Source organism: Oncorhynchus tshawytscha, unplaced genomic scaffold, assembly GCF_018296145.1.
Source record: "Oncorhynchus tshawytscha isolate Ot180627B unplaced genomic scaffold, Otsh_v2.0 Un_contig_633_pilon_pilon, whole genome shotgun sequence".
Taxonomy (NCBI): domain Eukaryota; kingdom Metazoa; phylum Chordata; class Actinopteri; order Salmoniformes; family Salmonidae; genus Oncorhynchus; species Oncorhynchus tshawytscha.
In genome coordinates this window covers 1-72,089 of record NW_024609193.1, presented here as the reverse complement: position 1 = coordinate 72,089, position 72,089 = coordinate 1, and the positions used below count along the sequence as shown (strand labels likewise).

At 42.6% G+C, this 72,089-nt stretch overlaps 2 protein-coding genes across 2 annotated transcripts; both read right to left on the bottom strand.

Annotated features, from left to right (window-relative positions):
- Positions 1 to 46,837: 46,837 nt before the first annotated feature.
- On the bottom strand, positions 46,838 to 55,227 carry LOC112241460 (glucoside xylosyltransferase 1). The gene is made up of 7 exons (XM_024409570.2): positions 54,539 to 55,227; positions 53,154 to 53,340; positions 51,745 to 51,876; positions 51,261 to 51,512; positions 50,820 to 50,943; positions 49,991 to 50,163; positions 46,838 to 48,452 (listed from the first exon to the last, which is right to left on the bottom strand). The coding sequence occupies exons 1-7, from the start codon at positions 54,754 to 54,756 to the stop codon at positions 48,285 to 48,287; spliced, it is 1,254 nt and encodes a 417-aa protein (XP_024265338.1). The 5' UTR covers positions 54,757 to 55,227; the 3' UTR covers positions 46,838 to 48,284.
- A 1,077-nt stretch (positions 55,228 to 56,304) lies between these two features.
- LOC112236007 (YY1-associated factor 2) lies at positions 56,305 to 71,142 on the bottom strand (the record flags this gene model as incomplete). Its single annotated transcript, XM_042314444.1, is given in 2 exon segments — positions 56,305 to 58,592; positions 70,987 to 71,142. Coding segments are annotated over 2 exon segments (436 nt in total), but the record flags the coding sequence as incomplete, so codon positions are not given.
- Between the last annotated feature and the right edge of the window lie 947 nt (positions 71,143 to 72,089).

Sequence of the window (72,089 nt, the reverse complement as noted above, 5' to 3'; positions counted from 1 at the left end):
AATAATGGAGCAATGTAAATGTGTATGATGCACAATGTTTTTGTATGGTGTAATGTTTTATTTCAGTTTGGACCCCAGGAAGAGTAGCTGCTGCCTTGGCAACAGCTAATGGGGACCCTAATATAATATGAACGATGGTAGTTTCGTGACCTGGACAGCGCAGAGTTCAGCTCGGCTTGACTCAGTAGTGTGAAAAGGGCATGAAAGAACTGATGAGGACACAGACGAAGCCCACACCAAGAAGATTGTTACTATTCTCCCTCTCTCTAATTGCTAGATGGCTCAACAGTTATTTTTCAGTCTTCTATCCAGGGAACCTCAGACTGTCATAGAGAGTGACAGCCCGGTTGTCTTTCTGTGTCCAGGGGTCAGGATCCATGGGCTCCATAATGAGAACACAACACTCTGAAGACTTGAATGTGGCTGAGCCAATTAGGATGGACTTGTTCTCATGGTGTGAGCTGAACTCTGACCTAACGGGGTGGAGACCATCCGAAATGACCACAGATAAGGGCACAGAGTTAGTGTTGCTGGGTCACTTTCTATAAGCAATGGGAGACAGAGATGAATCACATTGAGTACACATTACATCTATAAATTCAATTGATTTGTTTTGTTTCAAGCCGATGTTATCCGTTATAATTGGGTCCTTCCACAAAATGGGTGCCTTTCATGTCCCTTTGATATTTTCAGTAGAAGTTGTGCACCAATATTGCATTTTAAAAGCCTGTAATATAAAATGAAGTGCCCTTTAATATAGACCACGTGGAGAATTCAATAAATCTGGGCTTGCTAAAGTGCCAAAATTCATAATTTTGACATGTCCCTTCATCAACCCTGTCACTTCTGAAGATTATGACTTATTTCATGTAGTGATTCATTTACATGTGTCCCTCATTTTAAGGAGATCCTGTCACGTGAACTAAACTCTCATTTTAATATGCTGAAGGTATTTATTGTTAAATGTTTTTTTTCAAAGGAAACATTGAACATCTAATAGTCAAATCATAGTGTAAAATCAGCTGAGCTGGTTCTAGCCATTTTCTGGAGTTTTGTGGTGGGAAACTGAGTGGGTCGAGCCTGACTCGTCAACCATGTTACCCATAGATAGACAGGCTAGAAATTGCATTAAATTGCCACACCCTCGCTGTTGCTCACAACAAGCTTCAATTCCCCCTGTCACAAGGGGATTTATGGCTGATTTAAGAAGAAATTGTCAACCCTGTTACGGTCAACCCTGTTACGGTCAACCCTGTTACGGTCAACCCTGTTACGGTCAACCCTGTTACGGTCAACCCTGTTACGGTCAACCCTGTTACGGTCAACCCTGTTACGGTCAACCCTGTTACGGTCAACCCTGTTACGGTCAACCCTGTTACGGTCAACCCTGTTACAGTCAACCCTGTTACGGTCAACCCTGTTACGGTCAACCCTGTTACGGTTAACCCTGTTACGGTTAACCCTGTTACGGTCAAACCTGTTACGGTCAAACCTGTTACGGTCAAACCTGTTACGGTCAACCCTGTTACGATCAACCCTGTTACGATCAACCCTGTTACGGTCAACCCTGTTACGGTCAACCCTGTTACGGTCAACCCTGTTCACAGTCAACCCTGTTACAGTCAACCCTGTTACGGTCAACCCTGTTACTTTATTTGCACCTAATAGGCAGTTACTGTGGTATTTTTTTGCAATGTAACCTCTTGAGATGGGAGAACGTTATTTTTGTTGTTGTCTCTAATACTGAGTTAATGACAGATTAGGGCCAGCTAATGACTATGACAATATTCAATTAATTATGCCTTCATCGTCACAGCCCATAATTATCATCCAATTAATGGATCGTTAAAAGGTTTTTTTTTTATGTAGAAAGGGAACATTTATCATTGTTGTTTGTACAGCTGAAGGACAACTAGCACTGCAACGTTAATACACATGTATTATACAAGGTTGGTTGATGAGCTAACGATGAACTAAAGTACTGTCACCTGTAAGAGAAGAACATATGAGGAGAAGGACAGAAGAGAGGAGGATTCACAGACGAGACAATAATCTGTTGGATATGCCCTCTGTCATTCCCTCTGTCATTCAGGCCAGCCTTGTTCAGTTGTAAAGGTTTGGTACCTGCTGATTATAGCCTCTTCTATCATTGTGATGAAAGAAAAACAACACAAAACACAGTTATGACTGCTGCATCGTGTTGATGTATGAGCCATGTTGTTCAGACAACCACCGTGTTTAAACCAGCTTTACACTACCACATCTTGTTCATAATACAACAATCCCTCACTGGCTAGAAATCATCCTCTTAGTGGTTGAATATTGATAGTTTTTGTCCCTAAGCATTTTATTCTGTTAGTGTATCGTGTTCTTTCATTCGATCACAGCGTCTGTGTTTTTGTTCCTAAGTTCCCAGAGCCCTTGAAGGCGGTTGAGATGGAATCCAACGTTCACTCCGAAAGGCACACTGCTGTGAAATGACTCAGTCTGTGTCCCAAATGGCAACCTTTCCCTATATAGTGCACTAGTTTTAACCCTTGGGGACAAAGCCTGTCACACCACAGTCTATTGAATACAGAGAAAAAGATCACTCTCTGCCAGCTTGATTCACAGACCATAGAAGACAATCCAATAAAGAGTTGCTATTTTAGCATGAAAACGGGAGTCAGTGGGAGTTCAAGCAGAGCTTAAGCAGCCGAGAAACCATAGAAGAAGAAGAAGCAAGCAGCTCACCATGTTTAATGAGGTATATCAAATATTAATATTCCCCAGCATGGCGGTAGGAGTTAACACTTAGGATAATTGGAACAGAATACCTATAGAAGTGCTGGGGTTGGGGAGAACAACAAAAATGTAACTACTGCACAGGGAGGCTTGAGCAACACGAGAGAGAGGAGAGGGGGGTAGAGGAGGAGGGAGTGGGATAGAGAAGGAGGGAGGGGGAGAGAGACAGAAGACAGAGAGAGAGAGAGGAAAGAGAGAGAGAGAGAGAGAGAGAGAGAGAGAGAGGAGAGGGGTATAGAGAAGGAGGGGGGAGAGACAGAAGAGAAAGAGAGGAAAGAGAGAGAGAGAGAGAACCAAAATAATGGTGTTCCAAAAAAGGTCCAGTCACCAGGACCACAAATACAAATTCCATCTAGACACTTGCCCTAGAGCACACAAAAAACTATACATACCTTGGCCTAAACATCAGTGCCACAGGTAACTTCCACAAAGCTGTGAATGATCTGAGAGACAAGGCAAGAAGGGCATTCTATGTCATCAAAAGGAACATAAATTTCAACATACCAATTAGGATTTGGCTAAAAATACTTGAATCAGTCATAGAGCCCATTGCCCTTTATGGTTGTGAGGTCTGGGGTCCGCTCACCAACCAAGACTTCACAAAATGGGACAAACACCAAATTGAGACTCTGCACGCAGAATTCTGCAAAAATATCCTCCGTGTACAACGTAGAACACCAAATAATGCATGCAGAGCAGAATTAGGCCGATACCCACTAATTATCAAAATCCAGAAAAGAGCCGTTAAATTCTATAACCACCTAAAAGGAAGCGATTCCCAAGCTCTGTTCACAAACACAAACACACCCTACAGAGCCCCAGGACAGCAGCACAATTAGACCCAACCAAATCATGAGAAAACAAAAAGATAATTACTTGACACATTGGAAAGAATTAACAAAAAAACAGAGCAAACTAGAATGCTATTTGGCCCTACACAGAGAGTACACAGCGGCAGAATACCTGACCACTGTGACTAACCCAAAATTAAGGAACGCTTTGACTATGTACAGACTCAGTGAGCATAGCCTTGCTATTGAGAAAGGCCGCCGTAGGCAGAAATGGCTCCCAAGAGAAGACAGGCTATGTGCTCACTGCCCACAAAATGAGGTGGAAACTGAGCTGCACTTCCTAACCTCCTGCCCAATGTATGACCATATTAGAGAGACATATTTCCCTCAGATTACACAGATCCACAAAGAATTCGAAAACAAATCCAATTTTGATAAACTCCCATATCTACTGGGTGAAATTCCATAGTGTGCCATCACAGCAGCAAGATTTGTGACCTGTTGCCACGAGAAAAGGGCAACCAGTGAAGAACAAACACCATTGTAAATACAACCCATATTAATGCTTATTTATTTTATATTGTGTCCTTTAACCATTTGTACATTGTTAAAACACTGTATATATATAATATGACATTTGTAATGTCTTTATTGTTTTGAAACTTCTGTATATCTAATGTTTACTGTTAATTTTTATTGTTTATTTCACTTTATATATTCACTTTATATATTATCTACCTCACTTGCTTTGGCAATGTTAACACATGTTTCTAATGCCAATAAAGCCCTTGAATTGAATTGAATTGAGAGAGAGAGAGAGAGAGAGAGGGAGAGAGAGAGAGAGAGAGAGAGGGAGAGAGAGAGGGTGAGGACAAAAGTGAGTGTATGTTGTATCTGTATACAGAGGTTAGAGTATTCAGGTTGACAGGTATAGACTCTTAGATGTATAGTGTTATGGTCAGGTATAGACTCTTAGATGTATAGTTTTATGGTCAGGTATAGACTCTTAGATGTATAGTGTTATGGTCAGGTATAGACTCTTAGCTGTATAGTGTTATGGTCAGGTATAGACTCTTAGCTGTATAGTGTTATGGTCAGGTATAGACTCTTAGCTGTATAGTGTTATGGTCAGGTATAGACTCTTAGATGTATAGTTTTATGGTCAGGTATAGACTCTTAGTCTTATAGTGTTATGGTCAGGTATAGACTCTTAGTCTTATAGTGTTATGGTCAGGTGTAGACTCTTAGATGTATAGTGTTATAGTCAGGTATAGACTCTTAGATGTATAGTGTTATGGTCAGGTATAGACTCTTAGATGTATAGTGTTATGGTCAGGTGTAGACTCTTAGATGTATAGTGTTATGGTCAGGTATAGACTCTTAACTGTATAGTATTATAGTCAAGTATAGACTCTTAACTGTATAGTGTTATGGTCAGGTATAGACTCTTAGCTGTATAGTGTTATGGTCAGGTATAGACTCTTAGCTGTATATGCTACATGTACTGGATACATCCTAACACACTTGTCACTTCAATGTAACCATTCATGTGCATAACAAATAAAATCCCCCTTTTTTGTGAAAAATATGCTTTTTAAATTGATATCAGAACATGTAAAAGCACCCACATCTGTGTTTTCCCATGTCAGAGACATCTGCTGTTACTTCACCCTGTGATGGGATGGGAGATTAGGGGCTGGCAGCGATTAGTCTTGCTTGTCTAAAACATGAGCCCTGGGAGTAGCAGCATGTTGATTAGTTCTGTCTCATCATGAAAGGGGCTTTCAGGCTCACATCCATATTAACAGTGACTTTGAATTTTGGGGGGGTAGTGGTGCAGTCGTCAACATTACTCCTTTTGTCCTCTTTAAAAGGCTTGTGGCTAAGCTTCTAACCTTATTTTTTAAACAATGTTGTCCTCTAGCCGATGAAAAATAACTAGATTACTGAAAGATGGGTTTTCAAAGGTGTGCTGAAGATATATGTTGTAATTTTTGTCAGACAACACAGCCATTATTCCGACCGGAATCATAAAAGGGTCAAATTAGGTTATAAGGTTACCAAATGGTATGTCCCACCCCTCTGATGTTCTGTAAATCAGATGTATTGTCCCACCCCTCTGATGTTCTGTAAATCAGATGTATTGTCCCACCACTCTGATGTTCTGTAAATCAGATGTATTGTCCCACCCCTCTGAACTGTTCTGTAAATCAGATGTATTGTCCCACCCTCTGAACTGTTCTGTAAATCAGATGTATTGTATGTTCTGTAAATCAGATGTATTGTTAAACCACCCCTGATGTTCTGTAAATCAGATGTATTGTCCCACCACTCTGATGTTCTGTAAATCAGATGTATTGTTCCCACCACTCTGAACTGTTCTGTAAATCAGATGTCTTTATATGTCCACCACACTATAATATTAAACCACCACACTACAGACTATAATATTAAACCACCACACTATAATATTAAACCACCACACTACCTCACTATAATATTAAACCACCACACTATAGCCTATATATAAACCACCACACTATGATATTAAACCACCACACTACAGACTATGATATTAAACCACCACACTATGATATTAAACCACCACACTATGATATTAAACCACCACACTATGATATATTAAACCACACTACAGACTATAATATTAAACCACCACACTATGACTATATTAAACCACCACACTATATGATATTAAACCACCACACTATGATATTAAACCACCACACTATGATATTAAACCACCACACTACAGACTATAATATTAAACCACCACACTATAATATTAGACTATAATATTAAACCACCACACTATGATATTAAACCACCACACTACAGACTATGATATTAAACCACCACACTATAATATTAAACCACCACACTATAATATTAAACCACCACACTATGATATTAAACCACCACACTACAGACTATGATATTAAACCACCACACTACAGACTATAATATTAAACCTCCACACTATGATATTAAACCACCACACTATAATATTAAACCACCACACTATAATATTAAACCACCACACTATGATATTAAACCACCACACTATTATTAAACCACCACACTATGATATTAAACCACCACACTATAATATTAAACCACCACACTATAATATTAAACCACCACACTACAGACTATAATATTAAACCACCACACTATGATATTAAACCACCACACTATGATATTAAACCACCACACTATAATATTAAACCACCACACTACAGACTATAATATTAAACCACCACACTATGATATTAAACCACCACACTACAGACTATAATATTAAACCACCACACTATAATATTAAACCACCACACTATGATATTAAACCACCACACTACAGACTATAATATTAAACCACCACACTATGATATTAAACCACCACACTATGATATTAAACCACCACACTATGATATTAAACCACCACACTATATATTAAACCACCACACTATGATATTAAACCACCACACTATTAAAAACCACCACACTACACTATGATATTAAACCACCACACTAGACTATTAAAACCACCACACTATGATATTAAACCACCACACTATATAATATTATACTATATTAAACCACCACACTATAGATATTTAAACCACCACACTATATATTAAACCACCACACTATGATATTAAACCACCACACTACAGACTATAATATTAAACCACCACACTATAATATTAAACCACACACTATGATATTAAACCACCACACTATAATATTAAACCACCACACTACAGACTATAATATTAAACCACCACACTATGATATTAAACCACCACACTATAATATTAAACCACCACACTACAGACTATAATATTAAACCACCACACTAAACCACCACACTATTAAAACCACCACACTATGATATTAAACCACCACTACTACACCACCACACTATAATATTAAACCACCACACTATAATATTAAACCACCACACTATGATATTAAACCACCACACTATGATATTAAACCACCACACTACAGACTATAATATTAAACCACCACACTATATAATATTAAACCACCACACTATGATATTAAACCACCACACTATGATATTAAACCACCACACTATGATATTAAACCACCACACTATAATATTAAACCACCACACTACAGACTATAATATTAAACCACCACACTACAGACTATAATATTAAACCACCACACTATGATATTAAACCACCACACTATAATATTAAACCACCACACTACAGACTATAATATTAAACCTCTACACTATGATATTAAACCACCACACTACAGACTATGATATTAAACCACCACACTATAATATTAAACCACCACACTACAGACTATAATATTAAACCACCACACTATAATATTAAACCACCACACTATGATATTAAACCACCACACTATAATATTAAACCACCACACTACCACCACACTATATAAAACCATTAAACCACCACACTATGATATTAAACCACCACACTATAATATTAAACCACCACACTACAGACTATAATATAAACCACCACACTATGATATTAAACCACCACACTACAGACTATAATATTAAACCACCACACTATGACTATAAATTAAACCTACCACACTATAATATTAAACCACCACACTATAATATTAAACCACCACACTATAATATTAAACCACCACACTATGATATTAAACCACCACACTATAATATTAAACCACCACACTACAGACTATAATATTAAACCACCACACTATGATATTAAACCACCACACTATGATATTAAACCACCACACTACAGACTATAATATTAAACCACCACACTATGATATTAAACCACCACACTATAATATTAAACCACCACACTACAGACTATAATATTAAACCACCACACTATGATATTAAACCACCACACTATAATATTAAACCACCACACTATAATATTAAACCACCACACTATGATATTAAACCACCACACTATAATATTAAACCACCACACTATGACACTATAATATTAAACCACCACACTACAGACTATAATATTAAACCACCACACTATGATATTAAACCACCACACTATATATATTAAACCACCACACTATGAATATTAAACCACCACACTATGATATATTAAACCACCACACTATGATATTAAACCACCACACTATAATATTAAACCACCACACTACAGACTATAATATTAAACCACCACACTATAATATTAAACCACCACACTATGATATTAAACCACCACACTATAATATTAAACCACCACACTACAGACTATAATATTAAACCACCACACTATAATATTAAACCACCACACTACAGACTATTAAACCACCACACTATAATATTAAACCACCACACTATATATATTAAACCACCACACTATAATATTAAACCACCACACTATTAAAAAACCACCACACTATGATATTAAACCACCACACTATAATATTAAACCACCACACTACAGACTATAATATTAAACCACCACACTATGATATTATAATAAAACCACCACCACAGACTATAATATTAAACCACCACACTATAATATTAAACCACCACACTATGATATTAAACCACCACACTATGATATTAAACCACCACACTATAATATTAAACCACCACACTACAGACTATAATATTAAACCTCCACACTATGATATTAAACCACCACACTATGATATTAAACCACCACACTACAGACTATAATATTAAACCACCACACTACAGACTATAATATTAAACCACCACACTATGATATTAAACCACCACACTATGATATTAAACCACCACACTATAATATTAAACCACCACACTACAGACTATAATATTAAACCTCCACACTATGATATTAAACCACCACACTATAATATTAAACCACCACACTACAGACTATTATATTAAACCTCTACACTATGATATTAAACCACCACACTACAGACTATAATATTAAACCTCCACACTATGATATTAAACCACCACACTACAGACTATGATATTAAACCACCACACTATAATATTAAACCACCACACTATGATATTAAACCACCACACTATAATATTAAACCACCACACTATGATATTAAACCACCACACTACAGACTATGATATTAAACCACCACACTATGATATTAAACCACCACACTATGATATTAAACCACCACACTATGATATTACTATATGATATTAAACCACCACACTATGACTATAATATTAAACCACCACACTATGATATTAAACCACCACACTATGATATTAAACCACCACACTACAGACTATAATATTAAACCACCACACTATGATATTAAACCACCACACTATAATATTAAACCACCACACTATAATATTAAACCACCACACTTAAACCACCACACTATAATATTAAACCACCACACTATAATATTAAACCACCACACTATAATATTAAACCACCACACTATAATATTAAACCACCTCCTTAAACCTCCTGACTGATATATCACAGCAGGTTACAGTTGTTATCTCCTGGTTCCTCTGGTGTAATGTCCTGTTGTGTCTCTCTGGCTGCTTGTACCTTTTGAAGTTGACATTGATCTGGCAGAGACTGAGTTTCACATCTGTTGTCTTTTCTTTCTTATTGACCCTGGTTCTAATTTCTGCCCTGGTTATTCAAACTCTGTGTCTTAGAGCTAGAGGTGAGTCTCGACACGTTTCAATGATAACAAGCAATTAAATAATCTATATATGTGGTTTGGAAATGTTGACCATTTATTAACACACTAGGAAAAGAACTAATGAAATGGGTCCTGTCCTCAACACGTTTTCTTACTGGCCATATTGAGCGGAGAATATTACCGTCTTTTATCCATCGTACTCTAGCCAATATTTCAGCATATTAAAATGGCTTATTGCAGAACACTTCACCGAACAAAGAGTCATTCACTCTGATGAAAGCAAATGGACTTCATTGGCAAGAGGATTGTCGTCGAACAATGGGCTACTCTCCATCCATGAGATCATCTCCAACCACCACTATGGAAGAGAACAGAGTGGCACAGATGGGCCATTCCTTCAGCAATCCCCTTGACACGCTGAACAATGATGAAGTCAAATGAAAACAAAAGTCAAGTCCCACTCAGAGTGATTGATCTGGGCCTGTTCCTGTTCTCTCTGGCTTTGTGAGAAGCTCTAACGCAAGGCGGAGCGATGGTGATGCTGTCGTTTGATCGATGCGTTCACCCGGGACACTTAAGACATATCAAGCTGCTTTCAAGTGCCAGACAAACTGACTTCTGGTTGTGGATGATGCATACAACTGCACCTAAACCTAAAACAAATAAATCATTGAACATGCAATGATGCAACAGAGAGACACAATCATATCTGAAGAAACCCGTAAAAGATGTATCTGAGGAGTGACTCCCTGTGAGCCGTCAACAACCAAAACAGAAAACACTAAAGAATATCAATATCACTGTGGTAGGCTAAAGTAGACTATCTGACAGGATGACAAAGAGCTGTACGCACAGCTATCGGTGAAACTAATTAACGTAATACAAAAGGCCGCTCTCTAAATTGTCACGTTCTGACCTTTATTTCCTTTGTTTTGTCATTATTTAGTATGGGTCAGGGTGTGAGTTGGGGTGGGCAGTCTATGTTTGTTTTTCTATGATTTGGGGATTTCTATGTTTCGGCCTAGTATGGTTCTCAATCAGAGGCAGGTATCATTAGTTGTCTCTGATTGAGAATCATACTTAGGTAGCCTGGGTTTCACTGTGTGTTTGTGGGTGTTTGTTTCCGTGTCTGTGTTTTTAACCACACGGTACTGTTTTGGGTTTCGTTCATTTCACGTTTATTGTTTTTGTATTCAGTTGTTCATGTGTAGTATTTCGTATTAAAAGAACCATGGACACTTACCACGCCGCATATTGGTCCTCCGATCCTTTTCGCCTCTCCTCTTCAGAAGAAGAGGAGGAAATCCCTTACATAAATATCAGCTGAAAAGACTGTCAATAAAGTCTAACTCAATACATGTCAGTTGTTACATTTGTCTTCCATCACCTTGCTGTAAAAAACAACATATCTTATCATATATGAATCATATCATGTACTGTATGTCTTAATATATGGCCACGTTGGATAAAACGGTTTCTTATTTTTAGGGTAAAACAATCCTTTTATGAAGAAGTTGTGAACCTAAATACAAATCCTATAACCACCTCATCTGCAAAGCCTAACCAATATTAACATGTTGTTCACACCAGCACACGGCTGTGGACTAACACTGGACACCAGTACACGGCTGTGGACTAACACTGGACACCAGCACACGGCTGTGGACTAACACTGGACACCAGCACACGGCTGTGGACTAACACTGGACACCAGTACACGGCTGTGGACTAACACTGGACACCAGTACACGGCTGTGGACTAACACTGGACACCAGCACACGGCTGTGGACTAACACTGGACACCAGTACACGGCTGTGGACTAACACTGGACACCAGTACACGGCTGTGGACTAACACTGGACACCAGTACACGGCTGTGGACTAACACTGGACACCAGCACACGGCTGTGGACTAACACTGGACACCAGCACACGGCTGTGGACTAACACTGGACACCAGCACACGGCTGTGGACTAACACTGGACACCAGTACACGGCTGTGGACTAACACTGGACACCAGTACACGGCTGTGGACTAACACTGGACACCAGCACACGGCTGTGGACTAACACTGGACACCAGTACAACACTGGCACCAGTGTGTGGACTAACACTGGACACCAGCTCACGGCTGTGGACTAACACTGGACACCAGTACACGGCTGTGGACTAACACTGGACACCAGCACACGGCTGTGGACTAACACTGGACACCAGTACACGGCTGTGGACTAACACTGGACACCAGCTCACGGCTGTGGACTAACACTGGACACCAGCACACAGCTGTGGACTAACACTGGACACCAGTACACGGCTGTGGACTAACACTGGACACCAGTACACGGCTGTGGATTAACACTGGACACCAGCACACGGCTGTGGACTAACACTGGACACCAGTACACGGCTGTGGACTAACACTGGACACCAGTACACGGCTGTGGACTTAACACTGGACACCAGTACACGGCTGTGGACTAACACTGGACACCAGTACATGGCTGTGGACTAACACTGGACACCAGTACACGGCTGTGGACTAACACTGGACACCAGCACACGGCTGTGGACTAACACTGGACACCAGTACACGGCTGTGGACTAACACTGGACACCAGTACACAGCTGTGGACTAACACTGGACACCAGTACACGGCTGTGGACTAACACTGGACACCAGCACACGGCTGTGGACTAACACTGGACACCAGCTCACGGCTGTGGACTAACACTGGACACCAGTACACGGCTGTGGACTAACACTGGACACCAGTACACGGCTGTGGACTAACACTGGACACCAGCACACGGCTGTGGACTAACACTGGACACCAGTACACGGCTGTGGACTAACACTGGACACCAGTACACGGCTGTGGACTAACACTGGACACCAGCACACGGCTGTGGACTAACACTGGACACCAGCACACGGCTGTGGACTTCACTGGACACCAGTCAGGCTGTTAACACTGGACACCAGTACACGGCTGTGGACTAACACTGGAACCAGTACAGGCTGTGGACTAACACTGGACACCAGCACACGGCTGTGGACTAACACTGGAACCAGCACACGGCTGTGGACTAACACTGGACACCAGTACACGGCTGTGGACTAACACTGGACACCAGTACACGGCTGTGGACTAACACTGGACACCAGCTCACGGCTGTGGACTAACACTGGACACCAGCACACAGCTGTGGACTAACACTGGACACCAGTACACTTGTGGCTAACACTGGACACCAGCTCACGGCTGTGGACTAACACTGGACACCAGTCACGGCTGTGGACTAACACTGGACACCAGCACACGGCTGTGGACCACTGGACACCAGTCCATACTGTCCCACTGGACACCAGTACACGGCTGTGGACTAACACTAACAGTACAAATGGACAACACTGGACACCAGTACACGGCTGTGGACTAACACTGGACACCAGTACACGGCTGTGGATTAACACTGGACACCAGCACACGGCTGTGGACTAACACTGGACACCAGTACACGGCTGTGGACTAACACTGGACACCAGTACACGGCTGTGGATTAACACTGGACACCAGTACACGGCTGTGGACTAACACTGGACACCAGTACATGGCTGTGGACTAACACTGGACACCAGTACACGGCTGTGGACTAACACTGGACACCAGTACACGGCTGTGGACTAACACTGGACACCAGTACACGGCTGTGGACTAACACTGGACACCAGTACACAGCTGTGGACTAACACTGGACACCAGTACACGGCTGTGGACTAACACTGGACACCAGCACATGGCTGTGGACTAACGGTGAGTCTTTTCTTCTTCCTGTCCTATTCATCAGGAGTTCCTAGAGTTTATTGGGTCACCGAACCCTATCAGGAGATAAAGCCGTTCCTCTAGGCCACTTCGTAATCATATAATCCTTCCGTTCAATATTTCCTTCCTTCCTAAATCCTTGTATGTTTACCTCAGTTCTGTCCTCAGGGGGATCATACACATACACACACACACAGACCTTGGGGCTCATCATAAGCAAGGTGCCTAGCTGGTGGTCCATCCCTGTCCATATGTCCCAACCCACTATCTGGTGGTCCATCCCCATCCATATGTCCCAACCCACTATCTGGTGGTCCATCCCCATCCATATGTCCCAACCCACTATCTGGTGGTCTAGAGGGAAAATAACCAAAGTAGAAATCACCATTACCAGCAGACCACTACAGCATTGACCCAATCCCCTATAGGACCTCCTCTCTACAGCATTGAACCTATAGGACCTCCTCTCTACAGCATTGACCCAATCCCCTATAGGACCTCCTCTCTACAGCATTGACCCAATCCCCTATAGGACCTCCTCTCTACAGCATTGAACCAATCCCCAATAGGACCTCCTCTCTACTAAATGCAAATACTTCATCATCCTCTACCTTCACCCTCTTTCTACCCCTGGCCAACACATCTCCCAATAGAGATATCAGGGTTATTAGGTTATAGGGACACCATTACCACGCTGGGGCTATACAATTAAGACCTCCATCTCCCTGCCCTCGGATATCGCTAAGCCATGTTGTGATGTGGGTGTTTGAGCTCCATGAGGAGCTTGTTTGAGCTCCATGGTTGTAGATGAGAGGCTCCATGTCCAGGATATCTATAGTAGTGGTTGTAGATGAGGCTCTGTGTCCAGGATATCTATAGTAGTGGTTGTAGATGAGGCTCTGTGTCCAGGATATCTGTAGTAGTGGTTGTAGATGAGGCTCCGTGTCCAGGATATCTGTAGTAGTGGTTGTAGATGAGGCTCCGTGTCCAGGATATCTGTAGTAGTGGTTGTAGATGAGGCTCCATGTCCAGGATATCTATAGTAGTGGTTGTAGATGAGGCTCCGTGTCCAGGATATCTATAGTAGTGGTTGTAGATGAGGCTCCATGTCCAGGATATCTATAGTAGTGGTTGTAGATGAGGCTCTGTGTCCAGGATATCTATAGTAGTGGTTGTAGATGAGGCTCCATGTCCAGGATATCTATAGTAGTGGTTGTAGATGAGGCTCCATGTCCAGGATATCTATAGTAGTGGTTGTAGATGAGGCTCCATGTCCAGGATATCTATAGTAGTGGTTGTAGATGAGGCTCTGTGTCCAGGATATCTATAGTAGTGGTTGTAGATGAGGCTCTGTGTCCAGGATATCTATAGTAGTGGTTGTAGATGAGGCTCTGTGTCCAGGATATCTATAGTAGTGGTTGTAGATGAGGCTCTGTGTCCAGGATATCTATAGTAGTGGTTGTAGATGAGGCTCTGTGTCCAGGATATCTATAGTAGTGGTTGTAGATGAGGCTCTGTGTCCAGGATATCTATAGTAGCTGATATAGTAGTGGTTGTAGATGAGAGGCTCCATGTCCAGGATACCTGGTGTACAGTATATTATATAGCATAGTTTTGGTGTGTTTGTGTGCTTCTATATTAGTATTTATAAATATGCCACTACAGTACTTTTGTAATCTATATAATCCTATATCTTGTAGTAAACTATACTGTTTATTGATTACATGCACACAGTATATTTAAATGCATTTCTATACATTACTGGATTCATGTAGCCTTTCTACTGCTCAAAGCAATAATCTAACAAATGAGTGTTCATTCATTTACTGCTCATTATTCTGTCAACATGTTGGTAAAGAGTTAATTACACCACTTTAAGGTCGATGTAGACATTTGACCTTTAGTGATGCCAAGCTGTTTTTAGCGGTCCATTCTGCCACTATAGGGAATACAGCACCTATAGCTCATATCCAGAACCAGGGCAATTATTCACACATCTGTGGTGAATAGGTCTCCTCTGATACCAAGACAGTGGAGGGGAAAGGGCAAGTCCTAAACTCAGATAATTATCAGGGCGACGACCTGCTGTAGAAGACTCAGTGTTTCATATCATATCAAATCCATTTGAAATGTAAGGCGAGAGAGAAACTGCTGCTTGAAGATAGAATGTGTACCTTCAAATACCCACAGCTTGATGCTTATGTAAATGTATGTTGTTTGACTGGACAGCAGCATGCATTCTACACCCATATATATATTTGATATCGTCTATATTCTTTCCAAAAATAGCTTGACAATGATGGATTATACAATGTGGTTCCCTCTTGAACTACATGTTCTTGTCTGTTCTTGTGATTAATAACTTTACTATCTCGTTCTCCTTCAACAGAATCCCCTTTGAGAGTGGACGATCTAGGAAGATCATTAGCAGCTAGTGTTGTGTCTCAGCACTGGACAAGTTCCACTTTGAAAGATTCTCTTCTATCTACTTTCAACCAGTTATACTGGTATACTGGAACCATGACTGTCTTTGGGCTTTACATTGTTAATGGTTTCGTAAGGAGTTGAAAGAGAGAGAGAGAGAGAGAGAGAGACAGAGAGAGACAGATAGAGAGACAGAGAGAGAGACAGAGAGAGAGACAGATAGAGAGACAGAGAGAGAGAGACAGAGAGAGAGACAGAGAGAGAGAGAGAGGAGAGAGAGAGAGAGAGAGAGAGAGAGAGAGAGAGAGAGAGAGGAGAGAGATAAAGGGAGAGACATTAAAAGATAAAGTGGAAAAGAGAGAGAGAGAGATGGAGAGAATGACGCAGTGGTTTAAGGCATTGCTTCTCAGTGCAAGAGATGTCACTACAGACCCTGGCTCGATTCCAGGCTGTCACAACCGGCTGTGATTGGGAGTCCCATAGGGTGGCGCACAATTGGCCCAGGGTCGTCTGTGTTTGGCCAGGGTAGGCTGTTGAAAATGTTTCTTAACTGACTTGCCCAGTTAAATAAAGGTAAAAAAATATCTACAAATAAAATTGAGAGAGAGATGTTCTGCTTCAGAGCAGTCCCCCTTTAAGGCTTGAACTAACTACAACCTCCAGAGACTTCTGGTTAGCAGCCGTTTTCTCTCAGAATAATTTGACTCACGTCCTGATTTCATTACTTCTGTTACGCTCCTCAGTACAAACTTGAAGGTGAGACTTTGGGAGGTTTGTGTAAAAAAAACAAAAAAAACATCAGTTGTGTATTTCAATGCTGGAGGGCTCAGGCTATTGATATGGTGACAGTCAACTCACTGGTGCCCAAGCTGGGAGGAGGGAGGAGGAGAAGTTCTGAAAGACAGCCTCACTGCATTGCACACTGCTGTTAAGATGTGTTTTATTGTATTGATTCCCTGTAGATATGTGATAATAGAACTGTTTTGCAGTGAGGCTGAGAGACAGACAATGTGGGTCTAATATAGTGGAAGGACACTGTGAAAACACACTTCTGGAATGTGTGGAATGTTACAGTAATCCATTGTTTCAACAACAGAATCATACTAAAGCATCATGAAGATTCCTTCGTTTTGTGGTACCACATCTTCTAGATAGGGCTCAACCCCTTTCCTGTGTCTCGTACACATTCCACCCCGAGCATCTGTCAGTATGTATATTCCCCCACACACACATTCAAGGACATATCAATTAGTAGCAGTGGAAGCAGGCAGATGGTTTTGAAGGACTGTTTCTCTGCCTCGGGTGAAAGGCTACAGATGACAGGGAATAACTGTCAAGTAGAATGGTCTAGATGATTCCTCTCTCTCTCTCTCTCTCTCTTTTTCAATGTGAAGGTTTTATCTGTTGGGTAAAAACTGAGTTTGTGTTTTTAACTCCTCTCTCTCTTAATGTTTTCTCTCTCTCTCTCTGATTCAGAGGGGTTGGGTTAAATGAGGAAGACACATTTCAGTTGAAGGCATTCAGTTGTACAACTGACTAGGTCTCCCTCTTTTCCCTTTCCTTTCCTTTCTCTCTATCCTTCTCTCTCCCTCGCCTTCTCTCTCCCTCGCCTTCTCTCTCCCTCGCCTTCTCTCTCCCTCGCCTTCTCTCTCCCTCGCCTTCTCTTTCCCTCACCTTCTCTCTCCCTCGCCTTCTCTCTCCCTTGCCTTCTCTTTCCCTTGCCTTCTCTCTCCCTCGCCTTCTCTTTCCCTCGCCTTCTCTCTCCCTCGCCTCTCTCTCCCTCGCCTTCTCTCTCCCCTCGCCTTCTCTTTCCCTCGCCTTCTCTCCCCTCGCCTTCTCTCTCCCTCGCCTTCTCTCTCCCTCGCCTTCTCTTTCCCTCGCCTTCTCTCTCCCTCGCCTTCTCTTTCCCTCGCCTTCTCTTTCTCATCTCTTACTAAGAGGAAGAAGCAAACAGCTCCATTGTAGACTAATGAACACTGGGTGAATATTTTATGAACAGTACAGTTATCAAATTGAAGCCTCCGATTAGCATTCATGCTAACTACCTGAGGTAATGCTAGAAAGGTTAGCCGTTTCCTTTTCAAAAAAATAAATAAAAAAATTGTCACATGAGCCGAATACAACAGGTAGACCTTACAGTGAAATGCTTATTTACAAGCCCTTAACCAACAGTGCAGTTTTAAGAAAAAACATAAGTGTTAAGTAAAAAATAGATAAGTAACAGTAACAAATCATTAAAGAATAGCAGTAAAAAAACAATAGCGAGGCTATATACAGGGGGTACCGGTACAGAGTCAATGTTCAGGGGCACCGGTTAGTCGAGGTAATTGAAGTAATATGTACATGTAGGTAGAGTTAAAGTGGACGCGAGACAAAGTGGACGTGAGAGAACGTAAAGCCTGTAGAAATCTAAAGGATATTTTCTGAATCCCAATTTTCCAATTATAAATGATCATTGTGGGCGCAATCTGTTTGCCAATCTCACACATGCAAGGGGACAATACATCAAAATCACTAATTAGGAAATTTCCCCATTCTCTTTCAATTTCCCTCTGGCACTGATAAGATAACAGAAGTTAACAGAATTAAACCGCTTATCTAACCGGAACCAGGACAATTGTTATTTTGGTAAATAAATGCGGTAGAAAGGGTGAAGGCGTAAGAAGGAGGCCATTGTGACAAGCTGTGCTGTGAGGCTGATAAAGTGAGAGGGGGAGGACCACAAAGAGGAACTGCTATCAATTACCTTGCTATTGTTTCCCATTCATCCATAATTAAACGTGGACAAAGACATCCGTCCTCACTACCGGCAGAGGAAAACAAAAGGCTGGAAGACAGTGGTTTGTGTGTGTGTGTGTTTGGCATCGCTGCCTAGGAGAACGGAAGTCATGAATATTATAGACGAACAGCATTGAACATCACAACAGATAAACAAAAGGCCTGTTGTCATCTGTGGGCTTGTAAAGAGGTGGGAGTAAAACGGGAGAGACACAGAGCCACAGATGAAGATATATCTACACATGTCTCTGAGGCAATGGCCGTTTCATTACATGCTTGATTTATACTATGTGTTGCATTGTGGGCCATAAGAGTGGCATAAATAATAATGTCGTCACACTGACAAATAGGAGTCACTCACAGAGTTAGAGGTTTAGACATACATTCTACTATCCTAGAAGTATAGAACAGAATATAATATACTATCTGAAATACATCGCTGTCGGCTCACCTGACAGGTACTCGCCACCTTGTGTCTTGTGAGTTGGATGACACTGCAATCATTACTCCTCCTTCAAGGCACTCAGAATCACATTTATACAACAAATACATTTGCAAGGACTGTAGAGGAATTTGACTCAGTGAAATGATGCCGGAACAAAAAAACAGAACACACAGACGATAAACAAATGGAATATACAGACAAGATATATAAACACAGAACATACAGACAAGATATAAACACAGAACATACAGACAAGATATATAAACACAGAACATACAGACAAGATATATAAACACAGAACATACAGACAAGGTATATAAACACAGAACATACAGACAAGATATATAAACACAGAACATACAGACAAGGTATATAAACACAGAACATACAGACAAGATATATAAACACAGAACATACAGACAAGATATATAAACACAGAATATACAGACAATATATATAAACACAGAATATACAGACAAGGTATATAAACACAGAACATACAGACAAGATATATAAACAAATGGAATATACAGACAAGATATATAAACACAGAACATACAGACAAGGTATATAAACACAGAACATACAGACAACATATATAAACACAGAATATACAGACAACATATATAAACACAGAATATACAGACAAGATATATAAACACAGAACATACAGACAAGATATATAAACACAGAACATACAGACAAGATATATAAACACAGAACATACAGACAAGATATATAAACACAGAACATACAGACAAGATATATAAACACAGAACATACAGACAAGATATATAAACACAGAACATACAGACAAGATATATAAACACAGAACATACAGACAAGATATATAAACACAGAACATACAGACAAGATATATAAACACAGAACATACAGACAAGGTATATAAACACAGAACATACAGACAGACGATAAACAAATAGAAAATACAGACAAAATGATGAATTATGAAGTTAAATGTTGAATTATAAATAAAGTCAAATGTTAAATAAAGTTACATTTTGAATCATAAATTAAGTTTAATGTTGAATGGTAAAGTTAAATGTTGAATTATAAAGAATGAAAGTTAAATGTGTAATGACAAATAAAGTTAAAAGTTGAATGATAAATGTAAATGTTTAATGATGAATAAAGTTAAATATGTAATGATAAATAAAGTTAAAAGTTGAATGTTAAATGTAAATGTTTAATGATGAATAAAGTTAAATGTGTAATGATAAATAAAGTTAAATGTTGAATGTTAAATGTAAATGTTTAATGATGAATAAAGTTAAATGTGTAATGACAAATAAAGTTAAATGTTGAATGACAAATAAAGTTAAATGTGTAATGATAAATAAAGTTAAATGTTGAATGTTAAATGTAAATGTTTAATGATGAATAAAGTTAAATGTGTAATGATAAATAAAGTTAAAAGTTGAATGTTAAATGTAAATGTTTAATGATGAATAAAGTTAAATGTTGAATGACAAATAAAGTTAAAAGTGTAATGATAAATAAAGTTAAATGTGTAATGATAAATAAAGTTAAATGTGTAATGATAAATAAAGTTAAATGTGTAATGATAAATAAAGTTAAATGTGTAATGATAAATAAAGTTAAATGTGTAATGATAAAACAAGTTAAATGTTGAATGTTAAAAGTAAATGTTTAATGATGAATAAAGTTAAATGTGTAATGATAAAAAGTTAAATGTGTAATGATAAATAAAGTTAAATGTGTAATGATAAATAAAGTTAAAAGTTGAATGATAAATAAAGTTAAATGTGTAATGATAAATAAAGTTAAATGTGTAATGATAAATAAAGTTAAAAGTTGAATGATAAATAAATGTTGAATGCCGACTGCAACAGAACACATCACTAATTAATGGAGAAATTTAAACTGGATATTAAGTCCAATCAGAAGTTAATGAATGGATAAACACAAAACGATGAACATGAAATGATGAGGCCTCCCTTGTAGAGATCTTAGAAACATGATTTACACCCACTACATTAGGCTCTTATAGTGTGCTTCCCCAAATGGCACCCTATTCCCCAGAGTGCACTACTTTTAACCAGGTCCCTGGTCTAAAGTAGTGCACTACATGGGGAATAGGGTGCCATTTGGGACGCACTGCACAGTACTTATTTTTTTGAATCCAGCTATAATCTGTCATAGTTTGTTTGTGATGCCATGTTGAGTCCCATGAGGTTTAGGTTAGCATAATTACCATGACTTCTTGGACAACAATTAAACAATATAATTATTCTCCACCCTGCACTGTACATCTAGACCATCCATATCTGTCATCTGGAAATCACCGTGGCATTCCTCTAGTGTCAGAGGTAACAATGATTAACTGCATAAATACTGTTGAACACCACATGCTGCATCCATTTATAATCACCACTTTACAGTGTGTGTGTGTCTATGAACAGTCATCATGTGGTGGGGTTTGATTTGTTAACCACCATCAGATTTATTGCACCCTGGTGATGTTAAATCACTGAGAGTTATGTCCCTGGTGATGTTAAATCACTGAGAGTTATGTCCCTGGTGATGTTAGGTCACTGAGAGTTATGTCCCTGGTGATGTTAGGTCACTGAGAGTTATGTCCCTGGTGATGTTAGGTCACTGAGAGTTATGTCCCTGGTGATGTTAAATCACTGAGAGTTATGTCCCTGGTGATGTTAAATCACTGAGAGTTATGGAGAGTTTCTCCCATTCTTCTCTGCAGATCCTCTCAAGCTCTGTCAGATTGGATGGGGAGCATCGCTGCACAGCTATTTTCACATCAAATGGCCACTGGACTATTTACATTGACACCCCCCTCCGGCCATTTGTTTTGTACACTGCTGACTCCTCGCTGTTTATTATCTATGCATAGTCACTTCAACCCTACCTACATGTACAAATTACCTCAATTAACCTGTACCCCCGCACTCTGACTCGGTACCAGTACCCCCTGTATATAGCCTCGTTATTGTTATTTTATTGTTTTGTGTATTGTGTTACTTTTCATAATTTTTTAAAACTTTAGTTTATTTGGTAAATATTTGCTTAATTCTTCTTCAACTGCACCGTTGGTTAAGGGCTTGTAAGTAACTATTTCACGGTAAGGTCTACACTTGTTGTGTTCGGCGCATGTGACAAATAAAGTTTGATTTGATTTGCTGCCACCACCATGCTTCACCGAAGGGATGGTGCCAGGTTTCCTCCAGAAGTGACGCTTGGCATTCAGGCCAAAGAGTTTATTCTTGGTTTCATCAGACCAAAGGATCTTGTTTCTCATGGTCTGAGAGTCCTTTAGGTGCCTTTTGGCAAACTCCAAGCGGGCTGTCATGTGCCTTTTACTGAGGAGTGGCTTCTGTCTGGCCACTCTACCATAAAAGCCTGATTGGTGGAGTGCTGCAGAGATGGTTGTCTCCCATCTCCACAGAGGAACTGTGAGGGTTCTTGGTCACCTCCCTGACAAAGGCCATTCTCCCCCAATTGCTCAATTTCGCCGGGCGGCCAGCTTTAGAATAATGGAGGCCACTATGTTCTTGGGAACCTTCAATGCTACAGATATTTTTTGTACCCTTTCGCAGATCAGTGCCTCGACACAATCCTGTCTCGGAGCTCTACAGACAATTCACTCTACCTCATGGCTTGGTTTTTGCTCTGACAATCACTGTCAGCTATGGGACCTTATATAGACAGGTGTGTGCCTTTTCAAATCATGTCCAATCAATAAAATTTACCACAGGTGGACTCCAAGTTATAGAAACATCTCAAGGATGATTAATGGAAACAGGATGCATCTGAGCTCAATTTCAAGTCTCATAGCAAAGGATCTGATTACTTATGTAAATAAGGTATCAGTTTTTTATTTGTAATAAATGTGCACAAATTTCTAAAAACCTGTTTTCGCTTTGTCATTATGGGGTATTGTGATGTCATTATGGGGTATTGTGATGTTATGGGGTATTGTGATGTCATTATGGGGTATTGTGATGTCATTATGGGGTATTGTGATGTCATTATGGGGTATTGTGATGTCATTATGGGGTATTGTGTGTAGATCGATGAGGAAAAAATGATTCAATACTTTCTAGAATAAGACTAACGTAACAAAATGTGGGAAAAGTCAAGGGGTCTGAATACTTTCCGAATGCACTGTATGTCCACGGGATCTTAAAAGAATTGAGAGTTATGGGATCTTAAAATACTCTGGATATCGTTATTTCTCCAGCTGAGAGTTACAGTAGTAGATAACTCCCTTCCAATCAATACAATAACATGGAAGCCCTGACCTGACAAACTACAAGTCTTAGTTTTACTGCCTTTAATTCCCATCTCCTCATATCAAACATCATAACTATATCTTGCTAGCTGTGGTATTTAAGATATGAGAGGAGCTTTCTGGCCTCCTAAATGTTAATTAAATTATATAATTTGGATCGAGCCATGAAAAAAAGCCAACTGCAATTTCTATGATTAGGTTTAGCGGAAATGGAGTGTGATGCCGTGCTGGATTTTATTCATCTTGGCTTTGAAGAAGAACACTAAGTAGGTGGTGTGCATTGTCTGTCCCAAATGGCAACCTATTCCCTATGTAGTGCACTACTTTTGGCCAGAGCCCATATTTTGTCTCCCAAATGGCACCCTATTCCATAGGGATAGAACACCTTCCCTGGACCATACAGTATAGTGATCTCTCTCTCTCTGTCTGCATCTCTCTCTTTTTCTCTAAGCCACTTCTTTCCTCTCCTCCTCTTTCCTTCTCTCCTCCCTTTCTCTCACTCTCCCCCCTTTCTCTCTCTCTCCCTCCTTTCTCTCTGTCTCTCTCGCTCACTTTCTTCCCGAGTCCTGAGGGGTCCATCAGCATCAGAGCTGTGATACAGGAAGATGGCAACCGTCTGATTATGACCTTGGAACATCACAGATCTATCTGAGTTACATTTGACATCCTTCAGGTTTGTCTGTGTTCCTTTTCCATTTTTAACTGAGATTTTGGGTTAGGTACAGGCAGCCCTTTCAGTGTGCCACTCAGTGTCTGTCTCCTCTCTCCGTCTCTTCCATCTTTTACTTTATGTCAGTCTGACTGTCTCTACCTCTCTTCTTCAAAAAGTTATTCTTCCTCTTGTCAAGACGCTGTGTTCTGAGGAGCTGGGAGTATGTTTGTGTGTGTGTGTGTGTGTGTGTGTGTGTGTGTGTGTGTGTGTGTGTGTGTGTGCTGCTATCTTATATAATGTGTCAGGGTGACGGGATATTCAAAGGCCTCCCAGATCAAAGAGCACAGATCGCCCTGAAGTACTGAGGAGACCTCAAACATTTTAACTGAAGTACTGAGGAGACCTCAAACATTTTAACTGAAGTACTGAGGAGACCTCAAACATTTTAACTGAAGTACTGAGGAGACCTCAAACACTAACTGAAGTACTGAGGGGACCTCAAACACTAACTGAAGTACTGAGGAGACCTCAAACACTAACTGAAGTACTGAGGAGACCTCAAACACTAACTGAAGTACTGAGGAGACCTCAAACACTAACTGAAGTACTGAGGGGACCTCAAACACTAACTGAAGTACTGAGGGGACCTCAAACACTAACTGAAGTACTGAGGAGACCTCAAACACTTTAACTGAAGTACTGAGGAGACCTCAAACACTAACTGAAGTACTGAGGAGACCTCAAACATTTTAACTGAAGTACTGAGGAGACCTCAAACATTTTAACTGAAGTACTGAGGAGACCTCAAACACTAACTGAAGTACTGAGGGGACCTCAAACACTAACTGAGGTACTGAGGAGACCTCAAACACTAACTGAAGTACTGAGGGGACCTCAAACACTAACTGAAGTACTGAGGGGACCTCAAACACTAACTGAAGTACTGAGGGGACCTCAAACACTAACTGAAGTACTGAGGAGACCTCAAACACTAACTGAAGTACTGAGGGGACCTCAAACACTAACTGAAGTACTGAGGGGACCTCAAACACTAACTGAAGTACTGAGGAGACCTCAAACATTTTAACTGAAGTACTGAGGGGACCTCAAACATTTTAACTGAAGTACTGAGGAGACCTCAAACATTTTAACTGAAGTACTGAGGAGACCTCAAACATTTTAACTGAAGTACTGAGGAGACCTCAAACATTTTAACTGAAGTACTGAGGAGACCTCAAACACTAACTGAAGTACTGAGGGGACCTCAAACACTAACTGAGGTACTGAGGGAACCTCAAACACTAACTGAGGAGACCTCAAATATTTTAACTGAAGTACTGAGGAGACCTCAAACACTAACTGAGGTACTGAGGGGACCTCAAACACTTTTACTGAAGTACTGAGGGAACCTCAAACACTAACTCAGGTACTGAGGGGACCTCAAACACTAACTGAAGTACTGAGGAGACCTCAAACATTTTAACTGAAGTACTGAGGAGACCTCAAACATTAACTGAAGTACTGAGGGGACCTCAAACACTAACTGAAGTACTGAGGGAACCTCAAATACTAACTGAGGTACTGAGGGGATCTCAAACACTAACTGAAGTACTGAGGGAACCTCAAACACTAACTGAAGTACTAAGGAGACCTCAAACACTAACTGAAGTACTAAGGAGACCTCAAACACTAACTGAGGTACTGAGGGGACCTCAAACACTAACTGAGGTACTGAGGGGACCTCAAACACTTTAGTTGAAGTACTGATGTGTCCTCACTAACTTTACCTACAGTAGGTGGATATAGGATCCAGTCTCCTAGAGACCATCTCATTAGTGTACCAACACTTGAATTCTGTCTGTCTGTCTGTCTGTCTGTCTGTCTGTGTCTGTCTGTGTCTGTCTGTGTCTGTCTGTTTCTGTCTGTTTCTGTCTGTGTCTGTCTGTGTCTGTCTGTGTCTGTCTGTCTGTGAAGTCAAAATGAGCTGTAGATTGCTAACCTAAGTCCCCTAAAAACAGAACCTCTATGTGGACGATAATTGGGTCTATCCTAATTATGCCCGTTCCATTTCCATTCAAATTCCCAGTATCCCCTCGTTAAGAACCTCGTTTAGTCCTCAATGTCATACGACGCTGCTGATAACGATGAATCTGACCGATATCACATCCTGAACATTACAATGTGGAAACATGATAACATCACTGATATCGCTGGTGAGTGCATTGGATTACACACAGGGGCTTGGCACAGCGCCAAACATCTAGAATCCATTTAACCATTGACATCATTTAGCTCATTTGCATGATCAGGGATGCGTGGTTATGATGTACAAGCACCTCCTCTTAAAGCCATACTGTCGAGCCTGTTTGACAAACATCACCATTCACCTTGAACCTGAAAGACTCAGTAGTCAACAGTGATGTTATAGAAGGGAAAGGGGAGACCTAGTCACCTGCACAACTGAAATGTGTCTTCCTCATTTAACCCCTCGGAATCAGAGAGGTGTGGGGGGGCTGCCTTAATGGACGTCCACGTCATCGACGCCCGGGGATCAGATGTTGTTGGGAGTTAACTGCCTTGCTCAAGGGGAGAACGGCAGATTGTTCCACCTTGCTGGCACAGGGATTCGAACCAGTTACTTTTTGGTTACTGGCCCAACGCTCTTAACCGCCAGGGGATGTGGTGTAATATGAGACAAGCCCATGGATGGAGAGTAAAACCTAATGGTGATGTGTCAGATTGAACCTGTCCATCACTGTCTGCAACCAGGAAGTCGAAGCGGTTTAATTGATGGAGGTAGATCCTTATCGCCATGGGAACAGTCGTGGCAGGCGTATTGACACGTGTTGCCACCCTCGAGGCTCGACGCTCATTTATGTGGGAATTCTCACTCACACAAGCACACAGAAGCACACAGAAGCACACACACACACACACACACACACACACACACACACACACACACACACAGAGATCTACCTCCAATCTCTCCCTAACAGGCAGAAATCTGCATTGACTTTACAGAGCTTTAGAACGTTACAGGTGTGTCCAAGGAAAATCAATAGCTAGCGCACAATAAAGTCAACCCAGGTGTAAATTAGCCTACTAAGGAGTCAGAGAGCCGTTTACTCTCAGTCAGAGGGGATCATTTACTATTATTTAGTCTAACACACTGAATAATGTGTGTTTTAGGATATAGACTATCCTTTGTTTAAGTTGAAGGAGATGTGAAGTGAATGACCCACAGAAATAGCTGAGGATCACAGTCAATGAATGAAACATGGTTAAATGGATTGTTTGTCCTGCATGTTACAGCTACGTTGTAGTCATCATCACTCTACCATGTCTATATAGATGAACGTCTTCTAGACAGATAATACAGAGATTAGAAACAGGCAGCATGAAAACATGTCAACAAGCAAACAAACGGATGAAAATAACCCTGTTGTCATGTCTCTGTGTTACCATACTCTTCTACAACCCAGAATCCCCATTTCCTCCCCTGCCTCTGTCCCTTCATTCATCCCTCCATCTATCTATCAGTCCCTTCCTCCCCTGCCTCTGTCCCTTCATTCATCCCTCCATCTATCTATCAGTCCCTTCCTCCCCTGCCTCCATCCCTTCATTCATCCCTCCATCTATCTATCAGTCCCTTCCTCCCCTGCCTCCATCCCTTCATTCATCCCTCCATCTATCTATCAGTCCCTTCCTCCCCTGCCTCTCTCCCTTCATTCATCCCTCCATCTATCTATCAGTCCCTTCCTCCCCTCCTCATCCCTTCATTCATCCCTCCATCTATCTATCAGTCCCTTCCTCCCCTGCCTCTGTCCCTTCATTCATCCCTCCATCTATCTATCAGTCCCTTCCTCCCCTGCCTCCATCCCTTCATTCATCCCTCCATCTATCTATCAGCCCCTTCCTCCCCTGCCTCCGTCCCTTCATTCATCCCTCCATCTATCTATCAGTCCCTTCCTCCCCTGCCTCTGTCCCTTCATTCATCCCTCCATCTATCTATCAGCCCCTTCCTCCCCTGCCTCCGTCCCTTCATTCATCCCTCCATCTATCTATCAGCCCCTTCCTCCCCTGCCTCCGTCCCTTCATTCATCCCTCCATCTATCTATCAGCCCCTTCCTCCCCTGCCTCCGTCCCTTCATTCATCCCTCCATCTATCTATCAGCCCCTTCCTCCCCTGCCTCCGTCCCTTCATTCATCCCTCCATCTATCTATCAGTCCCTTCCTCCCCTGCCTCTCTCCCTTCATTCATCCCTCCATCTATCTATCAGTCCCTTCCTCCCCTGCCTCCGTCCCTTCATTCATCCCTCCATCTATCTATCTAGTCCCTTCCTCCCCTGCCTCAGTCCCTTCATTCATCCCTCCATCTATCTATCTATCCGTCCCTTCATTCATCCCTCCATCTATCTATCTATCCGTCCCTTCCTCCCCAGGCTATTGATGGAAGACCAGGCCTGCTGAATACGCCTCTCCCTGGATGCCTCCTTCCCTCGCTCTCTCTCTCTCCTCTTCCTGTCTCCCTTCCCTCCTCTCCTCTCCCTCCCCTCTTGCTCTCCCTCCCTCCATCTCCCTCCTCTCCTCTTCCAGTCTCCCCTCCCTCCTCTCCCTTCCCGCTCCCGCTCTCTCCCTCTCCTCTTCCTGTCTCCCCTACCTCCTCTCCTCTGTCTCCCCTCTTGCTCTCCCTCCCTCCATCTCCCTCCTCTCCCTTCCCGCTCTCTCCCTCCCTCCATCTCCCTCCTCTCCTCTTCCAGTCTCCCTTCCCACTCTCTCTCCCTCTCCTCTTCCCCCCTCTCCCTTCACTCTCTCTCCCTCCCTCTCTCTCTCTCTCCTCTTCCCCCCTCTCCCCTCCCGCTCTCTCTCTCCTCTTCCCCCCTCTCCCTTCCCGCTCTCTCTCTCCCTCCCTCTCTTCTCTCTCTAGTATGGCAGGTAATTGCAGTCTGGGGAGGGACAGGTGCTCTCACAATAGAACCCCAGTGTCCAGGCTGTCTCCTTTCAAGAGCCATGTAATTACCTAATTGAAAAGCTCACAGGAGAGACAGAGGGAGACACACGGGAGACTGTGGGAGAGAGAGGGAGCGTGGAGGAGAGAGAGAGCGATAAGGTCGCTGGCTGGAGAAGAGCAAAGGTTGTTTCTATGTTGATCCAGAACCACCACGCCTCCTCCTCTTAACTCAGATCACGACAGAGGCAAACATTGTTGAGCAGGGATGGAGGGATGGAGCGTGGGATGAATGGAGATGGGGGATTGTAATGAGAAATGTATTGTTAAATGATGAGGATGGTCACGGAAGAGTGAAACACAAAAGAGGCGTGGGGTCACTCCATTTCTGATGTCACTGCTCTTTTTCACCACAACACTTCTGTTGTGTTCACTTGACGAGGGCCCTATTGAGTCGGATGGAGAGGGATATGGAGAGATGCTGTCACAGTCTTCTTTAAAAGACCTCCTCATTTTTCTGTCCCTCACACACTGTTTCCACAAACGGAACGTTGAGTTGCCTTGAGGGGAGGGAGAATGGCACGGCAACGAGTGGCACGGCAACGTTCTGTGGTGGTGTTCTGTAAAGGCCTTGTTATATTTGATTCTACGTCTGTCCTACACAAACTGTCCTGCTTTGAGTGGCACCTGAGGAGAACTGATGGCTTCTATAACATAGATGTAGAGGGGTATAGATCAGAACATTGCTTCTGTTGACTCTCGTAGGTTTGTGTTTTCACTGTACAAAGAGATCCACAAACTGCCTTGAAGACTAAAAACATTGAAAAGCCCCATTTGGCTGAAAGTTTGAAGCTTTTGAAGAAAGTTGAAAGCTTTGAAACAAGGACGTGAGAACTTACTCTCCCTTTGTCCTTGGGAGAAATTCTAGCGCTCATAGTCAGGTGCCATTTTTACTTCTGTTTGTCTTTGTATCAGACGTCTGTGGTTCTTGGTTGAAACGAGAGGAAAGATATTTCCCAAGGCTAGCATATTTAACTACCGCGGACTCAAGCTGCTTCCAATTAATGTTTGAGGCAAAACATTTTGTAATAATTGTCCTCTCTGGAAAGACAGATGTCTCTCTCGATTTTTTGATTGGCAACAGGAGCCGGAATCTTTAAATATTGTGAAAATACTTGCCGACTTCATTGACAAAGTCACCGGAGGGAAGAGACAGTAACACTGAGATGTGAGTCACCGGGAGGGAAGAGACAGTAACACTGTGAGATGTGAGTCACCGGAGGGAAGAGACAGTAACACTGTGAGATGTGAGTCACCGGGAGGGAAGAGACAGTAACACTGTGAGATGTGAGTCACCGGGAGGGAAGAGACAGTAACACTGTGAGATGTGAGTCACCGGAGGGAAGAGACAGTAACACTGTGAGATGTGAGTCACCGGGAGGGAAGAGACAGTAACACTGTGAGATGTGAGTCACCGGAGGGAAGAGACAGTAACACTGTGAGATGTGAGTCACCGGAGGGAAGAGACAGTAACACTGTGAGATGTGAGTCACCGGGAGGGAAGAGACAGTAACACTGTGAGATGTGAGTCACCGGGAGGGAAGAGACAGTAACACTGTGAGATGTGAGTCACCGGGAGGGAAGAGACAGTAACACTGTGAGATGTGAGTCACCGGAGGGAAGAGACAGTAACACTGTGAGATGTGAGTCACCGGGAGGGAAGAGACAGTAACACTGTGAGATGTGAGTCACCGGAGGGAAGAGACAGTAACACTGTGAGATGTGAGTCACCGGGAGGGAAGAGACAGTAACACTGTGAGATGTGAGTCACCGGAGGGAAGAGACAGTAACACTGTGAGATGTGAGTCACCGGAGGGAAGAGACAGTAACACTGTGAGATGTGAGTCACCGGGAGGGAAGAGACAGGAACACTGTGAGATGTGAGTCACCGGGAGGGAAGAGACAGTAACACTGTGAGATGTGAGTCACCGGAGGGAAGAGACAGTAACACTGTGAGATGTGAGTCACCGGAGGGAAGAGACAGTAACACTGTGAGATGTGAGTCACGGGAGCCAGACGCTGAATGATGGGGGGAAGAGCCAGTAACACTGTGAGATGTGAGTCACGGGAGCCAGACGCTGAATGATGGGGGAAGAGACAGTAACACTGTGAGATGTGAGTCACGGGAGCCAGACGCTGAATGATGGGGGAAGAGACAGTAACACTGTGAGATGTGAGTCACGGGAGCCAGACGCTGAATGATGGGGGAAGAGACAGTAACACTGTGAGATGTGAGTCACCGGAGGGAAGAGACAGTAACACTGTGAGATGTGAGTCACCGGAGGGAAGAGACAGTAACACTGTGAGATGTGAGTCACTGGAGGGAAGAGACAGTAACACTGTGAGATGTGAGTCACCGGAGGGAAGAGACAGTAACACTGTGAGATGTGAGTCACCGGAGGGAAGAGACAGTAACACTGAGATGTGAGTCACCGGAGGGAAGAGACAGTAACACTGTGAGATGTGAGTCACCGGAGGGAAGAGACAGTAACACTGTGAGATGTGAGTCACCGGGAGGGAAGAGACAGTAACGCTGTGAGATGTGAGTCACCGGAGGGAAGAGACAGTAACACGTGAGTCACCGGAGGGAAGAGACAGTAACACTGTGAGATGTGAGTCACGGGAGGGAAGAGGCAGTAACACTGTGAGATGTGAGTCACCGGAGGGAAGAGACAGTAACACTGTGCGATGTGAGTCACCGGAGGGAAGAGACAGTAACACTGTGAGATGTGAGTCACCGGAGGGGAGAGACAGTAACACTGTGAGATGTGAGTCACCGGAGGGAAGAGACAGTAACACTGTGAGATGTGAGTCACCGGGAGGGGAGAGACAGTAACACTGTGAGATGTGAGTCACCGGAGGGAAGAGACAGTAACACTGTGAGATGTGAGTCACTGGAGATGAGGGAAGAGACAGTAACACTGTGAGATGTGAGTCACCGGAGGGAAGAGACAGTAACACTGTGAGATGTGAGTCACTGGGAGGGAAGAGAGACAGTAACACTGTGAGATGTGAGTCACCGGAGGGAAGAGGCAGTAACACTGTGAGATGTGAGTCACCGGAGGGAAGAGACAGTAACACTGTGAGATGTGAGTCACCGGAGGGAAGAGACAGTAACACTGTGAGATGTGAGTCACGGGAGGGAAGAGACAGTAACACTGTGAGATGTGAGTCACTGGAGGGAAGAGACAGTAACACTGTGAGATGTGAGTCACCGGAGGGAAGAGACAGTAACACTGTGAGATGTGAGTCACCGGGAGGGAAGAGACAGTAACACTGTGAGATGTGAGTCACGGGAGCCAGACGCTGAATGATGGGGGAAGAGACAGTAACACTGTGAGATGTGAGTCACGGGAGCCAGACGCTGAATGATGGGGGAAGAGACAGTAACACTGTGAGATGTGAGTCACCGGAGGGAAGAGACAGTAACACTGTGAGATGTGAGTCACGGGAGGGAAGAGGCAGTAACACTGTGAGATGTGAGTCACCGGAGGGAAGAGACAGTAACACTGTGAGATGTGAGTCACCGGAGGGAAGAGACAGTAACACTGTGAGATGTGAGTCACGGGAGGGAAGAGACAGTAACACTGTGAGATGTGAGTCACCGGAGGGAAGAGACAGTAACACTGTGAGATGTGAGTCACCGGAGGGAAGAGACAGTAACACTGTGAGATGTGAGTCACCGGAGGAAGAGAAGAGACAGTAACACTGTGAGATGTGAGTCACCGGAGGGAAGAGACAGTAACACTGTGAGATGTGAGTCACGGAGGGAAGAGACAGTAACACTGTGAGATGTGAGTCACCGGAGGGAAGAGACAGTAACACTGTGAATGATGGGGGAAGAGACAGTAACACTGTGAGATGTGAGTCACCGGAGGGAAGAGACAGTAACACTGTGAGATGTGAGTCACCGGAGGGAAGAGACAGTAACACTGTGAGATGTGAGTCACCGGAGGGAAGAGACAGTAACACTGTGAGATGTGAGTCACCGGGAGGGAAGAGACAGTAACACTGTGAGATGTGAGTCACCGGAGGGAAGATACAGTAACACTGTGAGATGTGAGTCACGGGAGGGAAGAGACAGTAACACTGTGAGATGTGAGTCACTGGAGGGAAGAGACAGTAACACTGTGAGATGTGAGTCACCGGAGGGAAGAGACAGTAACACTGTGAGATGTGAGTCACGGGAGCCAGACGCTGAATGATGGGGGAAGAGACAGTAACACTGAGATGTGAGTCACGGGAGCCAGACGCTGAATGATGGGGGAAGAGACAGTAACACTGTGAGATGTGAGTCACCGGAGCCAGACGCTGAATGATGGGGGAAGAGACAGTAACACTGTGAGATGTGAGTCACCGGAGGGAAGAGACAGTAACACTGTGAGATGTGAGTCACCGGAGGGAAGAGACAGTAACACTGTGAGATGTGAGTCACGGGAGCCAGACGCTGAATGATGGGGGAAGAGACAGTAACACTGTGAGATGTGAGTCACCGGAGGGAAGAGACAGTAACACTGTGAGATGTGAGTCACCGGAGGGAAGAGACAGTAACACTGTGAGATGTGAGTCACTGGAGGGAAGAGACAGTAACACTGAGATGTGAGTCACCGGGAGGGAAGAGACAGTAACACTGTGAGATGTGAGTCACCGGAGGGAAGAGACAGTAACACTGTGAGATGTGAGTCACCGGAGGGGGAAGAGACAGTAACACTGTGAGATGTGAGTCACCGGAGGGGGGAAGAGACAGTAACACTGTGAGATGTGAGTCACCGGAGGGAAGAGACAGTAACACTGTGAGATGTGAGTCACCGGAGGGAAGAGACAGTAACACTGTGAGATGTGAGTCACCGGGAGGGAAGAGACAGTAACACTGTGAGATGTGAGTCACCGGAGGGAAGAGACAGTAACACTGTGAGATGTGAGTCACCGGAGGGAAGAGACAGTAACACTGTGAGATGTGAGTCACCGGAGGGAAGAGACAGTAACACTGTGAGATGTGAGTCACCGGAGGGAAGAGACAGTAACACTGTGAGATGTGAGTCACCGGAGGGAATGAGAAGAGAGTAACACTGTGAGATGTGAGTCACCGGAGGGAAGAGACAGTAACACTGTGAGATGTGAGTCACCGGAGGGAAGAGACAGTAACACTGTGAGATGTGAGTCACCGGAGGGAAGAGACAGTAACACTGTGAGATGTGAGTCACCGGAGGGAAGAGACAGTAACACTGTGAGATGTGAGTCACCGGAGGGAAGAGACAGTAACACTGTGAGATGTGAGTCACCGGAGGGAAGAGACAGTAACACTGTGAGATGTGAGTCACGGAGGGAAGAGACAGTAACACTGTGAGATGTGAGTCACCGGAGGGAAGAGACAGTAACACTGTGAGATGTGAGTCACTGGGAGGGAAGAGGCAGTAACACTGTGAGATGTGAGTCACCGGAGGGAAGAGACAGTAACACTGTGAGATGTGAGTCACCGGAGGGAAGAGACAGTAACACTGTGAGATGTGAGTCACCGGAGGGAAGAGACAGTAACACTGTGAGATGTGAGTCACGGGAGGGAAGAGACAGTAACACTGTGAGATGTGAGTCACCGGAGGGAAGAGACAGTAACACTGTGAGATGTGAGTCACCGGAGGGAAGAGACAGTAACACTGTGAGATGTGAGTCACGGGAGGGAAGAGACAGTAACACTGTGAGATGTGAGTCACTGGAGGGAAGAGACAGTAACACTGAGATGAGTCACCGGGGGAAGAGACAGTAACACTGTGAGATGTGAGTCACGGGGGAGCCAGACGCTGAATGATGGGGGAAGAGACAGTAACACTGTGAGATGTGAGTCACCCAGACGCTGAATGATGGGGAAGAGACAGTAACACTGTGAGATGTGAGTCACGGGAGGGAAGAGACAGTAACACTGTGAGATGTGAGTCACCGGAGGGAAGAGACAGTAACACTGTGAGATGTGAGTCACGGGAGGGAAGAGACAGTAACACTGTGAGATGTGAGTCACCGGAGGGAAGAGACAGTAACACTGAGATGTGAGTCACCGGAGGGAAGAGACAGTAACACTGTGAGATGTGAGTCACCGGAGGGAAGAGACAGTAACACTGTGAGATGTGAGTCACCGGGAGGGAAGAGACAGTAACGCTGTGAGATGTGAGTCACCGGAGGGGAGAGGCAGTAACACGTGAGTCAACGGAGGGAAGAGACAGTAACACTGTGAGATGTGAGTCACTGGAGGGAAGAGACAGTAACACTGTGAGATGTGTCACCGGAGGGAAGAGACAGTAACACTGTGAGATGTGAGTCACCGGGAGGGAAGAGACAGTAACACTGTGAGATGTGAGTCACCGGAGGGAAGAGGCAGTAACACTGTGAGATGTGAGTCACTGGGAGGGAAGAGGCAGTAACACTGTGAGATGTGAGTCACCGGAGGGAAGAGGCAGTAACACTGTGAGATGTGAGTCACCAGAGGGAAGAGACAGTAACACTGTGAGATGTGAGTCACCGGAGGGAAGATACAGTAACACTGTGAGATGTGAGTCACGGGAGGGAAGAGACAGTAACACTGTGAGATGTGAGTCACTGGAGGGAAGAGACAGTAACACTGTGAGATGTGAGTCACCGGAGGGAAGAGACAGTAACACTATGAGATGTGAGTCACCGGGAGGGAAGAGACAGTAACACTGTGAGATGTGAGTCACGGGAGCCAGACGCTGAATGATGGGGGAAGAGACAGTAACACTGAGATGTGAGTCACGGGAGCCAGACGCTGAATGATGGGGGAAGAGACAGTAACACTGTGAGATGTGAGTCACCGGAGCCAGACGCTGAATGATGGGGGAAGAGACAGTAACACTGTGAGATGTGAGTCACGGGAGGGAAGAGACAGTAACACTGTGAGATGTGAGTCACCGGAGGGAAGAGACAGTAACACTGTGAGATGTGAGTCACGGGAGGGAAGAGACAGTAACACTGTGAGATGTGAGTCACGGGAGCCAGACGCTGAATGATGGGGGAAGAGCCAGTAACACTGTGAGATGTGAGTCACCGGAGCCAGACGCTGAATGATGGGGGAAGAGACAGTAACACTGTGAGATGTGAGTCACGGGAGCCAGACGCTGAATGATGGGGGAAGAGACAGTAACACTGTGAGATGTGAGTCACCGGAGCCAGACGCTGAATGATGGGGGAAGAGACAGTAACACTGTGAGATGTGAGTCACGGGAGCCAGACGCTGAATGATGGGGGAAGAGACAGTAACACTGTGAGATGTGAGTCACGGGAGCCAGACGCTGAATGATGGGGGAAGAGAGAGTAACACTGTGAGATGTGAGTCACGGGAGCCAGACGCTGGATGATGGGGGAAGAGACAGTAACACTGTGAGATGTGAGTCACCGGAGCCAGACGCTGAATGATGGGGGAAGAGACAGTAACACTGTGAGATGTGACCCTATTACAGGGGCTGGGTCACTGGCTTACTGGGGCTCTCTCATGCCGTCCCTGGAGGGGGTGCGTCACCTGAGTGGGTTGATTCACTGGAGGGGTCAGACAGTAACACTGGAGCCCCCGGAGGGAAGTGCCGTAACGGAGATCTTTGTGGGCTATACTCAGCCTTCTCTCAGGATGGTAAGTTGGTGGTTGAAGATATCCCTCTGAGTGGTGTGGGGGCTGTGCTTTGGCAAAGTGGGTCACCGTTATATCCTTCCTGTTTGGCCCTGTCCGATGTGACACTCGGATGGGGCCACAGTGTCACCTGACCCCTGTCTCAGCCTCCAGTAAGATGCTGCACTGTGAGTTTATGTGTCACCGGGGGAAGGGGTCAGTTTGTTATATCTGGAGTACTTCTCCTGTCCACTGTGAGATTCGGTGTCCTGTGTGAATCTAAGTGTGCGTTCTCTAATTCTCTCCTTCTCTGTTTCTTTCACTCTCTCGGAGGACCTGAGCCACTAGGACCTGAGCTCCAGGACTACCTGACATGATGACTCCTTGCTGTCCCCAGTCCACCTGGCCATGCTGCTGTTCCAGTTTCAACTGACCTGAGCCCTAGGACCATGCCCCAGGACTACCTGACATGATGACTCCTTGCTGTCCCCAGTCCACCTGGCCATGATGCTGCTCCAGTTTCAACTTCCACCTGACTGTGCTGCTGCTCCAGTTTTCACTGTTCTGAGATTGAGTCACCATGCTGGTCATTTATGAACATTTGAACATCTTGGCCATGTTCTGTTATAATCTCCACCCGGCACAGCCAGAAGAGGACTGGCCACCCCACATAGCCTGGTTCCTCTCTAGGTTTCTTCCTAGGTTTTGGCCTTTCTAGGGAGTTTTTCCTAGCCACCGTGCTTCTACACCTGCATTGCTTGCTGTTTGGGGTTTTAGGCTGGGTTTCTGTACAGCACTTTGAGATATCAGCTGATGTACGAAGGGCTATATAAATAAATTTGATTTGATTTGATTTGAGTCACGGGAGCCAGACGCTGAATGATGGGGGAAGAGACAGTAACACTGTGAGATGTGAGTCACGGGAGCCAGACGCTGAATGATGGGGGAAGAGACAGTAACACTGTGAGATGTGAGTCACGGGAGGGAAGAGACAGTAACACTGTGAGATGTGAGTCACCGGAGGGAAGAGACAGTAACACTGTGAGTTGTGAGTCACCGGAGGGGAGAGGCAGTAACACGTGAGTCAACGGAGGGAAGAGACAGTAACACTGTGAGATGTGAGTCACCGGAGGGAAGAGACAGTAACACTGTGAGATGTGTCACCGGAGGGAAGAGACAGTAACACTGTGAGATGTGAGTCACCGGGAGGGAAGAGACAGTAACACTGTGAGATGTGAGTCACCGGAGGGAAGAGGCAGTAACACTGTGAGATGTGAGTCACTGGGAGGGAAGAGGCAGTAACACTGTGAGATGTGAGTCACCGGAGGGAAGAGGCAGTAACACTGTGAGATGTGAGTCACCGGAGGGAAGAGACAGTAACACTGTGAGATGTGAGTCACCGGAGGGAAGAGACAGTAACACTGTGAGATGTGAGTCACGGGAGGGAAGAGACAGTAACACTGTGAGATGTGAGTCACCGGAGGGAAGAGACAGTAACACTGTGAGATGTGAGTCACCGGGAGGGAAGAGACAGTAACACTGTGAGATGTGAGTCACGGGAGCCAGACGCTGAATGATGGGGGAAGAGACAGTAACACTGTGAGATGTGAGTCACGGGAGCCAGACGCTGAATGATGGGGGAAGAGACAGTAACACTGTGAGATGTGAGTCACCGGAGCCAGACGCTGAATGATGGGGGAAGAGACAGTAACACTGTGAGATGTGAGTCACGGGAGGGAAGAGACAGTAACACTGTGAGATGTGAGTCACGGGAGCCAGACACTGAATGATGGGGAGGAAGAGACAGTAACACTGTGAGATGTGAGTCACGGGAGCCAGATGCTGAATGATGGGGTAAGAGACAGTAACACTGTGAGATGTGAGTCACGGAGCCAGACGCTGAATGATGGGGGAAGAGACAGTAACACTGTGAGATGTGAGTCACGGGGAGCCAGACGCTGAATGATGGGGGAAAGAGACAGTAACACTGTGAGATGTGAGTCACAGGAGCCAGACGCTGAATGATGGGGGAAGAGACAGTAACACTGTGAGATGTGAGTCACGGGAGCCAGACGCTGAATGATGGGGGAAGAGACAGTAACACTGTGAGATGTGAGTCACGGGAAGCCAGAACGCTGAATGATGGGGGAAGAGACAGTAACACTGTGAGATGTGAGTCACCGGAGCCAGACGCTGAATGATGGGGAAGAGGCAGTAACACTGTGAGATGTGAGTCACCGGAGGGAAGAGACAGTAACACTGTGAGATGTGTCACCGGAGGGAAGAGACAGTAACACTGTGAATGTGTCACCGGAGATGTGAGTCAGTCACGGGAGGAAGAGACAGTAACACTGTGAGATGTGAGTCACCGGAGGGAAGAGGCAGTAACACTGTGAGATGTGAGTCACTGGGAGGGAAGAGGCAGTAACACTGTGAGATGTGAGTCACCGGAGGGAAGAGGCAGTAACACTGTGAGATGTGAGTCACCGGAGGGAAGAGACAGTAACACTGTGAGATGTGAGTCACCGGAGGGAAGAGACAGTAACACTGTGAGATGTGAGTCACGGGAGGGAAGAGACAGTAACACTGTGAGATGTGAGTCACCGGAGGGAAGAGACAGTAACACTGTGAGATGTGAGTCACCGGAGGGAAGAGACAGTAACACTGTGAGATGTGAGTCACCGGGAGGGAAGAGACAGTAACACTGTGAGATGTGAGTCACGGGGAGCCAGACGCTGAATGATGGGGGAAGAGACAGTAACACTGTGAGATGTGAGTCACGGGAGCCAGACGCTGAATGATGGGGGAAGAGACAGTAACACTGTGAGATGTGAGTCACCGGAGCCAGACGCTGAATGATGGGGGAAGAGACAGTAACACTGTGAGATGTGAGTCACGGGAGGGAAGAGACAGTAACACTGTGAGATGTGAGTCACGGGAGGGAAGAGACAGTAACACTGTGAGATGTGAGTCACCGGAGGGAAGAGACAGTAACACTGTGAGATGTGAGTCACCGGGAGGGAAGAGACAGTAACACTGTGAGATGTGAGTCACGGGGAGCCAGACGCTGAATGATGGGGGAAGAGACAGTAACACTGTGAGATGTGAGTCACGGGAGCCAGACGCTGAATGATGGGGGAAGAGACAGTAACACTGTGAGATGTGAGTCACGGGAGCCAGACGCTGAATGATGGGGAAGAGACAGTAACACTGTGAGATGTGAGTCACGGGGGAGCCAGACACTGAATGATGGGGGGAAGAGACAGTAACACTGTGAGATGTGAGTCACGGGGGAAGCCAGATGCTGAATGATGGGGGGGAAGAGACAGTAACACTGTGAGATGTGAGTCACGGGAGCCAGATGCTGAATGATGGGGGAAGAGACAGTAACACTGTGAGATGTGAGTCAAGGGGGCCAGATGCTGAATGATGGGGGAAGAGACAGTAACACTGTGAGATGTGAGTCACGGGAGCCAGACGCTGAATGATGGGGGAAGAGACAGTAACACTGTGAGATGTGAGTCACGGGAGCCAGATGCTGAATGATGGGGGAAGAGACAGTAACACTGTGAGATGTGAGTCACGGGAGCCAGACGCTGGATGATGGGGGAAGAGACAGTAACACTGTGAGATGTGAGTCATGGGAGCCAGACGCTGAATGATGGGGGAAGAGGCAGTAACACTGTGAGATGTGAGTCACAGGAGCCAGACGCTGAATGATGGGGGAAGAGGCAGTAACACTGTGAGATGTGAGTCACGGGAGCCAGACGCTGAATGATGGGGGAAGAGGCAGTAACACTGTGAGATGTGAGTCACGGGAGCCAGACGCTGAATGATGGGGGAAGAGACAGTAACACTGAGATGTGAGTCACCGGAGCCAGACGCTGAATGATGGGGGAAGAGGCAGTAACACTGTGAGATGTGAGTCACAGGAGCCAGACGCTGAATGATGGGAGAAGAGACAGTAACACTGTGAGATGTGAAATCATGTTTCCACCTATAATCACTGAACGCAATGACAACATAATCAGAGTGGCGTTAATGAGGCCCCGTTGACTGCAGTACCCGTCTCAATATCAGGAGGAAGCTGACATCACCATCTTGTTGAAGACCAAGCCATCCACCGACATGGAAATAAGCAACCGATAGGCTGTGACACAAATGGCACCCTAGTCCCTAAATAGTGCACTACTTTAGACGAGGGCCCATAGGCCTCTGGTCAAAAGTACATGCACTACACTACACAGGGAATAGGTTGCAATTTGGGACTTACATATATCTATGAAGGAAACTCCCTCCCTCCCTTCGTTAGTTGTATCTCCATCTCTAATCCCCTGTCCCTAATAGCTGGGACAGAATCCATTTCCTCATGTACATCTAGAGACGGAATATGACAAGTACTTCAAATGCTATGTGAGGAAGTCATCCTATCAAATATGTTACATTTACTACACAGCCAAGGGAGTCGAGTTGGGACGGAGGGAGGTGGCATGGAGGGAGGGACGGAGGGGGGTTGGCATGGAGGGAGGGACGGAGGGAGGTGGCATGGAGGGAGGGACGGAGGGAGGTGGCATGGAGGGAGGGACGGAGGGGGGGGGTTGGCATGGAGGGAGGGACGGAGGGAGGTGGCATGGAGGGAGGTGGCATGGAGGGAGGGACGGAGGGGGTTGGCATGGAGGGAGGGACGGAGGGAGGTGGCATGGAGGGAGGGACGGAGGGAGTTGGCATGGAGGGAGGGACGGAGGGGGTTGGCATGGAGGGAGGGACGGAGGGAGGTGGCATGGAGGGAGGGACGGAGGGGGTTGGCATGGAGGGAGGGACGGAGGGAGTTGGCATGGAGGGAGGGACGAAGGTATGAAGGAGTTGGCATGGAGGGAGGGACGGAGGTATGAAGGGAGTTGGCATGGAGGGAGGGACGAAGGTAGGAAGGAGTTGGCATGGAGGGAGGGACGAAGGTAGGAAGGGAGTTGGCATGGAGGGAGGGACGAAGGTAGGAAGGGAGTTGGCATGGAGGGAGGGACGAAGGTAGGAAGGAGTTGGCATGGAGGGAGGGACGAAGGTAGGAAGGGAGTTGGCATGGAGGGAGGGACGAAGGTAGGAAGGAGTTGGCATGGAGGGAGGGACGGAGGTAGGAAGGAGTTGGCATGGAGGGAGGGACGGAGGTAGGAAGGGGGTGGCATGGAGGGAGGGACGGAGGGAGGTGGCATGGAGGGAGGGACGGAGGTAGGAAGGGGGTTGGCATGGAGGGAGGGACGGAGGTAGGAAGGGAGTTGGCATGGAGGGAGGGACGGAGGTAGGAAGGGAGTTGGCATGGAGGGAGGGACGGAGGTAGGAAGGGAGTTGGCATGGAGGGAGGTGGCATGGAGGGACAGAGGGAGGGAGGGAAGCTGGTAGCCTGTCCTCTTCATGAGCCCCTGTCCTCAATGATTGATTGACAAAATACAGACAAAATGTCCCTCTGATTCATTCATATTAATCCGGTCTTTAAGCCTTTCTGCCTTGACAGCCGACTCTTATGATTAGACACTAATCATAGGATGTGCTCCTGGGTAGGTACATGTGTATCCCTTATATCAACATTGTACTTACAGATCTGGTTGTTAACTTCAGGATCGGTGGGTCCCCCTACGAGACGGGTGAGCTAACGTAGGCTAATGTGATTAGCATGAGGTTGTCAGTAACAGGAACATTTCCCAGGACATATCTGATATGGGCAGAAAGCTTAAATTCTTGTTAATCTAACTACACTGTCCAATTTACAGTAGCTATTACAGTGAAATAATACCATGCCAATGTTTGAGGAGAGCGCACAGTTAGGAACTTGAAAAGGCACATTTGGGCAGTCTTGACATAAGATTTTGAACATTGAGAAAACTGAAAAAAGGGACGGATCCTTTCAAAGACTGTAAGTACATTGTAACAAATGTAACTAACAGGGTTATACCTCATTTTCTCCTACATTTAAAAACAATTGATTTCCTAATTTATCCTGGTAGCCTATTGTCTACAAAGGTTGTAGAGTCATTTTCACATGAAGTTGCTTGTTCCTAATTACAATATATCCTATGTAACTACATTGTTCAGATTACACTTGATTCATTACAGCCTTTGAGCCAGGTCATAACATAGAAACAAACTAATTGACCATGACGGGGTAACCTGATGACAGGGTAAACTGATGACGGGGTAAACTGATGACGGGTAAGCTGATGACGGGATAAACTGATGACGGGGTAAACTGATGACGGGGTAAACTGATGACGGGGTAAACTGATGACGGGGTAAACTGAAAACGGGGTAAGCTGATGACGGGGTAAGCTGATGACAGGGGAAACTGATGACAGGGGAAACTGATGACAGGGTAAGCTGATGATGACAGGGTAAGCTGATGATGACAGGGTAAGCTGATGATGACAGGGTAAGCTGATGATGACAGGGTAAGCTGATGACAGGGTAAACTGATGACAGGGTAAGATGATGACAGGGTAAGATGATGACAGGGTAAGATGATGACAGGGTAAGATGATGACAGGGTAAACTGATGACAGGGTAAACTGATGACAGGGTAAACTGATGACAGGGTAAACTGATGACAGGGTAAGCTGATGACAGGGTAAGCTGATGACAGGGTAAGCTGATGATGACAGGGTAAACTGATGACAGGGTAAGATGATGACAGGGTAAACTGATGACATGGTAAACTGATGACAGGGTAAACTGATGACAGGGTAAGCTGATGACAGGGTAAACTGATGACAGGGTAAGCTGATGACAGGGTAAACTGATGACAGGGTAAGCTGGTGACAGGGTAAGCTGGTGACAGGGTAAACTGATGACAGGGTAAACTGATGACATGGTAAGCTGATGACAGGGTAAACTGATGACAGGGTAAACTGATGACAGGGTAAGCTGATGACATGGTAAACTGATGACAGGGTAAACTGATGACAGGGTAAACTGATGACAGGGTAAGCTGATGACAGGGTAAACTGATGACAGGGTAAACTGATGACAGGGTAAACTGATGACAGGGTAAACTGATGACAGGGTAAACTGATGACAGGGTAAGCTGATGACAGGGTAAGCTGATGACAGGGTAAACTGATGACAGGGTAAACTGATGACATGGTAAACTGATGACGGGGTAAACTGATGACGGGGTAAACTGATGACGGGGTAAACTGATGACGGGGTAAACTGATGACAGGGTAAACTGATGACAGGGTGTGCCTTGTTACAATTGTTGTTACCAGGTCCTAGTCTATTTATCAACATGGTATTTAATGGCACCTTACATGCCGTTATATGTAACTAGGTCAGATGTTGGTTTAAATTATTAACATGGTAATTCACAGATTACGTTCAAACTTGTAATTACAAAACATTAGTTACATTGTGGAACAAGAATAACACCAGTAGCTACACATGTGGAATAACCTTCAGCAAGTGAATGTGTAATTACACATTCCTTGTTCCAATTGTGTATTAGCTGATTCCATAACAACCCTATGACCTTATAATGACATAGTAGTTCCATAGGTTTACTATGTCCTTACCTTATTACTGTTTTAGCTACAAGGTAACAGGGGAAACGTAATGTAAAGCGTTAACAAGGTTATTACTGTTTTAGCTAAATAGTAACAGGGGAAACGTAATGTAAAGCGTTAACAAGGTTATTACTGTTTTAGAAGATTTTCAAGTATCACATTCTTGTCCTGTCCTGCTGTTCTATTCTCCACCTCATGGTCTCTCTGTTCCTTCTTTTCTCATCCCTTCATCTCTATATAACTCTCAAGCTGTAGAATAATAGACAACCTCTCTTCTTCAGAAAACCAAGGCTTCCACAGGACAAACTCGTTACCTTGTCAACCATTGAAAAGAAATGTGTTTATTTTAGATGGATAACACACACACACACACACACACACACACACACACACACACACACACACACACACACACACACACACACACACACACACACACACACACATCCCTCTACTAGAACATTGACCAGCAGTACTGACTGCTTGAGGTCATGTATTAATCTGGACCAGCTCTATCCCTAACCCCTGGTGAGAAATGAAATCATAGTTATTTATGAGGATATAAAACTTAAGAGTTTCAGGGAAGTAAAAACTAGCTGATAGAAAATATTGAATTTCTAACATTGTGCTCAAGCCCCTCCCATTGTCTTCATCCCCTGGGAACGAGGATGTTACTTGGTAGGTTTGACCACAAAAGGTCAATTAAAGTAATTGATAACCTCTTACAGATGAAGTGGTAAATGAAGCTTCGTCACATTATGAATCAGACCACAGCAGTAAAGGGTTGGGTTCCATACCAAATGGTTCTTCCTGGTTACAGGGTTGGACTAGTAACCCAAAGGCTTCTGGATCCAATCCCCGGGCTGACAAGGTAAACATCTGTGGTTCTGCCCCTGAACGAGGCAGTTAACCCATTGTTCCCTGGTCGCCGGAGACCAGGATGTGGATTAAGGCAGCCCCCCGCACCTCTCTGATTCAGAGGGGTTAAATGCAGGGTACCCCCCTTTACTTTCCCTTTCTATTCCCCATTTAGCGCACTACCATTCACCAGGGCCCATAGGAACCTGCTCAATAGTAGTGCACTGCATAGGGAATAGGGTGGCATTTGGGATGGAGACATGACTATATAGATGGGAAGGTGCATTACACTATAACACCATTCAATATTGTCAATGCCATGGCAGTAGAGCTGGGCGTTACAGCGTTATGTTAACGGCCCATCAGTTCCAGGTTATGAGCAGCTCAAAGCAGACAGACACCAGGGCCCCACACGGCCGGGTCACTGGGTATTTACTGTTATATTGATCTGTGAGGAATAGCGACAGAAACATGCCATCAATCCTGCTCAAGTCCCTGACCTTCGCAGAATAAATGTAAAAGATGCTGAGTATCAGTGGAAATCTGATCATCTCATAAGGAACAGTGCAGGCGGTTAGGAGTTTGTTCCATCGTTTGCTTGAAGTGGAGGTGATGTGACACAATCAATGGAGACAATAGACAAGCCGCAAGCCAAGCACAAGTTCACAGGAGTTATTAGGGCGATGGCAGGGAATATCAGGCATTCATATTGACATAGTGAATAGTTGTAAATACTACCTCCACTACGTAGCTGTTAACTGTAGGGACAATCATATATTTATACCTGATTTATTGACAGATTGACTCCCATCTAAACCACACAGGCAGCGCCCCATAACATTATTGCTGCATAGATATTTTGACGGCATACATTTAGTTAACGGTGTACATTTGTCCCACATTTAGTCATGAATCCCCCTCCATGTAATAGGTGAACCTGACAGTCTCTCCTCTAGTCCAGCTAACTGCTGTTCATGATGCAGCAATGCTGCCATCTGGTGGCAAGCTGTCAAATTGTGTACTACTGGATTTAACAGAACACATTACGTGTTGGTTAAGATACAGTGGCAGACAGAGTACTACCTTTCTGGTACAAAATATACTGCATTTACCTGTTTACACATAAAAAATACACAAAGTAATCATTAGGAAGATATGTATTGTAAAAATAACTAAACATTTTCAAGATCATTCTGACAGACAGAAGGAAGTTGTTTGTTTTGACGGTCAATGTTTCAAATATACATTCAACAGTGAAAAGAACTTTGGCATTAGTTATAAAACACAACGCAAATGAATGTACCGATCTGTCGCCTGAACAACACATGAAAACTGACTGACTGCAGAGTAAAGTGGTTCTTCAAAGACAATGTTCCAGCATGTTTAAAGGAGGGAATTGAGCAGAACATCAGAGTAATAAAGACTGGTATAAATGTCTGACAATGTGTCTGAAACAGATCCATCCCCGGACGGCTTCATCCATACCACATCTAATAAAACCTTCACAAACAAAATAACACACAAAGACAAGTACTGGTTGTAACTATTTCTGAAGTAAACAAATTGACACAAAACCTAAAGAACGACAATAAACTGTAAACATCCAGAAGTCACATGAATCCGTATCTTGTTCCTCTTATCTTAAAGTAGAAAGGGGAAAGACTAATAACAGACTGCCATTGAAAAAAGTGCATTTTCGATCAAGCCAACTCCAAAACAGCTTCCTGTCTGTGCCTTCCTCTTCTCCCATGGCACTATGCTGTCCACATTATGGCAGAGGGCTCAGAGTAGCTCTTTGTCAATAGGAGAGGTACCATTGAGCTTAGGAAGGCTGATTGAGTTTAGTCATGTTCTGCAGGCCGGATAAGACCACATTCTCCAATATGGAGAGCAAGGCCTCTTGAATACAGCAGACAGCACTGTTAAAGAGGAGCCTCGGCAGCATTGGAAATGTCATATAGCCTCCTATACAGATGACTATGACCAGAGAAACGCTGAACAAGATGTGGGATCTGTAGTGATGACAGCGACATCATTCTTCACACAGTATGTATCTCCTGCATATGAAGTCACCAACATCCATCTCGTCTCTTCCTCCCGAGTGGCGAAGTGGTCTAAGACACTGCATCTCAATGCTAGAGGCGTCACTAGAGACCTTGGTTTGATTCCGGGCTGTATCACAACCGGCCGTGACCGGGAGTCCCATAGGGTGGCCCACAACCAGCCGTGATCAGGAGTCCCATAGGGTGGCCCACAACTGGCCCAGCATCGTCCGGGTTAGGGGAGGGTTTGCCCGGGGTAGGCTGATATTGTAAAATTAAAATTTGTTCTTAACCGACTTGTCCAGTTAAATAAAATGTATAAATAAATTCATTCAGCCATGTAGCTGTAGGTGCCAAGTATTCTTGAAACAGAAGACGACAAAATGAAACAGAGTAGGCACTAGCTCAACTTGTCCAATAAAAACGCCCATTTTAGTTATCCGTAGCAAAAGGTTTTGCTACAGTGTGCTCTAATGAACAGAACCCAGGCTACCACCTCTGAACATGACAACACTATAGGACAGCCTGGAGGCCCAGGACTTCAGACTACCATCCATGTGGACGCTGAGCATCTCTGTTGACGTTGGCCAGGCTGTGAGCCAGTCTCTTAGTAAACAGAACATGTGATTTACCACAGTATGAACGGGTCGTCTTCAACAGCTCTTCTTCCAGTGGGACCAGCAGAGAGCTCACAGGATCCTCCCTAAATGAGTACTGAGACATAGAGCATTCTGTTATCAAACAGCCACTACGTGAAGTCCACACTTCTAGATATCTACTGCAGCTGTGGCCAGAAATTCATTACATTTTAGTCATTTGGCAGAAGCTCTTATACAGAGCGTCTTACAATCAGTACAATTCACCATTTTACAATTCACATCATTGCCTGCTTTTAATGTGTGATCAAATAGACAGGTAGTGAAACATGTTTAATAGTTGTATAAAGCCTAAGAAAGACTTCCAACCTTTCTTTTCCTTGGAATAAATGTCCATGAAGCTGCTGAGGTGATGTAGAGAGAGAAAAATCCCACCTTATTATCCTCCTCGGTCCAACTACAGACACAATCAGTCTCCTCTTCCCAATAACGGAAGTACCTTTACAGCCCTCACAGGAAATCAAAGGGGATGACTATTTTACGTCCTCTCGTTTGGTTTAGTCCCTGATATCGGGTTACTAAAAGTGAAGCCCCGCCCCCCCGGCCATAGAGCTCCATTTCCAATGTGTGTGTTGTTTTTATGAGGATGACGGAGCACTGTGCCAGTGGAGGCTCTACATGAACCATCAGCACTAAAACTTTACTGCTCTTTCCTGGGCCTTGGTTTAACTGTGGCTTTAATACTCTCACATATTATGTATGAGGTGTGTGTGTGTGTGTGTGTCAGGCGTACTGAGAGGCAAGGACGAAATATTGACCAGGCATCTTTCTGATAGACGCTCGACCCTTAGTTATAGGAAAGCAATACGAACCTGGACATTGATGATGTCATTAAACAAATGCCCAGTGTCGGCGATATCATTAAAACAACTGTGATCAGTTAGAACACATCCTGATGAGGAAATCTGTTTCGCTCAACACTAAACCTTGTGGAGATCTGCATAGACGTGGTCTGGACGCACAAACAAACAGTTCCTTACACATCTAACACACAATCAATGAAAGACAATCAAGTTGTTTTCCCATCTGTAAACCCTTATCTGTGATCGTTGAGTTTACCTGTCGTATGGCATCGTAGACGGCCCAGAAGGCGGGCTGAAATACTGATCTGTGATCGTTTAGCCTACCTGTCATTTGGCGTCGTAGATCTTTGATCTTTTAGCCTACCTTTCGTACGGTGTCGTAGACTACACTGATCTGTGATCGCTTAGTTTACCTGTCGTATGGCGTCGTAGACTACACTGATCTGTGATCACTTAGTTTACCTGTCGTATGGCGTTACACTGATCTGTGATCGCTTAGTTTACCTGTCGTGCGGTGTCATAGACTACACTGATCTGTGATCTGATCTGTGAGTTTACCTGTCGTGCGGTGTCATAGACTACACTGATCTGTGATCGTTTAGTTTACCTGTTACCTGACTCACTGATCTGTGATCGTTTAGTTTACCTGTCGTATGGCGTCGTAGACTACACTGATCTGTGATCGTTTAGTTTACCTGTCGTATGGCGTCGTAGAATACACTGATCTGTGATCGTTTGGTTTACCTGTCGTATGGCGTCGTAGAATACACTGATCTGTGATCGTTTAGTTTACCTGTCGTATGGCGTCGTAGACGGCCCTGAAGGCAGGCTGTTTGAGGTCATGGTACACTCCTCTGTTCCCGTGCAGGATAAAGATACCCTCCTCCTCCGCGGAGCCACAGTTACTGCCGTAGATACAGTGGTCTGGACGGTAGTTCCAGTGACAGGGGACTTCCAACAGACACTCTGGAGAGGGACAGAGGGACAGCTAGTTTAGAGGGGCACAAAGCCAATACTTCCGGTTGTCTTATGGCCCTGGAGCTTTTAGTTGATCATCTCGACACACATCTTATTACCCAGGTAAACAATAAGACAAGACACTGCTGCCCTGCAAGGCCGGAGCTGGGATAACTGCCACAACTATTACATTTAAAAGGTTCATGTTTCTAATCAATTCACATTTTATTTGTCACGTGCCGAATACAACAAGTGTAGTAGACCTTACAGTGAAATGCTTACTTACAAGCATATAACCAACAATGCTTTAAAAAAGTGTTATGTAAAAAATATAAAATAAAATGAACAAATAATTAAACTGCAGCAGTAAAATCATATTGAATGATGTGTTAAACAGCTGTGTGTTGAGAGTAGAGTCTCTCCAAGGTTGTGACTCCTTTCTAGGGAGTTTTTCCTAGCCACCGTCCTTCTACACCTGCATTGCTTGTTGTTTGGGGTTTTAGGCTGGGTTTCTGTACAGCACTTTGAGATATCAGCTGATGTAAGAAGGGCTTTATAAATGAATTTGATTTGATGTTTCTACTATAACAACCATGTACACTGTCTATATGTCATGTGTCTCATCATGTGGTGTAATAAGGGAGGTACTGAGCTGTGAGTCTCACCAGGGTTGTGATGGAAGATGATGTTGAGCAGGTCCTGGTCTCCCCAGGTCATGTTTAGTTTATATTTCTGCAGCAGGGGCATCAGCAGCTCCTCCCACCTCAGACCCACTGACGTCATGTCATTCTGATCACACAGAACAGGACAGAGTGTGTGTTACATTGTGGAAAACGAGCTAAGTGTAAAATCAAAGTGCCTGTGCAAACATCTTAATTATGATGTTTGTTTGTCATTCATTCAACAAGGATAAATTTATTGCAGAAAATCTCAATTCTCCCATCTCTGGATGACATTATATCTGACTATATTGCAGTGGTGACCTCTGCTGGTCAAAATTTATGTTACATCTGAATGTATTGCAATGGTGACCCCTGCTGGTCGAAGTTTATATTAAATCTGACTGTATTGCAATGGTGACCTCTGCTGGTCAATGTTTATATTACCTTGAAGTATGTGGCTCTGATGCGTGTCATGTTCATGAGCATGACTCCAGAGTTGATGCCCGTCCTGCCATAGTAGGGGTGGCGGGCGAAGCGGCTGTACCAGGCGATGCGTGGCTCCTCGTGCTCCGGCGCCATGGCGGCCAGCTGGGTAGCGTTGAAGTGAGCTAGCAGGGACCACAGAGCATCTACAGGCTGGAGGAACAAGATGTCCGAGTCCACGTAGACTAGAGAATCCACCTCCTTTAGGATGAGCTGGGGAACAGAAACAGAGTTTAGAGGTCAGAGGCCAGGAACAAGATGTCTGAGTCCACCTCCTTTAGGATCAACTGAAGACAAGAGAGAATCAGAAACAGACAACCCATTTAGCAGTGTACACATGTACAGTAACATTTTTACTCCAAGATATTATTCTGAGGCCCTGGAAACCATCCTCACGCTAATATTTAGTTAAACAAAATGGAATTTCTCCAGCTATGAAACTCACAGGTAGGAATAGTCTCTGAGAAGCACATGGTTTGAAGAGCTTCTTCCACTCTCCAGCATTCTCACGGGGGAAGGTGATGGGGTACAGAGTGTAGTTAAACCTGGAGCGGAACGAACCTGGCCACGACTCTAACTAAACACAGAACAAAGCAAACAGACAAGTGTTATTACACAGAGGTTTTAAAAAGAGGTAAATACTCAAAGGTTTATAGACAAGATAGATAACCTCTAGGCCACGCGTCACACTCATTCCACGGAGGTCTGAGTGTCGGCAGGTCTTCGCTCCTCCCTTGTACTTGATTGACGAATTCAGGTCACTAATTAGTAAGGAACTCCCCACACCTGGTTGTCTAGATCTTAATTGAAAGGAAAAAACAAAAACCTGCAGAACCTGGGCCCTCCATGGAGTTAGTTATACACCCCTGGTCTAGGTTATACACTGAGTACACCAAACATTGGGAACACCTTCCTAATATGGAGTTCCATCCCCTTTTGCCCTCAGAACAGCCTCAATTTGTCAGTGAATGGACTCTAAGAGGTGTGGAAAGCGTTCCACAGAGAGGCTGGCCCATGTTGACTCCAATGCTTCCCAGTTGTGTCAAGTTGACTAGATGTCCTTTGGGTGGTGGACCATTCTTGATATACACAGGAAACTGTTTAGCATTTTAATTTTATTTATTTAACCTTCATTTAACTAGGCAAGTCAGTTAAGAACAAATTCTTATTTTACAATGACGGCCTACCCCGGCCAAACCCTCCCCTAACCTGGACGACGCTGGGCCAATTGTGTGCTGCCCTATGGGACTCCCGATCACAGTCAGTTGTGATACAGCCTGGGATCGAACCAGGGTCTGTAGTGACGCCTCTAGGCACTGAGATGCAGTGCCTTAGACCGCTGTGCCACTCGGGTGAGCCGTAAGCTCATCATATTAGCATTGCGGTTCTTAACACAAACCAGTACGCCTGGCACCTACTACCGTTCCCAATTCAAAAGGCACTTCAATCTTTTGTCTTGCCCATTCACCCTCTGAAGGCCACACATACACAATTCATGTCTCAATGCTTAAAAATCCTTCTTTAACCAGGTCTCCTCACCTTCATCTACACTGATTGAAATGGCTTTAACAGGTGACATCAACAAGGGACCACAGCTTTCACCTGGATTCACCTGGTCAGTCTGTTCTGGAAAGAGCAGCTGTTCATAGTGTTTTCTACTCTGTGCGTATCATGTGCACTGGACCAAATGGGACTTTATTGAAGCCTACATGTTACAGTTGGGATGTAGATGCTATTACATTATCATAGTAGGACATGTGATATTACAATGTCATTATCACATCTCATTACTACCACATTATTATGCTTCCAATCACAGGCTATAGGCCTGGTAGTGCATCCAGTCCAACTCACAGCCTCTATAAAGCTGGCGTGCAGCTGGTCTTCAGCGAAGATGTGTAGGCACAGTGGTTTGATGCTGAGCATAACAGCAGACTTCAGCATGGTGAGAGTCTCCTGTAGTCTCTGTCCGCAGGCCACGACAGCCAGGTGCATGGCTGCAGCCGTCCTCACACGGCCCTCTGCTTTCCTCAGGATGTACCTGCCAATAAAGACAAGCTACAGTTAAACCAACGTTTGTTTCATTTAAAAGGTTAAAACCTTTTGTCAATGATTCGTGCCAGGTTCACCAACTGGTTCGGAGGATTTGAAAAGGCTATTCTTCTCCTCTCATCACACAGCAATCCAGATGCCTGTCACCGCCAGCTACACCTGATAGCCGACAGAGATCCCTTGCTTGACTGAAGAGAGACAAAGCAGCCAGGTGAGCATTTAAAAGTTGTTGTAGGAGAGAAGGGGGTGTGTTCGTCTAGGCAACCGGATTATCTTGTTTGTCATTCATACTAGTTTGTTGACTGTAACAAACTGTTAAAGGCCATAAGCACCCGTTTAATTGCATATCCTGTTGCTTAGCAATCCAGCAGAGTCCACTGAAGTTGGCCAACAGATATTTAACTTCCATTTCAACAACTGCAATCTGTTTTCCTATTATTATTATTATTATTCAGTGGTAATGCTTTTCTGGTGTTGACTACCGACTCATGCCCACATGTGTTTGTCTCAAGACATCTGTAACTAGTATTTATTTTTATTTAACCTTTATTTAACTAGGCAAGTCAGTTAATTAAGAATACTTTCGTATTTACAATGGCGGTCCCCTAGTAGGTCAGTCAGCACCACCTCAAAGTGTTGGTCAAAAAGGTGAAGGAAAACCAATCAGCTATGAAAATAAATCGGTGTCACTCTTGATGTTGTGGAAATAACTCAACAGTCAAGTTACGAAGAAATGTATGTTATTGAACCTCCATGCGCGCTAGTGAACCTAATTCAACCAGTCAACTTTCCCGCAGAAAAAAAGGCGTATGTTTCTTTAGTACAGGTACATACACGCTATATTGAGCTTGTTTCGCTATATTTACATTTCTTTGCGAGCAGCAATTGATCCTAATGTAGTTGTTTGGGCTGGAGCTGCAAGTACACAGTGTCCATGACCATAGTGAAAGTGGGAAGGATGCAAAAAGTTAACCAGAGGAATTGTTACAATTAGTCTTGTCGCAGTATATTTGTTGATACTGACACTATTGTGGAGACACATCTGTCAATGGTGCACATTCCTATACATTACTTGCAGAGGAAATATTTGTTCACCAAGAAAGTTATGCACTCGTTTAGTTTGAAGCCTTTTGAAGTGTATTACAATCTAGCTATATTATAAGTAGTGTAACTATCACCCAGTGTACCAGTGTTGATCGCCTGGGTCTGTTTCGTCTGGGCCTCGCCTGGTTTCTTGTCCAATGTCGCTTCGCTTAGAGGCCGCGGCTCGATGGAGGAAAGTCTTCTCACCCAGTCCTCTTCCTCCGACCGACAGATCTGAATAAAATAGTTTACTATACACGTACAAGGCTGAGAACACGGCAAACAACATGCACGCGAGGAATGCACGAATGTAACGGCGCATTATTAAAAGTAAAAGCGCTTTCAGAACTCAAAGTCATGACACAGAACGAAGCTGGCTGCTACCATTCACACTGCAGGCAAAACACTGTTCTGTGAGAACCATTGGGGGAAGGGAGGGGTATAAATAACAGTGAATCCCTTTCCCGGTCTGTGTGTGACTCTGAGAAGTAGGCTACACAATAAATATACTTTTCAAAACCACACTCATGAGGAAATATCAGAGCATCCTTCTGATATTACTGATATGTTTTAATTGCAGACCTATAATAAACGAAACTGCATTGTATTTGATGTGGGTTAGAGGTTATCCACTAGATGGCGCTATTGGTATGTAAAAAGGCTGTCTTTTCATCCTCGGTAGCCACCGGAGGGCCAGACAAAGGAAAGGTCTACTCTACCTACCGCGCCTTCAGAAAGTATTCACACCCCTAGACTTTTTCCACATTTTGTTGTGTTACAGCCTGAATTTAAAATAGATTAAATTGAGATGTTGTGTCACTGGCCCACACAAAATACCCCACAAAGTGTAATTAAAAAAATTAAAGCTAAAATGTCTTGAGTCAATAAGTATTCAACCACCCTGTTATGACAAGCCTAAGTCAGTTCGGGAGTAAAAAATGTGTTTAACAAGTCATCTAATAAGTTGCATGGACTCACTCTGTGTGCAATAACAGTTTTTAACATGATTTTTGAATGACTACCTCATCTCTGAACCCCACACATACAATTATCTGAAAGGTCCCTCAGTCGAGCAGTGAATTTCAAACACAGATTCAACCATAAAGTTTAGGGAGGTTTTCCAATGCCTCACAAAGAAGGGTACCTATTGGTAGATGGGTAAAAAATAAAATAAAAAAACAGAAATGTAATATCCCTTTGAGCATGGTGAAGTTATTAATTACACTTTTGATGGTGTGTCAATACACCCAGTCACTACACAGATGTAGGCATCCTTCCGAACTCAGTCGCCAGAGAGGAAGAAGATTCTAACATCTATTGACTCAGGGGGTTGAATACTTATCTAGATCTTTGACAACAAAAAAATACAATTTCATCCATTTTAATCCCACTTTGTAACAAAATGAGGAAAAAGTCAAGGTGTGTGAATACTGTACATCAGGCCAATTGTATCGGTCAAACACTGTGGCTAGAATTGCTTTCACTACTTACCCATGATTGGTCATCAATGACCATCCAAACATACATTCCCTAGAACCCTGGTTCATATCCAGGACAAGCTGTTAAAGTCTAGAACCCTGGTTCATATCCAGGACAAGCTGTTAAAAGTCTAGAACCCTGGTTCATATCCAGGACAAGCTGTTAAAGTCTAGAACCCTGGTTCATATCCAGGACAAGCTGTTAAAGTCTAGAACCCTGGTTCATATCCAGGACAAGCTGTTAAGGTCTAGAACCCTGGTTCATATCCAGGACAAGCTGTTAAGGTCTAGAACCCTGGTTCATATCCAGGACAAGCTGTTAAAGTCTAGAACCCTGTTGTTATAGAAACATGAACAACAGACAGAAAGCAGAACTCTTTTCCAATACATAATGCCCTTATTTATATCTTTCTTTATAGACATTGAACCATGTAATCAACCAAGTCGTCCATACATTTCTAAACAGCAAAGCTTGGTAGAAACAAAACAAAGGATAGAAAATGTAACAGTGAATGTTGTGACACGGTATGATCAACCATTTGAGGTGGTGTTAAAACGGACACAATTCAAAAACAGACTCTGTTTTGAAGAACATTTTCTCATGAATGATAAAACCACACCAGGTCCCGGCTGATGTGAGTCAATGACAATACAATTCAGTCTCCAACACATTCAATCAATAAATGACACTTTACAACTGAGAGACAAGTACCAAAAGAGAGCCCATAGGTTTTCCATCCTCTCCACCTGTACCTCATGTTTCCTCCCATAATGCAACACAAACTGAAGAACTCTGAACCATAATCATCATGTCACGACAGTTCTCATTGGACAGGAGGTTGAAAGTTCCGATGTTGACATGGATACTAACACTGACGTGATGTTATAACACATTAAAACAGAGCTGTACAATAGGCTAAGATCAGCTAAATGTAATGACATTACTTCATATTTAGAACACAGGTTTCAAAAAATAGTTTTTAAAAGTCAGTTAAATTGGCCTAAAGTTAATCAGAGAAATGTAATTAAAACAAGACTTCAGATTGTGGTGTTTTTTTTTGTCCAAAAGCAAACCACAACTCAAGGTTGGTAGTAGTAGTGCTAGCTGTAACCTGTAGCAGCTAAATGTGTTGATCTAGTTGTAACCTGTAGCTGCTAAATGTGTTGATCCAGCTGTAACCTGTAGCTGCTAAATGTGTTGATCTAGCTGTAACCTGTAGCTGCTAAATGTGCTGATCTAGCTGTAACCTGTAGCTGCTAAATGTGTTGATCCAGCTGTAACCTGTAGCTGCTAAATGTGTTGATCTAGCTGTAACCTGTAGCTGCTATATGTGTTGATCCAGCTGTAACCTGTAGCTGCTAAATGTGTTGATCCAGCTGTAACCTGTATCTGCTAAATGTGTTGATCTAGCTGTAACCTGTAGCTGCTAATTGTGTTGATCTAGCTGTAACCTGTAGCTGCTAAATGTGTTGATCTAGTTGTAACCTGTAGCTGCTACATGTGTTGATCTAGTTGTAACCTGTAGCTGCTAAATGTGTTGATCTAGCTGTAACCTGTAGCTGCTAAATGTGTTGATCTAGCTGTAACCTGTAGCAGCTAAATGTGTTGATCTAGCTGTAACCTGTAGCTGCTAAATGTGTTGATCTAGCTGTAACCTGTAGCAGCTAAATGTGTTGATCTAGCTGTAACCTGTAGCAGCTAAATGTGTTGATCTAGCTGTAACCTGTAGCTGCTAAATGTGTTGATCTAGCTGTAACCTGTAGCAGCTAAATGTGTTGATCTAGCTGTAACCTGTAGCTAGTACTACAGTAAATGTGCAAGTCCAGAGATAACATTACATATCAGAGTTGAGGACAGAGGAGTGAGGTTAGAGTGGCCTATGTTAAGCCATGAGTAGTCATAGCCAAGGTCTAGGGGTTGGGGATCCAGGCCAAGGTCTAGGGGTTGGGGGTCCAGGCCAAGGTCTAGGGGTTGGGGATCCAGGCCAAGGTCTAGGGGTTGGGGGATCCAGGCCAAGGTCTCGGTGTCGGGGATCCAGGCCAAGGTCTAGGGGTTGGGGGTCCAGGCCAGGGTCTATGGGTTGGGGATCCAGCCAAAGGTCTCAGTGTCGGGGATCCAGGCCAAGGTCTAGGGGTCCAGGCCAGGGTCTAGGGGTTGGGGGTCCAGGCCAGGGTCTAGGGGTTGGGGATCCAGGCCAAGGTCTCGGTGTCGGGGATCCAGGCCAAGGTCTAGGGGTTGGAGGTCCAGGCCAAGGTCTAGGGGTCGGGGATCCAGGACAAGGTCTAGCGGTTGGGGATCCAGGACAAGGTCTAGGGGTTGGAGGTCTGAGGGTCTGTTGGGATAGGAGTTTGGTGGTCCAGGGCCTCCAACTTCGGGGGGGGGGTTCCAATTGGGGTGGTCTAGTGTGACTCTGTCCCGACTAAGAAGCCCTCTCCCCTGGGTGAAGATGACCGTGAGACCCCTCTCTCCGTGTTGTTGTCTGAGCTGGAGCCACTGTGGTGTTCTGCAGACACAGACACAGTGCTGGAGGGGGTGGTAGAGGTGGGGGGTGTGGTGGTGGTGGTGGAGGAGGGGGGAGGTTTGGTTTTCTCCTTAAAGTCTGTGATGATGACAGTCAGGTCTCCAACCGTGACCTCTAGGTGCTGAGCGCTGCTCCTGTCAATGTTTTTTAACCTGGGCCTGATGGAGGGAGAGGAGACAGATGATGTTATAAGCCTTTGACAGAGAGAGAGAGGATAGGGGTAAACCACACAAACTGGAGCGCTTATGAAATATGTGGAAACCATATACAGTTGAAGTCGGAGGTTTACATACACCTTAGCCAAGTACATTTAAACTCAGTTTTTCCACAATTCCTGACATTTAATCCTCGTAAAAATTCCCTGTTTTAGGTAAATTAGAATCACCACTTTATTTTAAGAATGTGAAATGTCAGTATAATAGTAGAGAGAATGATTTATTTCAGCTTTCAGTCCTTTCATCACATTCCCAGTGGGTCAGAAGTTTACATACACTCAATTAGTATTTGGTAGCTTTGCATTTAAATTGTTTAACTTGGGTCAAACGTTTTGTGTAGCCTTCCACAAGCTTCCCACAGTAAGTTGGGTGAATTTTGGCCCATTCCTCCTGACAGAGCTGGTGTAACTGAGTCAGGTTTGTAGGCCTCCTTGCTCGCACACGCTTGTTCAGTTCTGCCCACAAATTTTCTATGGGATGGAGGTCAGGGCTTTATGACGGCCACTCCAATACCTTGACTTTGTTGTTCTTAAGCCATTTTGCCACAACTTTGGAAGTATACTTGGGGTCATTGTCCATTTAGAAGACCCATTTGCGACCAAGCTTCAACTTCCTGACTGATGTCTTGAGATGTTGCTTCAATATATCCACATAATTTTCCTGCCTCATGATGATCTCTTTTGTGAAGTGCACCAGTCCCTCCTGCAGCAAAGCACCACCACAACATGATGCTGCCACCACCACAACATGATGCTGCCACCCCCACAACATGATGCTGCCACCCCCACAACATGATGCTGCCACCCCCACAACATGATGCTGCCACCCCCGTTCTTCACGGTTGGGATGGTGTTCTTCGGCTTCCCCCTTTTTCCTCCAAACATAACGATGGTCATTCTGGCCAAACAGTTCTAATTTCCTTTCATCAGACCAGAGGACATTTCTCCAAAAGTACGATCTTTGTCCCCATGTGCAGTTGCAAACGGTAGTCTGGCTTTTGTATGGCGTGTTTGGAGCAGTGGCTTCTTCCTTGCTGATGGCCTTTCAGGTCATGTCGATATAAAACTTATTTTACTGTGGATATAGATACTTTTGTACCAGTTTCCTCCAGCATCTTCACAAGGTATTGCTGTTGTTCTGGGATTGATTTGCACTTTTCGCACCAAACTATGTTCATCTCTAGAAGACAGAATGCGTCTCAATCCTGAGCGGTATGACGGCTGCGTGGTCCCATGGCGTTTATACTTGTGTACTATTGTTTGTACAGATGAACATGGTACCTTCAGGCATTTGGAAATTGCTCCCAAGTATGAACCAGACTTGTGGAGGTCCACACATCTTTTTTCTGAGGTCCTGGCTGATTTATTTTGATTTTCCCATGATGTCAAGCAGAGTCATTGAGTTTGAAGGTAGGCCTTGAAATACATCCACATGCACACCTCCAATTGACTCAAATGGTGTCAATTAACCTATCAGAAGCTTCTAAAGCCATGACATCACTTTCTGGAATTTTCCAAGCTGTTTAAAGGCACAGTCAACTTAGTGTATGAAAACTTCTGACCCACTGGAATTGTGATACAGTGAATTATAAATGAAATAATCTGTCTCTAAACAATTTTTGTAAAAATCATGTGTCATGCACAAAGTAGATGTCCTAACCAACTTGCCAAAACTATAGTTTGTTAACAAGACATTTGTGGATTGAGTTTTAATGACTTCAACCTAAGTGTACGTAAAGTTCAGACTTCAACTGTACCTTTCTAGTATCATACTACTTTGATACTGCTACACTGACACTAGTAATACTAGTAATAATCCCACTATCATACTAATAATAAACACTATCATGCTGATACTACTACTAATCACACTATCATGCCGATACTAATCACACTATCATGCTGATACTACTACTAATCACACTATCATGCCGATACTAATCACACTATCATGCTGATACTAATCACACTATCATGCTGATACTAATCACACTATCATGCTACTACTAATCACACTATCATGCTACTACTAATCACACTATCATGCTACTACTAATCACACTATCATGCTGATACTAATCACACTATCATGCTACTACTAATCACACTATCATACGACTAAACACTATCATGCTGATACTAATCACACTATCATGCTGATATTAATCACACTATCATGCTGATACTAATCACACTATCATGCTGAAATTACTACTAATCACACCATACTACTATTAATCCCACCATACTACTACTACTTATCACACCATACTACTACTACTACTACTACTACTACTACTACTAATCCCACCATACTACTATTAATCCCACCATACTACTACTACTTATCACACCATACTACTACTACTACTACTAATCACACCATACTACTACTACTACTACTACTACTACTAATCCCACCATACTACTATTAATCCCACCATACTACTACTACTTATCACACCATACTACTACTACTACTACTACTACTACTACTACTAATCACACCATACTACTACTACTAATCACACCATACTACTAGTACTACTACTAATCACACCATCATACTACTACTACTACTAATCACACTATCGTACTACTACTAATCACACTATCATACTACTACTACTACTTATCACACCATACTACTACTACTACTACTAAACACTATCATACTGCTACTACTAATCACACTATCATGCTGATACTAATCACACTATCATGTTGATACTAATCACACTATCACACTCCTACTACTAAACACTATTATAATACTACTACTACTAATCACACTATACTACTACTACTAATCACACCATACTACTACTATTACTACTACTACAACTAATCACACCATCATACTACTACTATTAATCCCACTATCATACTACTACTACTAATCACACTATCATACTACTACTACTAATCACACTATCATACTACTACTACTAATCACACTACTACTACTAATCACACTATCATACTACTAATCACACTATCATACTACTAATCACACTATCATACTACTAATCACACTATCATACTACTAATCACACTATCATACTACTACTACTAATCACACTATCATACTACTACTACTAATCACACTACTACTACTAATCACACTATTACTACTACTACTACTACTACTACTAAAAACTATCACACTACTACTACTAATCACACTATCCTACTACTACTACTAAACACTATCATACTACTACTACAACAACACACTATCATACTACTAATCACACCATACTACTACTACTACTATGAAACACTATCATACTACTACTACTATGAATCACACTATCATACTACTACTAATCACACTATCATACTACTACTACTAATCACACTATTACTACTACTAAAAACCACCACACTACTACTACTAATCACACGATTATACTACTACTACTAAACACTATCATACTACTACTACTAAATACTATCATACTACTACTACTACTACTACTACACACTATCATACTACTACTACTACTACTACACACTATCATACTACTACTACTACTACTACACACTATCATACTACTACTACTACACTATCACACTATCATACTACTACTACTACTAAACACTATCATACTACTACTACTACTAAACACTATCACACTACTACTACTACTAAACACTATCATACTACTACTACTACTACTACTACTACTACGACACACTATCATACTACTACTAATCACACCATACTACTACTACTACTACTACTACTACACACTATCATACTACTACTACTACTACTAAACACTATCATACTACTACTACTACTACTACTACTACTACACACTATCATACTACTACTACTACTACAACACACTATCATACTACTACTAATCACACCATACTACTAGTAATCACACCATACTACTACTACTACTACTACTACAACACACTATCATACTACTACTACTACTACAACACACTATCATACTACTACTACTACTACTACAACACACTATCATACTACTACTAATCACACCATACTACTAGTAATCACACCATACTACTAGTAATCACACCATACTACTAGTAATCACACCATACTACTACTAATACTACTACAACACACTATCATACTACTACTACTACTACAACACACTATCATACTACTACTACTACTACAACACACTATCATACTACTACTAATCACACCATACTACTAGTAATCACACCATACTACTACTACTACTACTACTACAACACACTATCATACTACTAGTAATCACACCATACTACTAGTAATCACACCATACTACTAGTAATCACACCATACTACTAGTAATCACACCATACTACTACTACTACTACTACTACAACACACTATCATACTACTACTAATCACACCATACTACTACTACTACTACTACTACTACACACTATCATACTACTACTACTACTACTAAACACTATCATACTACTACTACTACTACTACTACTACTACTACACACTATCATACTACTACTACTACTACTAAAAACTATCACACTACTACTACTAATCACACTATCCTACTACTACTACTAAACACTATCATACTACTACTACAACAACACACTATCATACTACTAATCACACCATACTACTACTACTACTATGAAACACTATCATACTACTACTACTATGAATCACACTATCATACTACTACTAATCACACTATCATACTACTACTACTAATCACACTATTACTACTACTAAAAACCACCACACTACTACTACTAATCACACGATTATACTACTACTACTAAACACTATCATACTACTACTACTAAATACTATCATACTACTACTACTACTACTACTACACACTATCATACTACTACTACTACTACTACACACTATCATACTACTACTACTACTACTACACACTATCATACTACTACTACTACTACACACTATCATACTACTACTACTACTAAACACTATCATACTACTACTACTACTAAACACTATCATACACTACTACTACTACTACTAACACTCATACACTACTACACACCATACTACTACTACTACTACTACTAAACACTCACACACTATCATACTACACTAATCACTACCATACTACTACTACTACTACTACTACTAACACACATACTACTACTACTACTACTACATACTACTACTACTACTACTACTACTACTACTACACTACACACTATCATACTACTACTACTACTACAACACACTATCATACTACTACTAATCACACCATACTACTAGTAATCACACCATACTACTACTACTACTACTACTACAACACACTATCATACTACTACTACTACTACAACACACTATCATACTACTACTACTACTACTACAACACACTATCATACTACTACTAATCACACCATACTACTAGTAATCACACCATACTACTAGTAATCACACCATACTACTAGTAATCACACCATACTACTACTACTACTACTACAACACACTATCATACTACTACTACTACTACAACACACTATCATACTACTACTACTACTACAACACACTATCATACTACTACTAATCACACCATACTACTAGTAATCACACCATACTACTACTACTACTACAACACACTATCATACTACTAGTAATCACACCATACTACTAGTAATCACACCATACTACTAGTAATCACACCATACTACTAGTAATCACACCATACTACTAGTAATCACACCATACTACTACTACTACTACTACTACTACACACTATCATACTACTACTACTACTACAACACACTATCATACTACTACTACTACTACTAACACACTATCATACTACTACTAATCACACCATACTACTAGTAATCACACCATACTACTAGTAATCACACCATACTACTAGTAATCACACCATACTACTACTACTACTACTACTACAACACACTATCATACTACTACTAATCACACCATACTACTACTACTACTACTACTACTACACACTATCATACTACTACTACTACTACTAAACACTATCATACTACTACTACTACTACTACTACTACACACTATCATACTACTACTACTACTACTAAAAACTATCACACTACTACTACTAATCACACTATCCTACTACTACTACTAAACACTATCATACTACTACTACAACAACACACTATCATACTACTAATCACACCATACTACTACTACTACTATGAAACACTATCATACTACTACTACTATGAATCACACTATCATACTACTACTAATCACACTATCATACTACTACTACTAATCACACTATTACTACTACTAAAAACCACCACACTACTACTACTAATCACACGATTATACTACTACTACTAAACACTATCATACTACTACTACTAAATACTATCATACTACTACTACTACTACTACTACTACACACTATCATACTACTACTACTACTACTACACACTATCATACTACTACTACTACTACTACACACTATCATACTACTACTACTACTACACACTATCATACTACTACTACTACTAAACACTATCATACTACTACTACTACTAAACACTATCACACTACTACTACTACTAAACACTATCATACTACTACTACTACTACTACTACTACGACACACTATCATACTACTACTAATCACACCATACTACTACTACTACTACTACTACTACACACTACATACTACTACTACTACTACTAAACACTATCATACTACTACTACTACTACTACTACTACTACACACTATCATACTACTACTACTACTACAACACACTATCATACTACTACTAATCACACCATACTACTAGTAATCACACCACTACTACTACTACTACTACTACTAAACACACTATCATACTACTACTACTACTACAACACACTATCATACTACTACTACTACTACTACAACACACTATCATACTACTACTAATCACACCATACTACTAGTAATCACACCATACTACTAGTAATCACACCATACTACTAGTAATCACACCATACTACTACTACTACTACTACAACACACTATCATACTACTACTACTACTACAACACACTATCATACTACTACTACTACTACAACACACTATCATACTACTACTAATCACACCATACTACTAGTAATCACACCATACTACTACTACTAACACACAACACACTATCATACTACTAGTAATCACACCATACTACTAGTAATCACACCATACTACTAGTAATCACACCATACTACTAGTAATCACACCATACTACTACTACTACTACTACACACACACTATCATACTACTACTAATCACACCATACTACTACTACTACTACTACTACTACACACTATCATACTACTACTACTACTACTAAACACTATCATACTACTACTACTACTACTACTACTACTACACACTATCATACTACTACTACTACTACTAAAAACTATCACACTACTACTACTAATCACACTATCCTACTACTACTACTAAACACTATCATACTACTACTACAACAACACACTATCATACTACTAATCACACCATACTACTACTACTACTACTGAAACACTATCATACTACTACTACTATGAATCACACTATCATACTACTACTAATCACACTATCATACTACTACTACTAATCACACTATTACTACTACTAAAAACCACCACACTACTACTACTAATCACACGATTATACTACTACTACTAAACACTATCATACTACTACTACTAAATACTATCATACTACTACTACTACTACTACTACACACTATCATACTACTACTACTACTACTACACACTATCATACTACTACTACTACTACTACACACTATCATACTACTACTACTACTACACACTATCATACTACACTACTACTAATACTATCATACTACTACTACTAAACACTATCACACTACTACTACTACTAAACACTATCATACTACTACTACTACTACTACTACTACGACACACTATCATACTACTACTAATCACACCATACTACTACTACTACTACTACTACTAAACACTATCACACTACTACTACTACTAAACACTACATACTACTACTACTACTACTACTACTACTACGACACTATCATACTACTACTAATCACACCATACTACTACTACTACTACTACTACTACACACTATCATACTACTACTACTACTACTAAACACTATCATACTACTACTACTACTACTACTACTACTACACACTATCATACTACTACTACTACTACAACACACTATCATACTACTACTAATCACACCATACTACTAGTAATCACACCATACTACTACTACTACTACTACTACAACACACTATCATACTACTACTACTACTACAACACACTATCATACTACTACTACTACTACTACAACACACTATCATACTACTACTAATCACACCATACTACTAGTAATCACACCATACTACTAGTAATCACACCATACTACTAGTAATCACACCATACTACTACTACTACTACTACAACACACTATCATACTACTACTACTACTACAACACACTATCATACTACTACTACTACTACAACACACTATCATACTACTACTAATCACACCATACTACTAGTAATCACACCATACTACTACTACTACTACTACTACAACACACTATCATACTACTAGTAATCACACCATACTACTAGTAATCACACCATACTACTAGTAATCACACCATACTACTAGTAATCACACCATACTACTAGTAATCACACCATACTACTACTACTACTACTACTACTACACACTATCATACTACTACTACTACTACAACACACTATCATACTACTACTACAACACACTATCATACTACTACTAATCACACCATACTACTAGTAATCACACCATACTACTAGTAATCACACCATACTACTAGTAATCACACCATACTACTACTACTACTACTACTACAACACACTATCATACTACTACTAATCACACCATACTACTACTACTACTACTACTACTACACACTATCATACTACTACTACTACTACTAAACACTATCATACTACTACTACTACTACTACTACTACTACACACTATCATACTACTACTACTACTACTAAAAACTATCACACTACTACTACTAATCACACTATCCTACTACTACTACTAAACACTATCATACTACTACTACAACAACACACTATCATACTACTAATCACACCATACTACTACTACTACTATGAAACACTATCATACTACTACTACTATGAATCACACTATCATACTACTACTAATCACACTATCATACTACTACTACTAATCACACTATTACTACTACTAAAAACCACCACACTACTACTACTAATCACACGATTATACTACTACTACTAAACACTATCATACTACTACTACTAAATACTATCATACTACTACTACTACTACTACTACACACTATCATACTACTACTACTACTACTACACACTATCATACTACTACTACTACTACTACACACTATCAAACTACTACTACTACTACACACTATCATACTACTACTACTACTAAACACTATCATACTACTACTACTACTAAACACTATCACACTACTACTACTACTAAACACTATCATACTACTACTACTACTACTACTACTACTACGACACACTATCATACTACTACTAATCACACCATACTACTACTACTACTACTACTACTACACACTATCATACTACTACTACTACTACTAAACACTATCATACTACTACTACTACTACTACTACTACTACTACACACTATCATACTACTACTACTACTACAACACACTATCATACTACTACTAATCACACCATACTACTAGTAATCACACCATACTACTACTACTACTACTACTACAACACACTATCATACTACTACTACTACTACAACACACTATCATACTACTACTACTACTACTACAACACACTATCATACTACTACTAATCACACCATACTACTAGTAATCACACCATACTACTAGTAATCACACCATACTACTAGTAATCACACCATACTACTACTACTACTACTACAACACACTATCATACTACTACTACTACTACAACACACTATCATACTACTACTACTACTACAACACACTATCATACTACTACTAATCACACCATACTACTAGTAATCACACCATACTACTACTACTACTACAACACACTATCATACTACTAGTAATCACACCATACTACTAGTAATCACACCATACTACTAGTAATCACACCATACTACTAGTAATCACACCATACTACTAGTAATCACACCATACTACTACTACTACTACTACTACTACACACTATCATACTACTACTACTACTACAACACACTATCATACTACTACTACTACTACAACACACTATCATACTACTACTAATCACACCATACTACTAGTAATCACACCATACTACTAGTAATCACACCATACTACTAGTAATCACACCATACTACTACTACTACTACTACTACAACACACTATCATACTACTACTAATCACACCATACTACTACTACTACTACTACTACTACACACTATCATACTACTACTACTACTACTAAACACTATCATACTACTACTACTACTACTACTACTACTACACACTATCATACTACTACTACTACTACTAAAAACTATCACACTACTACTACTAATCACACTATCCTACTACTACTACTAAACACTATCATACTACTACTACTACAACACACTATCATACTACTAATCACACCATACTACTACTACTACTATGAAACACTATCATACTACTACTACTATGAATCACACTATCATACTACTACTAATCACACTATCATACTACTACTACTAATCACACTATTACTACTACTAAAAACCACCACACTACTACTACTAATCACACGATTATACTACTACTACTAAACACTATCATACTACTACTACTAAATACTATCATACTACTACTACTACTACTACTACTACACACTATCATACTACTACTACTACTACTACACACTATCATACTACTACTACTACTACTACACACTATCATACTACTACTACTACTACACACTATCATACTACTACTACTACTAAACACTATCATACTACTACTACTACTAAACACTATCACACTACTACTACTACTAAACACTATCATACTACTACTACTACTACTACTACTACACACACTATCATACTACTACTAATCACACCATACTACTACTACTACTACTACTACTACACACTATCATACTACTACTACTACTACTAAACACTATCATACTACTACTACTACTACTACTACTACTACACACTATCATACTACTACTACTACTACAACACACTATCATACTACTACTAATCACACCATACTACTAGTAATCACACCATACTACTACTACTACTACTACTACAACACACTATCATACTACTACTACTACTACAACACACTATCATACTACTACTACTACTACTACAACACACTATCATACTACTACTAATCACACCATACTACTAGTAATCACACCATACTACTAGTAATCACACCATACTACTAGTAATCACACCATACTACTACTACTACTACTACAACACACTATCATACTACTACTACTACTACAACACACTATCATACTACTACTACTACTACTAAACACACTATCATACTACTACTAATCACACCATACTACTAGTAATCACACCATACTACTACTACTACTACTACTACAACACACTATCATACTACTAGTAATCACACCATACTACTAGTAATCACACCATACTACTAGTAATCACACCATACTACTAGTAATCACACCATACTACTAGTAATCACACCATACTACTACTACTACTACTACTACTACACACAATCATACTACTACTACTACTACAACACACTATCATACTACTACTACTACTACAACACACTATCATACTACTACTACTACTACAACACACTATCATACTACTACTACTACTACTACACACTATCATACTACTACTACTACTACAACACACTATCATACTACTACTACTACTACAACACACTATCATACTACTACTACAACACACTATCATACTACTACTACTACTACTACACACTATCATACTACTACTACTACTACAACACACTATCATACTACTACTACTACTACAACACACTATCATACTACTACTAATCACTACTACTAGTAATCACATCAACTACACTATCACACCATACTACTACTAATCACACCATACTACTAGTAATCACATCATACTACTACTAATCACACCATACTACTAGTAATCACACCATACTACTACAACTACAGGTTAAATGCAACAGGTTCATGATAAACAGTTGTTTATCTGTGAATGTTTACCTCATCTTCTTGTGGTTGTTCTTCTTCACTGTGGGCTCTTTGTCATTCTTCTCCTGGTCCGTTCTGTCCTTCTTGTCCTTCTTGGGCAGCAGCGTGGGCGAGGCGAACTGCGGCGCTACCCGCTGAGCAACCAGCTGGGAGACAGGACGAGGCTTCCTGTAGGAGCACACCGTACCATTAGTGAGACAGGGAAGAGTTTAGCGAGCAAAACCAATGTGTTATATTTACAAACTATCTAGTAATTAGCCGTTTCTAAGCCATTTATAAAGTACACCTTCATGTAAAGTGTCGACAATAACGTTTGAAAAAGCTGGAAACTTGGATACAGCAATCAACAATGACGTCACTTATGGGAAAAACAGAACTAGGCCAACATAACAAGTGAAAAGGCCGAAGCAGTGACCACTAACCACCCAGCTTAATACTTAAAAGAACATACAGCATTGAATGCAATCTGTGGGTGTAGTCAAACCTACTCCCTGAAGAAGCAGCCTCCCCATGTCCTCCTCCTCTGTCGAAATGCTTCACAAAAACATGCATTATGCAATTATTCCACTGTATACATGAGCTGTCAGGTCCTGTACTCTGCTTCTTTAGGGACGGACAAATCACTAGTGTGAATGCCAGCCCAGCCCACAGTGCTGACAGACCCATCTGCTGTTCTGCATGGTGAGGTTACTACACCATACAGTCAGTGTGTGTGTTGTGTGTGTGTGTGTGTGTTGTGTTCTGCCATGGTGAGGTTACTACACCATACAGTTAGTGTGTTGTGTTGTGTTCTGCCATGGTGAGGTTACTACACCATACAGTCAGTGTGTTGTGTTGTGTTCTGCCATGGTGAGATTACTACACCATACAGTCAGTGTGTGTGTTGTGTGTGTGTGTGTGTGTTCTGCCATGGTGAGGTTACTACACCATACAGTCAGTGTGTGTGTGTGTGTGTGTGTGTTGTGTTCTGCCATGGTGAGATTACTACACCATACAGTCAGTGTGTGTGTTGTGTGTGTGTTGTGTTCTGCCATGGTGAGATTACTACACCATACAGTCAGTGTGTGTGTTGTGTGTGTGTGTTGTTATGCCATGGTGAGATTACTACACCATAC

Coding starts and splice junctions, on each gene's coding strand:
- LOC112241460 (XM_024409570.2), bottom strand. CDS start 54,756: ATGCGCCGTTACATTCGTGCATTCCTCGCGTGCATGTTGTTTGCCGTG. Junction 50,164..50,819: donor CATCTTCCATCACAACCCTG/GTGAGACTCACA, acceptor GTCCCTCTCCAG/AGTGTCTGTTGGAAGTCCCC. Junction 48,453..49,990: donor TCTACGACGCCATACGACAG/GTAAACTAAACG, acceptor TCTATGTCTCAG/TACTCATTTAGGGAGGATCC.